Genomic DNA, 72,089 nt, shown 5'->3' on the forward strand with positions numbered 1-72,089 from the left:
TATCAGCTTCTGAAAAAGAGCGATTCTTTTTGAAAGGACACAATGCACAAAACCGAACGCAGAGGACGCAATGCTTTTACAGGATGTCTGCATGGCCTCTTCAACCTACAATACAGCCCGCAAAATGTTATACAAGACATCTTTTCAGTTTTTTCTGATTTCTTGCACATGACATAGAGGCTCACTGTATACTGTTGGAAATCGAGTAAGGGATACTACACGAAATACCCTGTCGTACACGCAGAACATTTGGCACGTGGGGGTTATTTATTAAACCTTCCTACATTTAACAGTGAATACAAGACGGGCCAGTGGTGTCTACCTAAACTACTGAACTAGCCCTGAGCAGCCACACGCTTTTTCTACGCATCTAACGGAACTGAACCTGCTAGTAACAGCTCATGGCCCACACAAAAGACTGAGCTTACCATTTCGTCCAAAAACCCCAGAAGTGTCACATCTGTAACTGCTCTGCGGCGCAAATCTATTTTTAATTTTGCGCTCTGAAGCATAGCGCTGGTGCCGTAAAATCGATAGAATGCGAGAAAATTTCCTTCCAGGGAGAACCCGTGAAAGGCATAGTTTCCGTCTGCTACACTAAACCTGCGTGATGCGCGGTTGGTGGAACAAGATTAGAAGCGCGGCTCACAATTTCGGCTCTGGCGGCTTTCAGAGAAAATTGGCCCCGCTTGCAGCTAACATTTTGCCAGACAACTCGGCGGTCCGATAATGCAGTCTGCTTTCCAAGCGATTATTTGCGTAATCTTCTCGTCAGCGGGATTGCGGAAGTCCCCCACGTTCACGCAGGGAGTCTCGCCAGTCCGGAGTTTCTCGCTGCAAATGGAAGCTAGAGGCTCGTCAGCGATGGCTGCCGCATCCACCTCACCGCTGGTAGACGTGACTGGAAAGATTGGGCGCCGCGCTACCGGAAGTGGTGCAGATTGACGCCGCCGAGGTTTCTCTTGCCTTCGTATCCTAAGCACGCAAATAGGAATCGACTACCGCTGGTTGTTGGGAAGCCACATTAGGAGAGCCATGAGTCACTGAATTTCTCTATATTCATGCAAGTTTTGAAAACATAAACACTTCACTGGGTATTGCTAACGCTTAGTGGCTTATACAAATGGTCCCAATTAGCAGGTACATTTTGTAACGCACTGAGACCATCTAAAGTAATTTCGTATTCACGGGCGACAGAGACAACTTACGGCAGAAGTAAAAAGCGGTGCGTTAAGACACCACGTCGAAACATCAGTCGTGACACCTTGGGAAAGAAAAAATTCTGACAACGATTACAATTCTTCCCAATGCGACAATGTAGCGCAGCTCAGTCCGTGTCTACAGCTCTGTAGGCTCATGGTTTTGCTCTGCTGTGTCGTTCGCACGTCTGGCAACAGTATAAGTTCTGTAGTAACATGAGTTCAAGAAAACGAAAATATGATGTGCGCAGGGCGAGAGTGTGCTGCAGTTTAGGGCGAAGAGTGGTCAGCTGTTTTTTTAAAGACTTTCTCAGAATTTTGCTAGCGGGTACATGAGAAAAGTCGTTAGAGCTTGTAAAATTGTGACGACGCGATTTTGAATGGAGTACCTCGTCAATGTGACACGCACAGATGAATTGAGATATAGTAGACATGCTCTCAGAACCAATGTGAAAGCTCCTGTACTGCGGAGGCCAATGTATATTAAGTGTTCTAAAACGGGTTAAGAAAATGATACCTCTGGAAGTTAAAACATTTTTTCTTTAAACTGCATACCAATGCGTTGCCTATGAAAACTTGAGTACAAGAGAGAGGTGTGTTTCTGCCACGGAGAACTATTTGCCTCCAATGTAGATAACCAGTGTTTGTCGACCAAGTATTTCTCAATTGCTGGGATGCTCTATTCTTTTTGGGACGTCCTGCAATGTAACCGTAAAAAGGACCTGCCGATCACAGCTAGAGATATTCGGTTTCTCGCTGTTCACAAGGAGCTGATTCCATATGATGTGCTGTTTCTTCTTGGCTTGCATGCGATCTGGCAGTGTCGAATGGCAGTCAGAAATCGTGATCCCGGTGTGCAGTCATTTTTCTGCGAACGTATGTAAGCTGCGTGTCTTCCTCATGAACCAAGGTTTCTGTGATGAATTCAATAAAGTGATGAATGTTCTTGTTAAAATAAAAGCGTATATTAAGTTTGATGTCATTCCAATTAACAAGGTGGTGGTAGTTGTATTAGCCGCAACAGGCAATAACGAAAAAATGCCGCGATAGCCTTTCCCTCTCGTGCAGAAGCCAACGAAGTTGATGTGTTCGCGTTGCCGTGCGTTTGAAATATAGTCACGGCAATGTTTATTTTTATTTGTTTATTTAATGTGCGGCGCGGTTACACAACCGGCTGTGATACGGCTCAACCCATGATCGAGCGCTAAAAACTGCGCTCTAAAATATTTTAAGGTATGTTCTTGCTATAACTACGGCTTTAAATTTATTCACAAATTACACGCTTCCCTGAAACCTATATGAAACAAATTGTTGAAAAATAAGTAATCTGCAAAGACGTTCTGCGCGCTTAAGGTTTCCCATTATGTCACTCGTAATTTTTCATTATTTCCCAAAGTGCGGAATGTCTCCGTACTTCTTCAATGTGAAAGCCGGGAAGACAATGTGACTGGCTGTCAGTTCAAGGTTTGAAAACTAGACAAACTGAAAGAATACACGCGCAAAACTTCGAAATTAGTTCCACTTAGGGATTCCATGCCTCTCCAGAGCTCGGCATAAAGCTCTGTTTCTCTTCAGATCAACAACATTCATGCAAAAGCCAAGAGTTGATTGTGTTTTCAACGGATGTCAGTGATCCTTAGTGCGGTCTTGCTGAAGGCTACAAAACTGAAGTACTATTAGTTCATTCGCCCACATGTATTTGTTTTTTGATTTGGAATTTATTGGATGCTTCTGACAAGACTGAGTGCTGTCCAGTGATAAAAGTGGTGACGATGACCGGTACTTCATCGTAACCAGTGGCTGCTATCAACATACCGAATGGCTTTTTTAAAAAATATAAGAGAATACGAGCTAACGTTACGTGGATGTTTCCGGTCCTTCTTGAGGACTTGAACAATACGACTTATTTCCCTTTGCGCAAATACACGGCCTTGAGAAATACGCCTTCCAGATTCTATGTATGTCCTCAATCTTGGCTGTAGAAGCATTTTGAGTAAGAAAATAATTAATTAAAAAACCACGTACCGGGGAAGCTCTCTTAGAGAACCTTGTACCTTATATGGCGTTTTACCACGGAAAAGCTTTTTACTTCGGTGTATTACGAACCACCAGTGAAGTTCATCAGCTATTTAGTGCTGAGTATATCGAAATTTAATGCTGCACAAGAGTACAGTGCTTACAGAGCCGACACCTTCTCGGGTCATCCTGTCAACTATGTTTATATGTCGGCTTCTTTGAGATTTTCTGTGCGTGTGGCTACGAAGTCTGCAACATACGCGTATCTGTACGTTCTTGAACCGCAGTTTGTGATCAGTAGGTTCTTTAGTATTTCCTCATGACTGACATTCTCAAATGCCGCCTTAGGATCTGATACTATTATAGCTTCAGATTGGCTGCACCTCGGTAGACCCTTTTCACGATTATTTACTCAAAAAGTTTCCTTGAGCACAATGTGGGCGAGATTGGTCTAAGGGTCAAAGTGCTGATTTTCTGCGGCTTGGAATCAAGATTGCCTCACGTGTCTTTCATTCCTGAGGTATTTTTCGATACTCCAAGTAATTATTAAATAATTCTATTAGTATCATTAGGAAGGCATCATCGAGATTGTCTCGCATCTTGACTGCGACTCAGTCCCTGTCCGAGCTCGTCTGCGTTGTCATTTACGGCACGAGGATGGTTACCACATTGATCGATATTTTTCTTCGCAATCCCGGATTCTGCTTTCCTCTGTAGTCTGGCAGTGCCCTGTTTTTTTACCGATCTGAAATTATTTAGGCGTCACCTCCTCTATTAGTTCCTTCTCGCAGCATGTAGCGCTCTAGTCACTTTTACCGTCTGCTCCACCTTGATTTTTTTCTGTCGATTATACACCGTAGGAGGCTCCATATTTTTGTTCAGTTTATTTTACTTTTTAGCCAGTCGGCCTTGGCAGCCCCCCGCCCCCCTCCTCTCCCGCTCATTTTTCTACAAGTTTGGTGAGTTCCTCTATTCGTTTTGTTATCTTCTTGTTGAGCCGTTGCTTGTTCCTCCCCTTCATGCTTCTTCTGGCCTCCCATACGTGTAGCAAATGCGCGTCTATTGCTGGAGTTTCGATAATTGTCTCTATGCCTTTCGTATGTTGTGAGATTTTGCCATCGACTTGTTCGGCCCATGCTTAGTAGGGTGTCATTTCTTCCACCCGTCTCTGCTTTGTTCCAGCCCGTTAGTCCTGCTTCTGTTCTTGCTTTTTTTGCTTTATTTGTATTCTGTCCTAATGGTCACGTTTTAATAACAGCGGCTTCGGTTTTCTCCGCTGCTGTTTCAATCTCCCCTCCTAGCATTCTTTTCCAGTGGTAGGTGTGGGTACGTGTCTGTGCTGACGCTATTTCTTAGCATCCTTGGCTTGTTAGGGCCACTCACAATGCTGATGCCTTCCTCAGTTAGTAGGCTGGCTAGTCGTCTTCTCTTTTGGGTTTCGTGGCTGTAGCCCCAGTTGTGACTTGCCACGTTGAAATCTGGTGCGATTAGCGGAGCATTCCCCGATTGGTTTAGTGCTTTCCTGAAAAAGGGGACTTTCGAATTCTTGTTGCACTGTCTACAATATGTATTTATTGTAAATGTGCTCGTGCTGATTTTGTATAAAAGTAGGGTTTCCACCAATGACAAATGCATCTCGTCCTCTTCGAAATCTTGCTGCGACTGTGCACTTTGATTGAAAGCCATTATGCATGCCCCGTTCTCGCTCTCCTGCAACTTGGATCCTGTGATCTTGGTTTTGTGTTTGCGTCTTGCAGCGCTGTTATGTGTGGCCTCTCCATAACCCCCTTTATCTATTGACTCTATATTACTTGTTTTGGTTTGAAGAAAGACAAGATCATAAGCCTTCGGTAGAGTTTGAGTAACCATTATGAAATTATAAATGCTTGTGCAGTAGCCGTCTCTCTGGCGTACTCCTTCGCTTCTGTGCACTCCATTTACGAGCTGGAGCGTTATGATCAGCGTGTTAATACGTATTGCTGGGATGTAAAATAAGAGTCCCGAGCCGCGGCGGTCGCCAATGGGCTCCTGTAATGAGGAGTCTACCTAGTGATTGTGAGACCTGTCATGTACGTGTAAGAAAGTTTTTTCTAACAGACAGGAGCTCATTACAGGATCCCCAGCTCGCCCCCTGTTTCATTGCGGCTCAAGCGAGTGTCAGTGCTGATGATTGTGGCAAGGTATTCTGGGCTGCTCTCACAGTTTTCATTAGAGTATTACTTCTTCAAAACGTGATCTCACTGGTGAGTCTGATATGGGCGGTTCGCATACCTATGCTGGGCGGCGACGAGGGCTCACGTGTGTAGTGGGCTGCCTAAAAACTGTCTTGCGGCAGAATTAGCATCAGCTTTTCTGTTGTAGCGCCAACAGGGACAGGATACGCGTGTACATGCGACAGGTGGGGTGAAAATCGCTTCAGAGTGCAGCTAAATAACCGCCAAAACCGACAAATCAAAGTGCACCTTCGACTACTATACAACGAGGTTCAAGCGAAACTTTTTGAATGAAGATGTGGTCTAATGGCCTCAAATTTTAAGGAGAGGATTGTTTACGCTTTGGAGCAAAGGAATGCCAATAAAAGAAAGAATTTTAGTGAAGAAAACTTTGAAGAAAAGAGTGGTCTGACGGTTATGAGTATGTACCGCCAATTTTGGAGCATTAGCTGTGGTGACACCAAAAATTTTGAGGACATATGTTGTGTCGGTTTGTTTTCTCGCACAGTCAGACAGCTGCGTGTAGCACTGACTTGACCAGGATTATAACGATAGTCTGAATGAACTTAGTTCGAAAGAAACCTTACAGCATGGAAAGTTGACCTGTGCCTCTGCTTAGAGGTACTGGTTAAGGCGTACGAACTTGAACCCTCACGTAAACACACCACAGCGTTTATATATGCCTCCTCGTTTGAGAGAATACTGTGGTTCGAAGCCAGGTTCCATGCTCTCTTCACCTGGCTAAGAAAAGTAATCTTCGCTTGTCGATGAAATTGTGTAACAAAGCCTACTGCGAGATAGGGTCAGTATTAAGACTCTTAAATCTCGCCATGCATCCGTGGCTTGTACACTTCTGCGCCTGTCGCCACGTGGTGGAACCGTCGCGGCCAGCTGCCGCCGACTGCCCCTCGCGGCCATGCGTTGGTACCGTGTTGCCGATGCGCGCTTACCTTTTCAGGGTTACAGAATTAATAAAGCACCTTATTTCGGAGGGTATAACTCCCGTTTCCGCCGCTTGCCACAAATAGCGCATTTGTTATGATTCCCCGCCACCCCTGTCTCAGAAAAAAGCGGCGCAGATCGTTCCATTCGTATCAACTTTCAGAGGCTTTTACACGTTAACAACGCAGCTCATTTATATTTTCTGGCTGATTAGATGGGCAGAATACTCTACGAAACTAATACTTGTTCCAAGCTCATCGGTGCATGTATTTTGCGCCGTAGACGTGCCGGCAGGATTGATGTTATTATGACTAAATTGATTACAAATCAGATCTCTCAGAACTAGAAGTGAAGCGGGGTGACTGTTTCAAAATGAATCAATGCTTTGCCGCATAGCATGCGTCACCGGACACAGCTAGACATTTTCACCGTCTGTTCCCTCTTAGTAACATTTTACTCGTACCAGCCGCATTTTTCTGGAACTTAGTACCTCCAGTTGTAGTCCTTCCCTCGCATCGCAGCCGTATCAAAATTGTGACGCCACCGTTCGTTGCAGAACGTTGCGGGTGTGGTGTCACAGAATTTTTCAGTGAACATAGCATACATCTTTTACTCAAGTTAAAGGGTAGCCCTGGACAGAGATCTGAGTCAACTACGTATAAACACAAAACGCATGGTGGGTAAAACATCTTGAACCACTGTAGTGTGTGCTCCGCAGCTCGCAAAGCTGATGCGAACAAGAAGACAAAAAATTACGAAGATATCCTGTGAGTTTAGCTGCACATGGTTACACCCTGCATATTTAACCAAATGTTATCGCTGGATAACACATGTTCACCCTGAAGAATGCCAAAAACGTGTTCTTGACAAGCGTTTTGCCTTCTGTAAGAGGTTATGTCGGCTGCAGGATCAGTTCGCTTCAAATAATGTTTTTCTTCGGTCATTAGCAAGGTGAAACTGCTCTGCTCTCCACGTCCTAGAAACATTCGGAATTTTGACCATTATAATGAAAATTAATAAATATGTTCAACAATACCGGAGGAAGATTATTTATGATTTAGAACGTAATTTTAGAAATGTATCCAAAGGCTGAATAGCAGTTGTGCTAGAAAGGTACTCATGATTCTTTGTTGTCATTGAAATTTCATTCAACACATCTAGCTGGATATTAAACCAGAATGCCTGTAAAGAAGCTTTGTCCTCTTCCCTGTTGTCTTGACTTGTACACTCTGGTCATTTTGCAGCCTCAGAAACTTTGCAGAAATATGCATGCTTGTAACGAGATAAAGCTTTATAATTCGTGCGAAAAGCTCTTCTGAGGTCGTGAAGCAGCCTACAGGGACGAGAAATTTTTTCTAAACTTCCAGCGCCATAGCACAAATCAAGTAACCGAACACTTTGCTGTCCTGTGTTTTCTGCTCAGTGACAGATTCAATACCGTTAACCATTTGTAAAAGTCACGAAGCGAGTGCTTCAACGTGCCAGGTACGAAAGATCTCACCTTTGGAAGGAGAGCTCTTTGTGCGAAATTATTGGTAGCAGTGATGATCTCCAGACAGTTCTCGCAGCTAGAAAACCTACCCGCTTTCTTTACAACATAGCGTTCAAGATAGCACCAGCTTCTAATATAGCGCATGGCAGCAGTAATGCTGGTACGGATCCGACGTTGAAGACTCTTCGGAGTGAATTTTGTGAAATATTTGTCCAAGTTTTTCTATGGGTTGTTGTCTTGAGGAAGCACCTAGCTTGTTGGCGCTGAGGTCCTGTCACCAAAAGGCATCAAGCGACCAGGCACAACGCAGACGCATTCACCGGAGAAGTCGGAAAGGTCAAGGCGAGATGCGACGTAGAGCTGCGCCGTAGCCGCCTCAGCGCGATATGCAGGTGGAGCCGGATTCGACGGTTGCGCCACTAAAGCACGAACTGGAAGTGGTTCCACGCAACAAGGCGGAGTTTTAAATGGGACCCATATCTAGTTACGTTGGCCTTGGGTGCGGCCTGATCTTGGTGAACAGAAATTACGACGCACACCCACACCACAAGAGACTTTGGCCACGTGGTGCAGTACTTCGCCACAGCCTTCTAATGTATCAACCAACCAACCTTCGGCGCTGAGTCCCCAGCTGTACGGAGCAAGTGACCAAGGTGGCGGTCAGACCTGTGACGCAGCGGAGGGTGCTAAGATTCTGTGGATCCGGAGAGGCCGACATTGGAAACTGAACGAGGCAACTTTAACGCTAGAACCTGCTCCAGTGATACTTGCTTAGCAGTGCTGTTCGACGAACTACCAAGTATTAAAGTGGACGTCATAGGGCTTAACGAGGTGAGCAGGACAGATGAAGCATTTACAGTGGTAAAGGGTGGTCACGTTACGCTATGGTGAATTAGCGGATAGACAGAAACTAGGTGTTGGATTCCTCATAATTCAAGATATGGCTGCCAACATAGCGTAATTATATAGTATTAATGAGAGGGTGGCAGTTATCGTAATTAGGCTTTATAAAAATAAAAAATGAAGTTCGTGCAGATGTACACGCCTACATCCAGCACGATGAACAGATGGTCGAAATCTTCTATTAATACATAAAATTCTGCAATGAAAAGAGTAAAAACAAAGAATGCTGCACATATGGGTGACTTCAATGTTAATGTAGAAAAAAATCTGGCTAGATGCCACGCATTAGACGACAATGTCATATGATCTAGGAATAGCAGGGTGGAGTTAGTAGTATAATTTGAAGGAGGAAATAATTTAGGAACCCTGGATATTTTCTTCGGCGAACACAAGGATTGGAAGTAGATGTGCAACAGTCCCACTTGTGGGAGTGAAATGAAATAGACTTCAAATTAAAAGCTCACTCTGGAATCGTGCAGGATGTGAAGGCCCTAGAGAAAGTGCGTTTTAGCTAGCACAGCATGGCAAGGTACCAAGTTTGTCTATACTTCAAGAGGGAGCGGAATAAACCAGTTAAAAAAAGGCCAATGGTTAGTTAGCGGTAACAGATAAAGAAGAGGAAATCAGGGTCTTGCTGCATAACAGATATATGGCTTTAACTGAGGGGGATGACCTTATTGTTCAAGCAATGAACGGTAATCTCACAGCTGTCATTGCAGAGTGTGCATTAGAAGCAGGTGGTGGGATGGTGCGACACGATTGCAGCAAGCTCTCTTAGGAGACGTGAGATCAGATCAAGAAACGAGAGAGCATGAAAGCATATAACCACCAAGACAGAATATATTTAGGGGAGCTGGCAATGTTAATGAAGAAACGTAAAGCCACCAACATAATTAAGTTTAACGTGGAGATAACCGACGATGCTCTAAGTCCTGGGGAAGCCTAAGACCGCGGAAGAGGAACTTGACAAAGGCAAAAACCAGATGTACGCATTTAGAGACATATCTGTACAGTAAGCAAAATAATCTTGACGTGAATGAGACAGGCAATAAAGCGCAGCAATGGGACGTCCTGCCAGTAAAGAAAGAGGAAGTAAAGAAAGCTTTAGAAGCAGTACAAAGGGGAAAGCAGCTAGTAAGGATCAGCAATTACCAGATCTGTTGAAGGACGGAAGGAAGCTTGTGCTGGAAAAAGCAGTCACCCTGTGTACGCAGTACCTTATGATTTCGAGAGTATCATAAACTTCGAAGAACGCTCATATAACCTTACTCCATAAGAAATGAGACGTCAAGGACATCTAAAAGTACAGTGCCATCTGCTAACTGTCTGTTGCCTATAAGTTCTTCTCTAAAGTAATTCTTGATAGAGTCAGGCCAAGCAAGAAATTTTCGGGCAGGATTTCGTAAAGGATACTCGACATTAGACCATATTCAATCTATCAATGAGGTGATAGAGCAATTGGCCAAATATAACGAAGCCATTTACATAGCATTCATAGAAAGCATTTGACTCAGCGGACTGAGGACGTAGAAGATCCTCATGTAAAAAACAGAGCAAGATATCTACAACGGCTGCTCAGGTACTATTGTTCTTCATAATGCCATCAATAAAAGTCCAGTGTCAGGAAGGGTGTACGGCAGAGAAACATCACCACGCCAGTTGTATTCTCAGCCTATCTACGGGCGATAATCTGATTCTGGATTGGGAACAGAATGGGATATGGGTTAATACAGAATACCTCAGTAATAAGCTTTTCACGGCTGGCATTGCCTTGGCAAGTCACTCAGGAGAGGAATTGCAAAGCAAGATCAATAACCTAGAAAAGCCGAACGGGACGGTTGGTCTAAAGATAATATTTAAGAAACGGAAGCAGTGTTGAACGATGTCCAAACGCAAGAGCAGTTTAAATTTCTCAGCTAGGTTCACGATGTGACAAAGGGATACTTTCGACTGAGGGCAGGTAGTGACCGCAAATCCGGATCACGAGACTTAAATTACGAGAGAATAAGGACGGGATAGTGCGTATGTGGCAGGTTCTATCAGATCATGATTGGCAGTTTAGCGATATCCCTCAAGAGTAAAGTATACAACGCCCGTGTCTTACCGGTGCACATCTAACGGGTAGAGACATGCTGGATAACGAAAAGGGTACCACGTAAGGACAACGCAGCGTGCTTTGAAAATAAAAATGATAGGCGTAACATTATGAAAGCGGCGGGGGGCGGAGTGGGCCCGGAAATAAACGCGGGTCCATGATATCCATAACAAATACCCTGTAATAAATGCCTTAACAAATACGCGGTTGTGTTGTTAATGCGAGTGGACCGGCATTAACGCACCATACTTTCCACATGCCTACTCAAAGTTCATGAACACAAAGACTAACACCAGAATTTCGAGCCAATAAAGCTATCCCTGAAACTCCTATTACCGCAAGAGTAGACGTTCATTGATATATTCTCAGCATTAGAAGAAAGTGCACCCTTGGCTCTGCGTAACCCCTCGTCGGCTATTAACACAGACCGGAGAAAGGGATGCTCCAAGGCATTCATTCAGAAAAGGCGAAGCACGTGCTCGCGCGAGCCTTTTTCCCCTTTGTTGTCGGCACAACATGGAACCAAATGAGTGTTTGCTTGGCACGCCATGGAGATGCCAGGCTGTGTCGGCACACAGGCTTTGCTCCGAGGACGAGGATGAGATCGATAATAGAATTGCAGATGCCGTGGAAGCGCGCAAGGGAGGTTGGAAGAAGAGAAAATGGGGATGGTCCGCGCATTAAATGGTCACGAATTCAGCCCAGAGGGAACGTCGGGATCGAAGACGCCGCTCTTCAGCTTGGAGAAAGAGCGTTGCGAAGGTTGGAATAAAGGATGAACACTCTTCGAGCACTCGTCGCCAACGTGCTCTGCAGCAATGTCCCATCGATCCCACGATGCAGAGGCACGTGTCGCTGGCACGTGTCGCCAGTATCGAAGCAAAGCGACGAAAATCTCGAACAGAGCACTCGGCGCAGCTTACGCTTCCTCTCGGATTTGCATTACAGGTGCACAAATGTACTGCTTGTTCACTGCAAATGTTCTCCGCTTATTAAAGACCAGGTAGCAACTAACGTGAATTTTCCTTGTGAAACCCGCTGCGATTAGGCACAGCCCTGGGAAAGATTGACAAGCAGAGTTTTCTCCTGGCGGTATGTTGCATTCGTTTGGTTTCTGCTGGCCAGAAAAGCAGCTGCGCGCGCACCCCCTTTTGGCCTGACTTCCTATCGCTCATTCCCCCTCTCTCCTTGTGAAACCCCCTCAATGCGCAAGGGTATATAATCGCAGCACCCGACAATAAACGTAGTTCTTCGCTGCGGGCCATCGTTCATGCTACTACGCAGTTTTCGCGGGCTTTACTACAGTGGCGACGATCGCGAAAACCATCCATGCTGTGAAAATTCAAGCCGACCGCCTGCCGCAGCGTGAAGAACTGACGAGAGTCATGACCAACCTCCAGCTCTTTACCTTCGACGGGACAACAGGTAAGTGCAACGCAAACCTTATTAGGGCAGAAGCATAATTCGAAGCCAATGCTATTACTTACCCAAAAAGGCAGCGAGCACTGCTTACGGCATAACTCAGCGCGCGCACACGGCACCAGTGTCAGCGGGATGAATTGCAAAGCCGAATACCCTTACTTATGACGAAGTAGTGGCAGCCTTGCCCGACTGCTACGACCCGAAGCGTCACGAGGTAGCAGAGGGCTATAAATTTTCCGCCCGTTGCCAACAAGAAGCGGAGTCAGTGCACCCATCCCCGGTTCAAATACGGTGCATAGCAGACAATTGCAAATTTAGAAAAGCGCTAAGCCGAATGGTGAGGGACCGAATTGTTTCCGGCATGCGCTGAACTAGCCTGCGCGAGAATTACTGGTAAAGACTGAGCGCTAGAGGAGGCCAAAGCAATGGTGTAATGTCAGGCGGGGGCAATCGCCGGTGCTTGGCGAACTCGAAATTTTGGTGCGATACAAAAATAGGTCCGTATCCTGTCTACTCACTATGCTTGACTGTTCATTACCAAGCTTCTGTGGCTGGGATTTGATTGCGGTGCTTGGCAACACGGTTGTTTCGATTGAATACGTGACAGCGCCGAATTTGACAGCAGGAAACAAGCCAAGCGACCACGTGGAGAGCAGGCGGCTAGCCTAGTATGAGGAAGTCTTCTTGACAGACCAGGAGCTTATCAGAGGACCGCCAGCCAGCCTGAAGCTCAAGGAAACGGCGACGCCTGTAGCACGGCTGAGTCTGCAGTCGTCGCCGAGCCCCCGTAATAACGGGATCTGTGACGTCACGTTTGCTACTGTATATATGTGACTTGGTCAACCGCAATAAACTTGTTCTTCGCCCATCTACCGGCCTGGCTACATGGCGGCAGCGGTGGGGTGCGAAGCCACACCCGGAAGTACTTCTCAGCGCTGGACGCGGCATCAGAATTTTGGCAAATTAAACTCTCTGAAACAAGCTCTAAACTATGTACCATGAGCACGCCTTATGGGCCCTATCGGTTTCTCCGAATGCCTTTCGGCATTGCGTCAGCTCCATAAATCTTCCAAGGAGCTGTACATTGCTTGCTGGAAGGCTTACTGTGCTTAGCAGTCGTAATGGATGACGTACTACTTTGGGGCCGCACGGAGGAGTACCATGACTACCTCCTGTCGCCTTTGTTGGCACGCTGTCTCGAAAACAACCTCAAGCTTAACCTCAAGAAATGCACCTTTTTCAGCCCGAAGTCCGCTACCTAGGGCACATTCTTAGCACAGAAGGCCTCCGCTTGGACCCAGGTCGAGTGAAGGACATACTCGAAATGAAAGAGCCAAAGAACAGTAAGGAACTCGAAATCTTTCTAGGCATGATGAATTATGTGCAACGTTTCATTCATAAAATGTCCGTCGTGACTGCCCCACTGAGAACTTTGCTGCTCATAGACATTGCATGGGTTTGGACCGAGGCTCATCAACGAAGTTATGAAATGTTGCGCCAGAGCTTAGTGAACGCACCAATCCTTTTCTTCTTCGATGCAACTAAACCGGTCACCCTTTCGGTCGACGCCAGCCAAATGGGAGTTGGTGCAGTGCTTATCCAAGACGGCCGCCCCGACGCTTTTTTGTCACGCCCACTAACACAGGCGCAGCAACGCTACGCACAAACTGAGTAACAAACTTTGGTAATTGTGCATGGTTGCATCAAGTTTCACGATTACATCTTTGGTCAGGAAAGTAACTGTTGAAACGAATCACAGCCCCTTGGTACCGATATTCAGCAAGCCACTACATGAGTGTCCACTTCGCCTACAGCGCATGCGTTTGACTTTGCAGCGATATCGTATTAAGCAGATCTACAAGCCAGGGAAACAGCTGTTTTTGGCTGATGCCTTCTCTGGGTTTCCTAGCAAGCAACTCATGCAAGAGGAAACTAGGAAATTTCAAGTAAATGTGCTTGAATACATTTCAGCTTCGAAACAGCGCCTGAAGTAACTCCATGCGGCCACCAATGAAGATCCTGCTCTCGTCAAGCTTCGAGGTTACGCCGAAACAAGCTGGCCAGAAAAGGGCGATGTGCCGGAAAACGTGCATCCGTACTGGTCCTACAAAGAAGAGCTGCACACGCAAGACGGTCTTCTTTTTCGCAGCAACAATCGTACCAACTTCAAAAAGGCGAGACATTATGCTGCTGCTTCACGCTGCGCACCCGGGAGCGGAAAATATGAAGGCACGGGCAAGAGCCGTCATGGACTGGCCAAGTATGTCACAGGAGATAGAGCAGTTTTGAAAAAAATTGCGCTGTCTGCCAAAAATACCAGCGGCGAAACGCGATAATGCCCTTTTACTCCCACGACATCCCAAAGCTGCCCTGGGAATTTGTTGGCCTGGACCTGTTCATCTATGAGGGTAGTGAATTTTCCGTAATTTTTGAAGAATTTTATTCCTTCTTTTTTGAGATCCGCGAACTCCGTGAGAGCACTGCTAGCGCTCTGTTGTCATGGTGCGCTGAGCTGTTCTCCACACATGACTTACCGCTTAAACTCTGCAGTGATGACGGCCCACCTTTAAACAGCCGGCTTTTCAAGGATTTCCTGCAGCAGCTAGGCGTTACCCATGCTACGCAAAGTCTGTATCATACCCGCTCCAACGGTATGACGGAAAGAGCAGTACAAGAGGCGAAAAAGCTTCTAAAGAAATGTTCACGAAACCGAGTTGACTTTCATATGGCGTTGCTCGAATGGCACAACACCCCCCGAGATGATATTCTAAAGTCACCTGAGCAAAGGCTCATGGGACGGCAAACCAAGACATTGCTGCCTGTGCCCACCAGTCATCTAGTACCAGAGGCAGTATCAAGCAACGCCGTTCACAGCAGGCTCCAGAAGATCTGTCAACCCCAGAAGGTCTACTATAACCCCGGAACGAGGCACCTACCACCACTGTCTCCAGGGAAGCCAGTCACTACATACCACACCCTCCAGCCAACCTGGTCGCCTGCTCTTTTTTTGAGGCCAGCCAACACGCCCCGTTCAGCGGTCCTGAGAACGGAAGATGGTCGAGAAATCAGACCCAGAAGAGAGCATCTGCGGGATTTAACGACCCATCGCGAATACAGTCGAGCAAAGACTCCCGAAGACTGCCCCACAGTAGACCACCCCTCTCAAGAGCTGCGCAGAAGCACGAGGACACGCCACAATCCCTGTCGGTCCCGCAACCTGAAATGCATAATCCATTTCTCCTAGTAAAGGGGAGATGTAGCACGAATGAATCTGCAGTCGTCACCAAGCCCCCGTAATCACGGGATATGTGACGTCCCGTTTTCTTCTGTATATATGTGACTTGGTCAACCGCAATAAACTCGTTGTTCCCCCAACTGCCTGCCTGGCTACGCCTAAATTGTGCATGGCCAGATCTCTTCTTTACGCCATCTGTGATAGTGTCAATTGTGAAACTGATCGATTAGTTTTACGAGGGGTCTTATCACCTGTTCGAAACTCAGAATGGGCTACAACTATCGTAGTCGTTCGGATGGAGGACGGCACTGTAAGGATATGCGGCGACTATAAAGTCTTTTTTAACTCCGCATGTGCTGTGACGCATCACCCACTTCCAGTGGTTGAGGACATATTCGCAAGCTTAAATGGCGGCGCATACATCAGCACCTTAGATTTGAACGACGTATGCAAATAAGTGCCGCTCCACGATGCATCACGCGGACACTTTGTCATACGCACGGCGGTTTGTTCTGTTAAAACCGACCACCGTTTGGTATAGCTTCTGTACCGGCTGTTTTTCAAGGGAATGCTGACGCTTTACTTCGCGGGATACGAACCGTGCATGTTTACCTTGAAGACGCGTGTCAGAAGGCAAAGGCGACAAGGAAGAGCTGCATGTTCAACAGTCTATAAAGATAATAGCAGTTTACAATTGGTAGCAATGTGCAGGAAATTGTAAGCTAATAAATTTACTTACGGCAGGTAGTGACCCCAGATTTGGATCACGAGTGTGAAACAACTGGAAGAAAAACAATGGCGTGAAGCCCACATTGCATGTTCGCCGATCATGAATGGCACTTAAATAACAACCCCTAAAGAGAAAAAGGTTTAAGAGGTGTAACTAAGTGGTACTCACCTATGGGGAAAAAACGTGGAGGGTAACGAAAATGGTTCAGCTTAAATTCAGAGCAACGCAACGACCTATAGAAACAAAAATGATAGGCGTAACGCTAAATGAACGCAAGAGAGCATAGGTCAGGAAACAAGCGTGGGTTAATAACATCTTAGTAGAGATCGAGAGAAAGACATGGGCAAATCATGTAATGCGGAGGCAAGATATTGCATGGCCCTTAAGGGTGAAAGCAAGCGCACCAGGGGGCGGCATAAATTTAGTTGGGAAGATGAGATTTAGATTTTTGCGGGAATAGGGTGGTCACACCTGGCACAGGACAGCCTTGATTGGAGAGATATGGGAGCATCCGTTGCTCTGCAGTGAGTGTAGTTAGGCTGAGGATGGTGAGCGCAGTAGCAGGAACCACCTTTTCAATCTGAGGTGTTGAGAACTGGGATTTGGAATTAAAGCTTTCCGGTGCTTCCAGAAGCCTCATTCGGTGCTGCTCTTTCAGTTTGCTGTCGCGAAGAAGGGAGCAGCGAGGTTTCCGGAGCCTCATCCAAGAACGCACTCGCATGAAAATCGGGCGACAGGCCGTGTATGGCCTGTAGCCATCCTTTACTGGCGGTGGGGTTAGAAGCAACCAGCTCCAACACCACAGGCGGAGCCCAAGCCTACACAATACGCGTGTCACCTCCTACATTCTAACACTTTCCTGTTATTTTTCTGTTTCCAACTGTGATAAGGTGTTTTCTCCTAACCCCTCTTGTCCTTCCACCCACAGTAGGTGGCAGATGCTGCGGCGAATGTTGACGACGACTGCGCGATACGTGGAAGAGCAAATAAGAACTGGCACTCGAAAAAGAAGCTCTGACGATTTACAATATGGTATCAGTCTCAGGAAGCTTGAAAGTAAGAAGTTGACGAGATTGCTAATCCTGATAAAATTAGCTGAGGTGATGCACCAATAGTGGTGATCAACAAGCTACGGCCGAATCACAAGAATTATGTAAAAATTCCCCAACCTAATTACTAATCAATAAACTAAAGAAAAGCGGTGATAGAGTAATATATTCCTAATAACTAAAAAACTGGCAAACAGATTCGGTTAATATTATAGCCATGACATCAAACTCAAGAGTATCTTTGGCAACGTTGCAGGCAGCGGAATTAAAAGTGAAGGCTTCCGAGAACAAAAGGAGGTAAGATTGGAGATTCCCGGCGCTTTCAGAACCGGAGTTTGTTGCTGCTGTTTGTTTGCGGTCCTGAGTGATTTGAGAGGTAACAAGAAAGCGCGCAACAGAAAGCTTTATTCGTGCCTGCGGCTGTGGGCAGCTGAATTTTTCCCAGGAAGGTCTAAAATATTTTGTCGTCTTGCCTGCTGCCGGCGCTACAAGCAGTGGCAATTTTCCTTCGAGTCCGCCGGAGGCAATCGCCAGCTCTACAAGGCATTCTTACTTGACGGTATGACTTCCAACATTGTCATTAAGACAGAAGGTGCACGCAGAGAATCCGCACACCATATAAACACCGTCACGGCGTAAGAGTCCTCAAATGAAAGACCGCCTCATCGTGCAACGAAAGCTTGGTTTGGTCTAGTTGCACACAACTTATCACTTTTGCAACCAAACATTTTGTGTTAAAGTTAGCTCTGAGGGTGACTTCTCGTAGCAAGGTTTCAGCCAAGAATCTTATTCGAAACTTGACCTAGTGAGTGACATTACCTAACATTGTTCTAACCAAGAATCTTGCGTCAAACTTGACCTTGAGAATAAGCTTGGCCAATGCCGAAAAATAAAATAAATGTTGCCGCGACTGGGTTTCGAACACGCGACGGCGAGAACAGGTCAGCTTCGCTGGCCACTGCACGAAAGCATTTTGCTATCGCCACAGCCAATAACGCGTCGTATTAAACTGCGACACACTCTCTAACTTTGCTTAGCATTTCGCCGTCTTCATCAATTTCCATCTGCAGCTCGAACAGATCTGATCAGCTTAACCTTGTCACAGCCTAACCTGAGCCTAATTTGTCGCCAGATATGCCGATGGCTCAGAAAACCAAAATTATTAGGCGACCAGGCTAAACACATTATTTCGCCCATCTACTAGGTTTAGTACGTTAAAACTTTTCCACTTTTTTCCCTCGCATCACCGGGCAACCACCACGAACTTCCACGGGCGGCGTATTGAGGTATCTGTCACGCGCTCTGCATTCCCTCTGATATCCATTAAGGTAGCAGCCAGGATGTTCAAAATAATGTGTTAACAGTGTTTTAAAAACAAACCATAAATCTTGGACAAAGCTGTATTCGCACATAGGATATGATGAGGCGGTCAGAAATTTAGGTGATACTAAGTGTATACTGGGTATACTAGGTGTATACTAGGTATTTAGGTGTATACTAGTCAACCAAGAAACTTGATTTGATTTTATGGAAACCGCAATTACCGTGAGTTTTTGTAATGTTAACTTGGAGGTGGCCGTGTTCTTCGACTATACTGCTCTTATCAATGTTCTCGTACTACCTCGAAGGAAAGAAACGAGAAAAACCCGGCGCAAACACGCTCCGCTGTTTCAATTCCTTTCCACCACGCTTTTACTTCGGTGATGGCAGAAAGACCCTGGACTCGTCCATGATACATTCTAGAACGACTCTAACGTCTTTTTCGTACTACCCAGGTACAAGCGCGATGAAAATAAATTCCAACAGCGGGGCGTGTTCGCGCCGGGTTTTTCGCGTTTCTTTCCATCCAGGTAGTACCCGCCTTGAAATTACACTTCAGCTTCACACTACGCGTGCACATGTTATCGAAACATTCTGAGAACCGTCGCCATAACAGAATTGGAAAATAAACTGGATTTATTATTAAACATATGAATTACGCTGTTCACTACATACAAAACAGGTCAAATACTTGCAAAATTGCATTCTTTTTAGCAAGACTGAAGAATAGGTACCAGTCAGACACCCTGAGTTGAAACGACGAAAAATGCACAAAAATCTAGGACCACGAACAACCCGTCATTCAGCGCTAAATACGAAAAAATTTATGAGATCACTAAAACACAAATTGTCCTTCTCTTCCATATACGTAAGGTCTCAGCGAGAAATCATACCAGCTCTGGCATAGTTGTGCAGCGCTTAGGCGATGCGCCGCTGCCAACAAGGTCGCTGTTTCAAGCACCGCCTTTGGTGGGGCCACTGGCTTTGTAGTAACACGGACGGATGAACGCCGGCTTTTCTCGGGAAGGTGACCCCTAATGCTATCGCATAAAATGAAATACTCACAGCTTCCCAAAACCGGTTATGTCAAAGATAAAAGAGATCACGAATATAAAAAGCAGAGACTGTAAAAAATAACAGCAATGGCCTTTTCCTGTCACTTCACATTTCTTTTCTGTCCGGATACGTTCGTGTAATCTATTTCCGTTATCAATTTTTGTTTGAGGCAAGCCTATAAGGTATACAAGCATCGACGTTACGTCGCCGCGGTGGCTGAGTGGTTATGGCGCTCGGCTGCTGGCCCGAAAGACGCGAGTTGAATCCGGGCTGCGGCGGTCGAATTTCGATGGAGGCGAAATTCTAGAGTGTACTCTGCGATGTTAGTGCACGTTAAAGAACCCTAGGCGGTCGAAATTTCAGGAGCCCTTCACTACGGCGTCTCTCATAGCCTGGGTCGCTTTGGGATGTTAAACCCTCGTAAACAAAAAAACAAGCATCGACAAAGGTATTCTTCCTGAGAATTTTACCACTTTATACCATTCATTCACGTCCATTTAGGCATTTTGCGTTTTCTCGAAGCAGTGCGCTCGCGCTGCAGATAACTGTGTCCCCCGTGCCCCTGTGCTCTTGAGAAAAGTATAGCGTTGTGAAGGCCTCTACGATTTCTGCCAAATGTTTTGTCGTGTAGAAGGAATGATGCGATAAGCGGTACAGATAAGGAAATAAGGTAGAGGGAAGAAATAAAACAGCTCGCTTTTTTCCCTGAGGCTCATATGTATAGTTTGAAGCCATTATACCCTAAATGGGCACTAAGAGTATTCTGAGCTCGTCTTTTTACCACGGGAACTGAATCTGCACGGACCGAGCATTCTTATAAACTGCTAATTATGGTCCTGTGCGGCCGATTTTCCTATTGTATCTAATTATTTACCGGCTCCAATTTTTTTTTTAGCTCAGCTCCAAAGTAGGAGTCAACCGACGAGTTAGGTGTCTTAAGGCAGTCGCGTGGATGATTCGCGTTCTTTTATTTTGTTTTTTTAAGTTTCTGTCAACAAACACTCTCAGTCGCAGGCAAAATATCCGCAAATTAGACCCACGCAAATAAGAATACGCGTGGACATTTTGCATTCCGTATCATATCCCGATGGCTGAGGGGAAGTAGCCATGCGACCGGCTGAAACGCACTCCAGGTGTTGGATGGCTCCTCCTACTTCCGGAGGTGAGTTAAAAAAAAGGTTGCAGCCGAGGAGAAGCTGAATTGAATTTAATAGAGATATTTGCCTCACAGGACAATAATTCTAAATTTCTAATTATGCTTGGAGATGCTTGTCGAATTCCCGCTGTCAAAAAGGCGAGCTAAGAATCTTCTTTGGTGCACTTTTAACTGCCTCCAAGTGTGCGATATCCAGGTCATGTGGACAAAATTTAAAAACATTTGGGATATAAATATCCCCAATGAATATACAATGCACCCTGTCGAAATTATTATTGAGCGCACTATTACCACGACCTCGTATTTCATATGAAACATCGACTATTTTCATCAAATAGCACCAAGTGTTGGAAAATTTTGCGTGCCGGCTAATAGGCTTGATAGAAATATTTAAAGCCCGCAATAAAAATTCAATTCATATCTTCTAGGATGCAATTGTTTTTCCTGGTTTTGAGGAAAATCAATCCCTCAGTTTTATTAGTTTTAGTGATTGGTGCGAAAATGTGTGGTCTAGCGTTGGTCATAGCGCGATGTTAATCTGCACCTCTGGCCAATATACTGCCTGCTATTTGAAGAGCTGTAGTTTATCGACCCAATGCCAAACTCATTTCGAGCGGCACAGCTCAGAACAGGGGATAGGTGATTGCTGCCATAACTCAGGCTGACTTTCGGACGAATTTCTCCAACTATACCGCGCTTTTATAATGTCCTCAAAGTATACCACACAAAAAAAATTGAAGACAAATTGGCGTCTTTTGCTTCAAGAAGGAAACAAGAGACGAAAGTAAAAAACCACAACACTTCACTATCAGCTCCCCGAGTCCCCCGTAGAGCGATGTCAGAGGAAACTCCCGAGGCGGAGGAAATGAAGCCAGAGTAGGAAATTGGGCTAGAAGCACCAGGTCCAATCAACGCAATTTCGGCCTAGGCGATGGTTCACCGCACCGATTTCCTGCTTTCTGGGTCTCTCATCCGCAATCCCCGATGAGTACCACACCCTCCAATTACTCTTCGCCGCCTACTGGAATCCTCAAAGATCTATTTCTTTCGTCTGTATCATTCTTTTGGACCTCGTGTAGCTCGCTATTTGTTGTTTAGCCAACATCGGCATGAACCACTAAACAGTGTAGCACAGCCATCATGCCGTATAATGAAATATAGCTGGTGTATCCTCTTCGCTTCTTTGAAACAAATGTATTTCCAACCTATTCCTTTTAAAGCCATCCCTTTAAGTGCCGTTGCTGGAGCTGAGTCTCGTGCTTATGATATAGTGCTAGCAGAAATGCATTCAGAGTTCAAGCGCACGACAAAGTTTCTTAAAAAAAACAATTTTCGTACAAGAAGTCTGAAGGCACCTAAGCGCTCGGTTTGCGTAAATTGCTCTGAAAGATTGCATGGCACCTTCATGTTCTCTCTGATAGAGGCACACCTAAAAGCCTGGATTGAGTTCCTTTTTACTTTGGGTCAGCCGTGGTCAAATTTGTGTTTTATTTTTGTTTAAAAAGTTGCTTCTTGTGAAGAGTTTTGGCGGCGCGCCACGCTCATAAGCAACGAATACGAAAAAAAATGTATCGAACGACGAATAAAACAAAGGCTATTTGCAGAGAAGCCGCAGTGGGTCTTAAGACTAGCACTGCGCTACAGAGCAGGCTCCTTCCTTTCGCCGCCCCTCCTTTCTTCTGACTTGCGAATCCGTGGTCTGTTGTTGCGCAATCCAGTGAAAGTTAAGTCGTCTATTCAAGCTTTCAGTAAAGTTGAAAAGGAACGCACTTTGCCAGCACGGCAAAGGGCAGGTGCTAGCACCGGTAGCAGTCAACGTACCCGATAGTCTTGCAGACACAACTGACGTAAAAGTCATAACATTAAAAACGCTTTGGCGATCACTAGCTAAGATGAAGCTTAACAATCAGAGAATCCCACGACCCCGACAACTGAATTCATATGCCGACTTCTCAGGTTGACAGAGGGCGACCGTGTAACTTGGTAATTATGTGGTTGAAAGTTCCAAAGTGTCGCATAGGCTGTGAGAGACACCGTAGAGGAGGACTCTGGATTAATTTATACTAAATGTATAGGGCTCTTTAACGTGCGATGACATCGTACTGCGCACGGGAGTTTGTTCTCATCTGAAATGCGTGGTCCGCGGCAGGGATTCGATTGCGTGAATTTGGTGACATAAGCAGCGGAACCCCAAAGTGAATGACTCAGCCACCACTCCGGGAAAAAAACGTTAGTTCCATGGCTTCAACTATTGCCTTATAAGAAATTTTTGGAAACGTGAAAATAGGCTGAAACAAGTTTATGAAACGTTTTTTAGAGCTGTTATTCTTTTTTTCGCTAGGTTGCCGTTTATTCGAAGGCTGCTTTGAAGGTAGATGCAGGGATTTAACCTTTTCCTATTACACGTCCACTTTATTACACAGCTCTCAAATGCACTGAATGATAATTATTTCAGGCGTCTTAGCAATGTGCTCAACTGATTGTTAAAAGTTGCCTTCTTCAGCTGGAAAGATCACTTTAGTAACTCAAGTGCTTGCGGTAGTAAGAAAACGGTGACTTATGTTACCTAAAAGAATTTGAACCATTTTGTTTATAGCTCAATACTAAACATTTTATTCAGGTACCTAGCAGCAATTACACCTCTGTAATTGGGCGTTAGCAATATGTATTGTCACCGAAAGCCCGCAGAAAGGGCAGAAGGGCGCACCAGGACTAGCACATCTGACACACTCAGCCAACCCACGCTCGAACAGGGGAAAACGACGACCAGCGGGTGCTGTCCCACCGCACGGCGGCGCCAGTAAATGGCTAACACTGTGGCAATATATAGGCTTTTAGAAAGTTCAAAACGTGACTATCTTCGGCGCTATGGTTCGACACGTTCTGAACATTTCTTGCAGGCATTTGGAAAAGCGCGGTTTTTTGACACACGCATGGCACCACCCGCCACTCACGTCACTCCGCTTAGCCTGTATTGCGTAAACTACGCCAACGTACGGGCCGGATACGGGAACAACGCTTATCATTGCAGCGCGGCTAGGATAGGGAACGGAAAGACGACTGATTACTGATCACCGCCAAAATTGGTCATGCTCTGCTAAAGTGACCATCTGCGTAGCTTACAAAGCACACGTTTAGGAGTTAGGAGGAGTTTTCGTAAATCACTGGGTATTGCGAATAAAACTGCCGAAATTTCGATGGGTCTCACATAGGATGAAGCATTCGACCAGTTAAGTCGATGTGTACGTCTTTCATTCAGCTGGGCATAACAGTTTGGCATTAGGCACACATTTTTTGACACGAAATTCATTCTTCGCCCAAGCCCTTTACCTAAAACTCAATATTCATACTATGCTTGCATTGAAAGTAAACGTTGCTAATTACTACGAGTAACAGCGCTTTCGTTTAGGCCAGAGGTCACATACTGTTTGGTGATTAGAGTGCACAAATAAATGAGCCAATAATCACACAACGCTTAACAGCGATTAACAGCGATTTTTGTTCGCCCTTTGCTCACCCCGCTTTGGGGTTCTAGGCACCCACAAAAATTAAGGCGCCTTTAGGCCTGGCCAAAAGCAATGAAGTACTGAGCCTTACGCCAAACGGGCGCTGAACCGTCGGTAAACATCGTGCACCTTTCTCTCAAACGGGCCAAAATTAGTCGCACATGAGCCAGGCAAAACCTCGCGCTGGTTGTAGAATACCGTTCGAGCACTCAGTTCCGTGTTTGCGGAGCCCAAACATTCTCTCCTCTCATTAAACTACCGCAGCAGCTGGTTTGTTTACACAAGTATCGTCTTATAAAGTCCGAAAAGCACGCCTTTCTTAGCTCTTTCTACGTCAGCGTTTGCATACATAGTCAAGGCAGGACAAATGAAAAGTGCCCTCTACGATAGTACTTGAGGTCTTCGAAGTAAACTGTTCCATCTGCGGTCCTTCAACGAGCGCTGACATCACACAGGAGATCTCCATCAGTGCTCACGCAGGGGTTGTTATATCAGGTCAACATGGCGCAACATATGTCCATCTTTGTCTCCACGGTTTGGGTTGCCTCTCATTGTTCTGCGAGACACAAATCTCTTCCTATTTCAACTTTCGATGTTTACAAAAAACAGGAGTTTCGGAAAAAGTTTCGGCTTGTGGCGACCTTCTCTCTGTGAGCGTTAAATGCATAATTAAACCGACAGCGTTCAGATCACTCTCTCTTAAGGTACGTATGAAATAAAGTCTTCCTGAAGTGAATCCACTTTTAGGATACCACGCAAGAAGAATAAGTTAGTAATTTAGCCATTATGGTCTCAGACTGAAAGAAGCGAACACACTTTTGGGCCCACAAACACAATCGAGGATGAACAAAGTACTGTTTCGTTGTGGTGTTGGGTGAGCAGATTATTTCAGATTACAGGAAACTTTACAAAAAGTGGAAAAATATTCTCTCCAAAATTTAGTACATACGTAACATAAACAAATGCGGTTTAAAGAAAATTTTCGCTACTTTACTCCGTTCCGAGAACCTCCCATTCTATATACAGATGGCATTGTATTTATTTCCTTTCATTCAACAGTGTTATCTAAAAAAATATTGGATAATTTTTGTTCTCTATGATCCTGAGAAGAATAAAATAATGTTACATTCTCCTATGATTTCCTCAAATTTGGGGACTGTTGGCTTCATTCGTATGATTTACCATCAAACCATGGAGCAGCTCAAACAAAGCGTATCATTTATGCAAATATATATAGCGTCAAATGAAGGAACCAGGTGGTTGGAAACAAAACTACTTGAAGGAAAAGGCGGGGTTTCAGAAGATTCCGGATACCATGGCGGGAGAGGAAGAACTTGATTCTAAAAAACGCGATTTGTCAAGTGTCATTTCCCAGCGGAGAACATTAAAAAGTACCATTTTGTGAAAAGTTATAAATATTCCCAAGAAACTTCCTAGTTCGGTGTGTTCGCCTTGATGCACTGAATCTAAGTCATGGGCGAGGTCGTCATCTTGAATTCCTGCTAACTTACACTCCGCCTGTGCACTCTTCTGGAACGAAAGTTAATGGCGCGAAACTCTGCGCCTCGAACGAGAAACGTGCTTCTGCTGCAAATTCACTGCATCATAGTAAGAAAACTTCGGCGCATTTTTGCTTGAGTGTGCGTGCTCAATGATGAAACGCGCATCTAAAAAACAAAACGCAGCGATTCGAAACTCGAAGTAGTCAACATTCTGTACTCGCATTTTTTTCTTGGTGCTATTTAGGAAATAGTTTTTTGCCAGCGTCAAAAACTCTGCAGGTCCCCCGCTGAGCGGCAGAAGCGAAATGACCTGCGCGTAGAGTTTTATATTGTTAGTAGTTTATCGAATCCTCCATCACAAAACGGCCTATCCGATGCCATCTAATCATGTAGAAACCTCCGCGTTCGCCGAGTGTGGAGTGAGGTTTAAAATTACAACTATAGTGAATGCCATGTTGCTGCAGACGGAGCATAAATAGCAACCGTGCAGATTGCAAAACATTCTCCCTTACTAATCTTCGAAACAGAGGAAAAAGTAAACGAAATTGATGCCTCAAATAAATTTTGCGAAGCAGAAGTAGAAGAAAAGGCAACCTGAAAAAAGGATAAAATTACAAATGTGGTTTTGTTCATGAAAAGGCGAAACATAACTAGTATGGGTAACCGACTGCTGAAGAAAAAGAGAGAAATCAGAATGATAAACGAAAATATTGGCAAGTGTAGCAAGAGGCGGCAGAAAGTTAAGTGGGCGGATGAGATTAAGAAGTTTCCAGGGATGCTGTCGCAGCTGGCAAACGACAAGGTTGATTGGAGAAACATTGGAGAGCCATCTGTCTTGCAGTGAGCGTAGTGAGGCTGATGATGACGTGACTTTCTGGCACAGGAATAAATAGAAAATTGTACCATCAGTGTCCTCTTGTTGGGAACAATAATACTGCAGATCGCCGCAGTTTCGTTCTCTCTCTTATTACATGCAGCATTGGTACCGTGCACAATCGAGACGTTAAAAAGTAAATTGCCTAGAACCTTGGGAAAACCCCTAGCTTCTCACCTCTGTATAGTGGTACTGACCAGACTCCAAAGGTAAAGGACGTCTTCCGTGCTAGAGCTGCCCAATCGTCCTGGCTTCCTTGTGCTTTACAAAAGCTGCGTTTGTGCCCAGCTCGGAATGTCCGGATTGCACGCTTAGATCTTTCCCAGTTACTGCTAGTGACTACAAACAAATGTCCCAATAAGCGGCTATATAATGTCAGTACCATGAACAGCAAAAGACTGTTAGAGCACGCGTTTTCAAGAAAAGCGAAAAACCACGCCGTTAGCACAATTACTTACTTGAGGATCGAAAAAATAATCTTTCTCTCATCCACAAACCACAAAATTACGCTAAAAATCTTTTGTTCAGCCATAGAGCTACCGCCCACTAACGAATGTTGAAGAGGTGGGAGTAGAGAGTCCAATAATTGGGCTACATTTATTAGTGTGAACAAAGAAAAAAAGAATAAAAAATATTGTTGCCAAACCCGCACCGCTACAGTGTACTGCAAGAATAATATATTATTTTAAACACCAAATGGAACTACGTGAATCCTTGAAAGAAAAACAGAAAAAGACGAGTGGCCGGGCCATTGCTTTTCAACTGCCCTCGACTCGAAGGGAGAGCAGGAAATCTGTTAACAGAAATGTATGTTTAATAGCTCGATGTTTCCACATTGGTGCCAATCCATACCTGCCTAACGGACAGTATATTTCTTGAAATGCTTTTCACCTTGAGTACGCTGACATGTTTATATGCGCTAATCTATTATATATACTTTTTTAATGTAAAGGTTCTCATTAGCATCAGTGGTACTGTGACTAGTATGAGTGAAAAAAGTAACCTAGCAGACCTTGCTGAGCGTTTCAAACTCACAAACCCACTTGCTCAGAGATCTTGTGGGCCCATAAGAATTTGGATGCACCACCTATTTTGAAATCTTCTGTCAGAACGCAGCATGGGGTTTTAGTTAGTGCTTTCAAGGGTTACTCGAGATCAGTTTTCTTGTGCGTTAAATCTTTGGAGAGTGCGGCTATGTGAAGAGCAGTATGCATCCAAACGAATTCATCAATATTTAACCATTCTTTGCTTACGTCCGCAAATATTGTCTGCTGCAAGTAGCATTTACAATATTTTCTTCGCTGCATGTACAAAGGAATATGCTTTATTTGGTGTACCTTTACTCTCCGACTGGCCTCAAATTGCAGTCAAAGAGGTTTCAGTAAACGACAAGGGCGCTGGTAAACGGTGGCTGCCTAAAAAATGCTATTATGATCTCGAGATAATTTCAGTAAGCTAAATCTGGGAGAGAAGTAACTGCATATTCTATAGTTTGCATCAATGAGCACTGAACGTAAAACAACATGTTTATAACACATAAAAACATCTGGTATCGCTCTGTGTGTTTATCGCCAAGCAAAATCTAATAACTAAAACCTCTTTAATCAACATTAAGGCAGATATAATAAAACATAGAAAATAAATTGCCAACACCTATCATTTTTTGTCATAGAAAAAAAGATATCTATACCGGCACCGAGAAAATGTATGTTAATGTTACATAAATAGATGTATTTTTTCGTTGCTAAATATCGCCACTACAAACAAACCAATTACAGTAAACTGCTATTTATCTGAAGACAGAAGCTTCACCTAAAGTGCCACAGGGCTGCTTTCGGACCAACTTTGTTTTTGTCAAGGCATATTTCCCTTTGTGTAGCGCATTACATTGTTATTTATGTATATATTAGGAAAATTGGTTTTACTAGGTAGCATTTTGAACCGCAAAAAAGTCAAATCCAAGGCTGGAAGCATATACTACACAAATTAGGTTGTACCGAAGCTCGCGAATCTTTGCCACTCCACAGATATTAAATAGCACTTCGTGCCCTTGCCGTAGGCTGGTACCATGCCTTGCTCTGGAATTACCGCGAATGAAGAAGCCATAGAACCAAAGCATCATCGTGCCTTAAGAAGAAGAACAACGCTTTTTACCGGGGGCGCTACCAGCTAAGAACTGTTTTATTTTTCGATGCACCTTTGGCTGTAACTTCTCCGCCGGCTGCCGACTCGTGAGGGAGTTCCCCGGGCGAAGGAGGGGGGGGGGGGGGGGGGGGGGCTGAGCTTCCGATCGCGGCCACGGTAACTGCGTGTCGTCAGAAAGAGTTGGCACGGCGAAACAATAATAGGCTCTCCACAGCGGACGTAACCATTACCGAAGATGAGTGTGAAAGATTGCGGCGATTGTTCCATAGATGCCGTAGGTGTAACTATTTTAATGCTATTTTTCAAAAGCTTACCTTACTTTCATGTGCATCTTGTAATTACGCTTCACTTGCTTTTTTCTTTAAATTATGTTACACGTAATACGCCATCAAGAACCCTCTTTGCCTCCGAGAGAAAATTACATTAACCCCATCGAATGCGCCAGCTCTTCCTTCCTCTCCAAGTAAAGTGCGATGTCTCCTTAATTTTGAGGTGCTCCATTGCTTAGTACTTTAAATTGAACAGTTCATCTTCATCGGCTAAGAGTCAGCAATCAATTCAACTCTTGTAGTTTCTTACACACGTTCAGATGTACAGACAACGCTTGCAAAAGAATTGCGTGTTGTTGTCAGCACGGGAACTACGCCACCAAATCTTAGTCGAACAAAACAAAGCCGCAAACATTGATTTATTATGACTGCGAAAGAGTGCACTCGTGTTTAAAATTAAGCAATCTCAATTTGATCTTAGCGTTGATTTAACCTAAGGGTACGGTTTATGGTCCGCTAGTCAGCGACCTGAACAAAAGAGTGCCTCAAAATCCATGCATGATCATTCTGACGTTTAAGATGTGCGGCAATACAACAAAAGAGACGAAATTTTTTCATGCATTCATATAGTTGGTTTGAAATTAGGTTCCGATCAAGCTGTAATGGGAGTTAGCGCATCCACAAATCCACAAATGCACATAAGCTGAAGTGTATTGGCAGCACAAAAGTTAAATACCCAACCTTATTTAATCGCGGGCACGTAGCCAGGAATTTTTTCGGGAGGGATCGAAGGTAATTTTAGGGGGGGGGGGGGGCGCTAACACCTGCTTGAGCACTGCGAATAGGACGGGGGGGGGGGTTCTAATTTTGGGGGGAAGGGCGGGCCTCCTCGGCCTCCCTTGGATACGTGCCTGTTTCTGCGCCTCAGCGTGTTTTGTATTCGTGCTACAGGACTACAGATACTGCGTGGGACGATCGCTCCAACTATATAAAAAACGCGAACTGCCAATACGCCACTAGCCTCAGTCATAAGAAGCAGAAAGAACTGGTACTGCTGGCTTCTTGAGGGGCACGTGTCAAAAGAAAGTCGAGGGCGATTATCCATGCTCCACGGGGCTTGCAGTTACTTCTGTAATCAGAAAGACCTCGGGCGCAGCGGGGTGCAGAGAGTTCTCCGGCCCTTAAGTGGGCACCATTAGGCGCTACCGTCACGGCAGCTTCCTTCGTAGTTCAGCGTCCAGAATAGTGTGTGTGACGGAACGACCTTTTGGGGTTACCCCATGTCCCCGACGCGAAGAGGATTCTCCCCTTGGCAGCAATTTTCCCGGTTGGAAAAATCTGCCGTTTCTTACTGCGCTGTATCTTCTTTTCAACGCTGTCTCCTGTATACGCTTCGGCGCCCTCGAACGCACCTGGCGTGAAATCATACCCGCATGTCAGCATCTGTGGCTTCTGCAGCGTTAGGTGTACTTTGCTCGTTCAAAAATAGCGGAGTGTGCGGCGCCGTGCGGAGAATCGGCTCCCGGCTACTTGCTGGTAAGGATGCACCTCCTACCTATGAGCACCCATCTTTCATCGAGCACCCCGCGGGTAAAAGCCAGCTGCTCCCTAGTAATTTGCTCTCATGACCTACCAATTACAACGTTAGCTGTATTTACCTCTTTACTCAGTTTCCGTCGCTGACCTCAGCGTTAAAAAACGCACCTCCGAGCACCCGCCTTTAAAACGGCAGCATTGGGGCACCCATCGATAAAAATGCTCCAGCGACATGTGAACCCAGCATGCCCTGAATACAAGGAGGATGCTCTAAACTCTATCCGACCGCCGTGATGGCCTAGTGGTCGAAACATGCAATCTATGAATCAGTTGATAAGAACGTTGTGATTCAGTCGCCATCTAAGGTACAAAATGACGTGCTACTAGGCACATTCGGGTTTGTTAATCTAATCACTGTCCCAACACGTATGACCCGTTCAGTCCTCAGTTCTTCACCTGATGAAGACTAAAGGCGATATAAATTGTGTACATGCTGGTACACAAATGTCCGGCATTCGTAAGCATTTTGCTATATTTGCTTTCTACAGACATTCCAAAATTTCACCAAGAACACCCAACAGGCTTGTTCGTACTCCAAATGCATTGCCTCCAGAACGCTTGAAAGAGATCGCAAATTGGATTTAACACAGATTTCAGTGATGTACTAATATTTACAGATATCAGTACCAGGTGCGATGCGTTATCCGCAATTAAAATTCATTTACAGTGAGTGGTTTCCTTAAATATGCACCCGAAAACGCAAAAAGTAAAAATCACAGACAACCCGGATTTAATTTGGAAAATGCATACTACAAAGAAACTAGATTTCAAATTAAAATTTAGGGACGAGTCTAAATTACACGCCCATATAGGGTGCCGGAATCGCCTCAATCGTGAGCTTAGATGTTCAAAGCATAATTACTTTTTCAATGCCTTTTCAAATAATTTCGGTATTGCACCTGGTGATAACTGGAGGAAACTAGCGAAGTTATGAGTGACAGCCCTACTTTCCCTGTGCTCTCGTTAATAAATAACGAGAAAGCAATTTTAGGAAAACGGCTTCCCAATGCGTTCAATTCATATTTTATAAATATAACTAGATAACTGTGCACCTTGTCAGATTTAGGCGGTGTATACAACTACCGCACACCTGGTGTATATGAACCTTTGTTTATGTACCCCACATATGACACCTCAATCATATTTCTGTCCTCACATTCCAAAGCAGGAGGGCACAAAAAAAAGATGATTTTCAAATCAAACCATTCGTTTGCATAATTGACCTAAAAGCCCCAATATTTTAAATACATAACTTTTATCTCAGTACTGGCATATATCCCATTGGAATGCAGACCGCTAACTCAGTCGCAATACACAAAGTAGGAACCGTCTCACAGCACAGGGCAATATCTATTGAGCTAATACTTTCTAAAGGTGCTGAGAAAAAAAAGGTGCACATGAATAAATAAGTTTCTTATTAAGCTATTTATACAGTCTAACTGCAAGTCTGGCTTCAAACAAAACAGACTTACTGAGTTTACCCTCGTCAAGCAATACAAAATGAATATTGAAGAATTTGAAGAAAGAATTCGTATTTTTGGGATATATATTGATTTTACTAAAGCGTTCGATTTAATAAATCGTAGTCTTACAGCGGCCACTCTTGCCACAAAGAGGTGCTGCTCAGTTCGAAGCTCCCAGCTGGCGCCTTGGTGCCGGTTTGGCGAAGCGACAGAAGATGAAAATGAAGTAGGGTTGCGCGTGCCCGGGGCGCAAACCAGGCATGCTTAGTGTTTCCGAGACGATTAATGCCCGTGTCTACCAGGACAGCACTTTAGGTCCCTATCTATTCCTACTGTAGATAAATGAGTTATATTGTGTTCCCATTTCTGTAAATCTCATTGCATTTGGCAATGATGCAACAAAGGTTACTGCAGGTAAGGATTTAAATAAACAAATGAAATATGCAAACGAATTTCAGAAAGGATCGCTAAATTGGTACCAAACTTATTATTTAAATATTTTACACAACTAGAACAAAAGTAATATTCTCCGAAACTAAAAATGAACAAAGTGGATATGACAGAGATTTTAGTTAGAGTTAGCAAAACTGAAGTCGTCTCTAGCATAAAATGTCATGGTGTGTTTTCTTAGATTTTCAACAGGGATCCGCAGACTGGCAATGTTCGTAACCAAATTAATGAAGTAAATGGCATCATATAACGCAATATGGTGTAGCTACGAACTAAAATTAAACTTCTAGTTTTAATTATCTGGGTCACTACCACAAAAAAACATAAAAATAGCCCTCGCGAAAAAGCGGGCAATAGGATTAATGGCTAACGTGCCCTGGTACTCCAGCACAGAAAATCTTTTGTCAGTTTTGGTTTAAGGAAGCCTACGCCGCTGTATAATTTTCGGCTATCATCCATGTATAAAAAGGCGGCATCATGTAAAACAGCGTTTTTCTCCAAATGCTTCAAATGATCCGTTATACTCTATCTTTTAAAATGCGGCAGTGCAATTCTTATTCCGCACTGGCTATTATGCTCAGTCAATACCCCGCAAATTACTTATACTCAATAGTGCCCTCGAAGACAATAATTTTATTCTCAAAAACACCTTTAGAAAATTCCCAATATCAGTACTTTATCTTCTTGACCAGTCGAATCAAGTGTGATTTTATGATAAGTATTGCTTGTTGAATTCGCTCCCTCTATTGACATTTGTGTGCATGCCTCGCTCTTCTGTTCTCGCGCGGTGCTTCCTGCCGTAACTCTGGCAACAATGAGCCTCCAAGCTGCACTTCGCAGCTTTTTCTTTGTATCCCTCTCAAGAATGTATGCTGAGAGAGGAATGATACTGATAAATATATGATAAATGATACTCTAGTATGTCTCATTTCGGCCGTAATCTCAACGCACCTAACACTGACTCCATCTATTTGCAATCTCATGATTGTCGTGAACGAACTGCAAAAGCGATGGTTCGAAAATGGTTCTCCTCTATCCACGGTTAGCCAGCACCTAATACCCGCAGTATGTCGCGCCGAACGTTTCGGATGCTAAAATAAACTTCCTCACAGCTATAATTTTTCACCCAGGTCTCGGACGCCTTGTCGTTTCTCTGTACTTCATTCCATTTTATGTTAAGGTATGTGCTATACGGGCAGTTTTTTGCGGTTGAGGTGTCAGGTGTGTCATAATTTGCGAAAAGGATCTGCTATAATAGGGGGCTATTTACACACAGTGGCTTTCTTTGGGGCAGTAACAAGGGCGCGACACTCAGAGGTGACGAAGATGAATAAGTGCTGATTTGGGAGCAAGCAGTTTGTTTTCATTTAGCGAAATGTTCTGGAATCAAGATTGTCATACGTTTGCTAAAAATTTTCTTAGGCGTTCCAGTAGTTTTCAAAGATGTAGACATAAAAATTAGGCAGAGAGCTCCCTTCTTTGTAATGATGCATAAAACATGAAGAGAATACTGTCAGGAGGTGGTATTCCCCGAAGACTGCAGTATATTACATGACTTAATTCGTTATCTATTGCACTTTGATTTTCAAAAGCCGAACAATAAATGTGATGTCAAGGGTGAGTGCAGGCTACGTCATTTCTAAAAAAAATTTTACATGGCCGCTCCTTCGTAGTTATAATTCAATAAAGCGCTAAACCCATGCTACATTCAGTGGTGGAGAAGCAGTTGTATAAAGTTTCAGTTGCAGGTGGTCCAAATTATTCCGCAGCCCTCCACTACGCCACCTCTTTCTTCCTGTCTTCTTTCACTCCCTCTTTTATCCCTTCCCTTACGGCGCGGTTCAGGTGTCCGCCGATATGTGAGATAGATACTGTGTCATTTCTTTTCCCCAAGAACCAATTAATATTATTAATAAAATCATGGCAGCAGAACTTGAGATATAGGTGCTTTGGCGTCCATAGGTGCCTATGAATTGGTTATCTTTGAATATTAATGTCTTACGCATGACACACGAGAAAGCACGCAACCATCAATTCAGTGTCTACGCACTACTTATTATAGTATTCTTAACGGCTTATGCAATTTATGCAGAAAAACAGCATTCTTAGAATTTTAATGCGCAAAAGTGTTGGATGCATGCGAAAGCAGGTTCCTCTCATGCAAACTTTGCCAGTGGAAAGATTATCACGGTACCCAATGTCGACTTTAACGTGGGCCACTTCTCGGTCTAATTCCATGCTCACTTTTGATGACTTGAAGATGATTGAAGGGATGACAGAGCCTCATTTTCTGCTCTTAACCACAAGTACGCGGCTTCGCGCTTGCGCTGAACTAGCTTCTTCAGAATTGCATCAATCACAACGGGTACTTCTCCACACGTTACCATTTCCGCCGATACCAGAGCTAGCTCCGTTCTTGATGTTGCTTAGTCTTTTTTTCTTGGGTGCAGGTCCTTGCGCTGCGAAGTTCAAACGCACTCATTCTTGTCTGCATTTGTCAATTTTCAATTCCCGAAGGCCATGTTTTTTGTTTTTTTTTCCACATTTCAGCAGAAGTTCTTCTATTTGAGGGGAACTGTGCCATTTTGCACTTTTGTTGGTTATGCGATGCAGACCAGAATCTATGTGCGCAAATCATGGTATATTTGGACGTAGATCCTCTTCTTAACGGCGGTGCCCACGCTTGGCTTGGAATTAAAATCTAACGCGTGAGAATAAAGCATAACAATGAGAAAGTACGCATTCTTATCAACCTTAAGGAGACTTAAAAAAATGAGGAATGGATTATTTTTTAAACATAATTTGCACCTGTCAGTGATTGCTAGTCCAGTTATAAATGCCGCTGATGTTTTTGTTTTAGTTTGTCCATGAATATATTTACTTAATTACTCTTTTTGGCACCAATATTTTTTTTCACCCAAACAAGAACAGTCGAACAAAGCAATATTTACAGCGGAGTTTCAGGCATTACATACCGCTCTTGAGGAACCTTCAACCGTCTCGGATGTGGGCAGCAGTTTACGATTGGTAGCAAGGTGCGGAAAGTGGTAAGGGAATATGTCTCTTAGGGCAGGCAGTTATATCAGATCTGGTTCGAGAGAGTAAATTGACTGGGATTAGATTTGTGAGAAGCAAATTCCTAAAAAAAGTATGTAACAACTGTATCTTGCCTGCATTCTACTAATGGGCAAAAACGTAGAAGCTAAAAAAAATAGTTCAACTTAAATTGAGGACAACATCGACAGTTATTCAAAGGATAATGATGGGTCTAACATTATGAAATGGGATGAGAGCAGAAGTGAGTCAGGAAACAACGGGAGGTTAATGACATCTTAATCGAAATGCAGGAGAAATGGGTTTCGGAAGGTTCATGTAATGTGAAGGCAGGACAGCAAATGGTCGTCAAGGATACCGGAGTGCATTCCAAAACAAGACAAGTGTAGCTGGTGCGGCAGACGTTTAGGTGGGGGACTATGTTATGATGTTTGTGGTGATATGTAAGATGTGCCTTCATTTTAGGAGTGCGACACGGTGTACAGATTGTGTGCGGTCCTGAACCCAGTCAGGTGCAAGAAAGCACATTTTTCTTCTCGACCTTTTGTTTTTCTTTTGCTTGTTGTTCCATGAAACTGAGAATAGAACTTAAGCCTCAACTTGAACTTCATCCAAATAAAACTTGCCACTGACATTCTCTAACAGGCGAGAAAACTTTGAGGATGTCAATGAAACCAATTATAAATGTAATATCGTATTTCAGGAATATTTTTGTTTTCAGGAATAAACCATATCTTTTGCCAGCTGTAGCCACCGTATCCTTTCGAAATTTCTTAATCTCATCCGCCCAGCTAACTTTCTGCCGGCGCCTGCTACGCTTGCCTTCTCTTGGAATCCACTCTGTTACCTTTAAGGACCAGCGGTTATCTTAACTTCGCATTACGTGCCCTGCCCAAACACGTTTTTCCCTCATGATTTCAATTAATATGTCATTAACCCGCGCTTTATCCCTCAAGAACTCTGTCCGCTGCCTGTATCTTAACGTTACACATATCATTTTTTTCTTTCCATAGTTTTCAATAGCCTTTTTTGTTAGCCTCGATGTTTCTGCCGTATAGGTGAGTACGGGAGAGGTAGAACTGCTGTATACTTTTCTCTTGAGTGATAATGGCCAACTGTCATTCATGATCTGAGAGAACCTGTCATATGCGCTAGAGTCCATTCTTATCCTTCTAGTTATTTCCCTCTCATGATCTGGATGAGCGGTCACTACCCGCTGTAAATAGACGTATTACCGTACCACTTCCAGCACCTTGCTACCAATTGTAAAGCTCTGTTCCCCGTGCGAGACTGTTAAACATTACTTAGGTTTTCTATATGTTCATTTTTCACCCACCGTTCCACTATGCCTGCCTGTCTCGTTGCACGTGCTTTGCAGGTCATCTCCTGAGTGACTTAGCAAGGCAATTTTATCAGTGAATCGCAAATTGCTTAGGTATTGTACATTAACTCTTATCGTCAAGTGTTCTCAATACAGATCTCGGAACGCCTGCTGTGGTTGCGGTAAATAGCTTTGGGGATATCGTGTCGCTTTGCCTGACGCGACACTCTTGCTCATTGGAAATTTATTGCTGACTTTATGGACGACTATGGTGGCTGTGCAGTCGTTACAACATACTGGAACATAATACTGGAAGACATCTATTACGACTGCACGGCTACCATAGGTACTCTAGATGTACACGTAAAAATGGATATCCAATGCAGTATACCTAAAGATGAATGCGTGAGGCCTGTAATAATACAAGTACTTAAGATTATTTAACGAAATAACACATTACAAACCGCATGAGATTAAATTTTGGCCTGAGGAGAGTTTTGTTACTGAAAAGATTCAGGCAGTGGTGCTCGTTACCAGCGTTGCTGCTGATAATGTATGTAATAGTTAATCAAACGAGGCTACAGTAAAGTACTGTAAGCTACAACCTCTTTCTTAAATTAGTGAAATGTTCGTAGAGAAGCGGTGCCGTCATTTAATTTATGCGGACAATATTGTACCATTGGCCAAAAGCCAAACACATTTATAGGATTCGTGTAATATTTGTAGACTAGAAGGAGGCACTCGTCTCAACTTGCAGTGCCGATTGGCCAAGCTTGATAATATTCAATGATAGTACTGTCCAGAGGTTTACTTTAGAATGCGACGAGACATACAGGGTATACATAAACAAAAGAGAGATGCACATGGAAGAGCACGAAGAGACGACTCGGGAGAAAGGGCGAAGAAATTTCGCGATAATTCAGAATAGATAATTATAGAGGTACAATAGGCAGGAAGTACTGAGAGGTATTTGAAGAGGAGTAATAGTGTTACGGCTTATTTTCGAAAATGCGACTTTGTGCTTAAGCACAGATGTAAAGTCGAGACTAGAAATACGCCCGAAAGCTATTGGAAGATGAACTTTAAGTGGTCGCGGCAAAATTACAAAAAAAGAAAAGCAAAGAAGGGCAGGAGCTGGGCACCGCTTGAAGCGCAGGAAGATTCAGAATATTCTGTTAAACGCGCCACTACACAAATGCAGCCAGGCTCATTATTTTTTTTGAGAATGGAGCAAAAGGTGCACCGTCTCAGAGGAAAAAAAAACGCAGTAAATGCTGCATAAATAAGGTAATGTTGTGAGATAGAATTATTCATTCTAAGAAAATTCGACTCATTACCTGTGTATAAAATGGAAAATTCAGGAAGGAATCTCTGTATAACTCAATAGGCAGCGTCGTAGTTTTTGAAGCCACATAACGGTGCCATAGAACGCAAACTTACAAAAAAATTCAACTAGTTTGAGGTTACATGCGCTGCCTGTGGTAAATCTGAGGGAACGTTTGAAATTTTTTCTCGAATTTGACATTATACAACCATGTGCATATGTAGGCATTATCGCTATCCCTGAAGTTGTAGTGAATAGAGATGACGAAGGTTACATGAATGAGTCTGCCGTAGGCGTTAGTCAGAATGATTGGAAGTATAGACCTAGTGTCTTAAGTGCAAGGCAGTGACTTAAAGGCGCACTTCCAGAGATCAAAACTAAGGAAGAGTAAATTGGAAAGAAATTAATTTTCCTTCTCAAGGGAAGAATTTCAAGACACCACTCGTAAATAGAACAGAGAGGTTTATTAATTATACACATAAAATCGTTCAAGGTGGCTTTCCCCACCACCTCGTTTAAAGTTTTATGTCAGTAACGTACTGCTATCTTATGTTGCTCATGGCACACCTTTCTTTTTTTATTGCGACAGTTTACCTGCTGGCAAAAAGTGACCTACTATGCACCGGAAGCTGGACAAGTGTAGGATAGGGGAAAACATCTAATAACAAACGCAGTTAATAGCTGCTTATATAGTGCATTACACAGAATTACACTACGTGCTTTTCCTCTTCATTGCCTTATATCTTCTTGCTGTGTAACGCAAGCGCGCAGTACGCAATTCAGAAATAAAAACGCACTATACGATGTTGCGGTGCAGTGGCTTAAGGTGACGATGACGACAAATTAAAACTTACCTGCATGGAAAAATGATTTTTCTTAACAAGCGGATCTTTGTTAAGCTAGAAAAGCCGAACAAATTAAACGGATGTGCTGCCACATCGCCGGATAATTTCGCAATTAAATTGTGGTTAATAAATTGCGATTTTTGGAACCTATCCCAGAGAGTAAGCAGCTATGTAATGCACTTCCGAACAATGATCCCACAGTTCATTTCGTTTTAGATGTATGAAGTATGAATCGAGGGGGAGGAAAATTTTAAATCCACTCTTGTCAGTAATAAACACGTATCTTGCGGCTGCCTAAGTATCAACGTAGCTGGAAGGAGCAGATTTGATTTTTACTACAATGAAAACTGAATCGTGCTGTCATCATTGTCTTAACTGATTATGAAGCATGATTACGACACAAAAGAAGGGGAGACGAAAAAGGTCGAAACGTGAGAAGTTTCAGGGGAGATTCCACCAAAAAAATGTGCCTAATTATTTGAAATTTTAATCTTCTCTATTATTTTATATAATAAGCGCACATTATTCAGTCGGCCTATAATGAATGTTGTTCTGTAAAACGCTAATATTTCTCGATACAAACATTGCAAGCTATTTCGTGGCAGAGGCAGTGTTTTTTCCTTCAGCGCTATCTCGCAACATTGTAAACACATATGAAAAGAGATATTCAATTTATGATCGATATAATTTGCGTACCTCAAGCAAAGGTAAGAAAGAATATGACCGTCCTATTTCCACTATTGTGAGGAACTTACCGCTCCCCGAAAAAAATCTCGAAAACGCCACTAGTCTCAAACAAGGCTTTATTCAGGTATAATTTTCACCGGGACTATAAGACAACCCACCTTAAAATCTGCAAGGTTCAGAAGCATCTAAGAGCTAAAAAAATGCAGAAACTTTCATTGTTATATAAAATAAGAAAATTCTAAAGACACTGCCGTAAACCTTGCATTTCTGAATATTTGATTTTTTTTCGAAATGAAGAAATATACCATTGTCTCTAATATTTCTTAACACTTCTGGAACAAGTCTCTACAAGGAGGCGTATTATATTGTTGCGTTATATCTTGCGCTGTAGTGTTCCAAACAATGTTATTCAAGCTCATATTGTAGCTTGTCGAGTATCGGAAAGAGCACCTAAATGAAGGAACGGATGTAGCTAATACACCCTCCACTGATCTAAATTTTCTGCGGATACCTAGGGTGAGACCTTTTCCATTTTTGATGTCCGTTGCCATTGTATCAACCTGACGGACAGCGCACCATGACCACGATTGTTTTCAGCGCCAAACCCTCGAATAAAATCGGGATGTTGTAGAAGACATCCGTGATGTACAGGTTGAGGTAATAACTTTAATATGCAGATTTGTAACCGTGAAGATTCCTACTCAAAGGGTGACTTTCGTAAAGTGGTAAGAATATCTGCGAATCTTTGATACAAACACTTTGGAGCTAAGTTTGCTTGGAGAACGTATACGAAGGCGAGACCTATTATGGAGGCAATATATTAATAGCACCTTCGGGATATAAATACAAGGTTCACAACAAACTACTCTCGCTGTTATGCTCGCAGGTGGATGATATGAAAGGGGTATAATAGACCCTGATGTACTCATCCCTGGGCAGTGTGAGGGCAGGGGTCGTCACTTCGCGTACGAACACCGGTTCATTTGCCTCGAAAAGTTGATATGGCGCTGCAGAACGATAAGCCCGACAGAACGAATCCATGATAGTCAGGAGTCTCGCTCAATCATATGGGCCTGTAATAATCGCAGCAGGGGTCCTTATGCTCACGTATAGGGTTTGCTCAAGGCGTAATCAAATAATACTAAACATGCCGCCCGAAATCAAATGATGAACACGAATGGCCAATCAGCTGGAAAATTTCTCGTTCCGGCGGTGTCAAAATTGACTTTACGAAACAGCTTAAGAACCAGCTGGCAATCGCGGAGTGCTATTTAGCAGAACTCTTCAGTGAAGGCATATATTTTTCAATGCGACTTTTATGCGACTTTTATGCACTCGAGGCCCTGAAGACAATTCAAACGTATGTATGGCATTTTACGGAATGATGGAAGTTCATGTTTTTCAACTGCCGCCCATATAGGTTAATTTTTGTGAATAAGTACGCACCAGAAAAAAATATATAACGTCGTCAAAAAAATTTAATTGCCATCCTTAGTATCGCGCCGTTGGCAGTGACGAGCGATAGCATACTGCCGCCGCCACCTGGTAAAAATGTGCCTTCCACGAAGAAGTTCCGCTCTTCCCGACACATCCCACACCCAATGCGGATGATCTGAAAGTTAGGGCACCGTTTCTCTTAGAGCATCAGGCCGCTGTGTGGCGAGGTGGAGCTGCAATAAACGTTTTCCCTAGAACTCGCGTCCCGGAAACATTTGTCCCCAGTAGTACTTTCACGCACGGCGCTTAGGCCTTTAGGCATTGCTACGGCGCAATTATAATTCATTTAATCTATTTTCCGAATGATTATGCCGATGGTCACTAAAATGAATTTTGCGAGAACAACCCTCTATGTCGGCCTTAGTGCGCTTCTTCAGGTTTTTAGAGGAAACACAACCTGGCTGGTAACTGTAGCACTCGAAGTTAGCTAGAAGTAGGCCTTGTGCTACGTCGTCTCTAAAACGAACCTCTCAATACCACTCTCACAGGGTGTATTAACCATAATATTTTTTGCCAGCTTAAATGTCCCCACTGAAACCAAGGCCCCTACTTGAATCTATGCCTCTAGAGCCGTTGTTATACACTGCGCTGAATTATATCAAGCATAGCTTCCTACGCCTATGCGCCTCCTACTATTGTGAGACTAGTATTCTAATATTGCCTTTCTAGTGAATCATAAGAAGGCGATACGGTACATGCGGAATAGATATAGACTACACTGCATACGGGTCTAGAAATACAAGACTCTGTAAGAGCTACGGTACATCTAAAAAAGATCATATATAAACTGTACAGAACAGATGAGGAAACGCTACGCACAGGATATTTAAAACATTTATTTCCATATATTTTTCCATATCGGCACCGTATTTTCGTAGGGTCTATATTAAGGCCTCATAAAGAACTTCTTCGAAGGGCTCCTTTATGAATCTCTATGCTAACATCAGAGTTGTCGAGTACATATAGACTGGATTTTAATCTCTGGCAGTGCTTAAACTACTCTAGGTTGGCGGATATCAGACACAAAAAGCGAAAAACATGCAGAATGGTTTTCCTGTCAGACGGGTGATTCGCCCACGAAAGATACCCCGGCATTATAATCTAACATGGATCGGTTTTATGGAAGGCCTGCCGAGATGCGCATGGCTGCGGGTAATTGACGCTGGACAAAACAGAACAGGACGAATTCGAAAACCAAGGCGTTCAAACAGGCTGACCAGATCTCTAGAATGGGCATCAACATGACAACATTATACACACAACGGCTTGCGATTTCTGATATAGTGGCCGAATGTTGCATGATACCATGTGAAGTGTGCACTAATTTGCGGAGCAATATATTGCCCACAAAGGCGAAATTATCAGATAGTTTTTCCAGTAATGTTAGCTTACCTAGCTAGAAAACATTATGCATATCTCTATAGGCTTTAAACTGGCTCGGACTGCAGGGATATTATGTACTCAACGAAGTAGTAAAAGAATAACTTACCAAGGCGGTGGCCTAGTGGTCCGAGCATCCGCCTCGCGTGCGGGAGTTGCGGTGTTGCATTCCCAGTGCCGCCGGGTACCCACCGGTGATACAATGGGTACAAGCTTTACCCTGAACTGGGGCTCGGTTTATATATGGTGACATGATTGGAAAATTGGTCTTTGACCCCACATAGAATGGAAGAAAATACCTTGTGCCACGGCGCTCTTTGACCACAGTTGCCCTTGCGGCATAAAAAATCGTCTTGATCAGTAAAAAAATAATTTTGAAAACATTAACACCTGCACATTCCGCCTCAGTTCTTCAGTGTTTAGTGCTAGATGGTATATTTATCTGTAGTTATTTTCCGCACCGGCGCAAACAGACAACCCGGAAGTCGCAAAAATCGAGGCTCGCCAGCAATCTCGTAAACAGCAAGACAATACCAATCTCTACCGCCTCCGTTCAAGATATCAAAACGCCCTTCCCTGTACACTTAATTCAAACTACGCAGCCTATACGTGGAGGGTAATTGAACCTGCATTCGACTTGACATATATTAAGTTACTATCGCCCACCTAAAAGCCGTATGAAGGACCGGTACGATTTCGAACAACCTTTTGTTTGCATTTATTTATTTATTTATTTATACTTGTACTTACATTCGCCCGCAGGGGCATTACATTAGAGGGGGTGTACCACAGCACTCTTCATACATTAGCGCAGGATGAAAAATTATGCAATAACAATGTAGAAAAATTACAGTAGAGTGTATGGAACGTGGAACCTCACAGCGAGGCAATTATAACTTGTGTAGGACATCGCAGGCTCAGCACGCCTTTATATCTCAAAGCGAGAGAACAAGAGTCTGCACTAGAAATATGCGTTGTCACTAGACAGTTGTAGTGTAGGGATATTAATTGAAATGCACTCAACGTCTACTCCGTTCCTTAAGCATATTATCGGATGATTCTCGCTGAAGATATGAACGTACAATCATTGGCAAATACGAAAGCCAACTTTAGCGCCTAGTAAATTGTTTTGGCACGAAACCCGGCTCAATAAATCGGAAACGTTTGCTCAACTGAGCGCAGGCTTGTGAAACAACCAGTCTGCAGTAATGTGAAATACACGCCCTCTTTTGCAGGCCCGCTGAGGAATCTTAATTTTTGCCTACATTTGCGACAAATCACTCTGAACTGTTCTAGAATTTAACTCGATTTGTTATCGATGATATGAACTACATTACTGCGGCTAAGATACTGTGTAACACGAACAAATTAGCGAGAAGCTTTCCTCGCGCCTTCTTTCTCACTGATGTTCGACGCTGTAATCGTCCTGTTCTTTCGTTAGCACCCGTTTATCCGGCGGCATCTTCGTGGAAGGTCCGGGCCCCGGCAACGGACAGCCATTCGAAAATGTTTTCCTCTTGAGGGTATGACACTCGACCTTACGCTGCATTCATCAGGCAGCAATGTTTGATTTTATCTCGAAGGCCAGCAGGTTAGCTTTGTGCGTTACGTGCTGTTCGGTTGTGCCCCTGGCAACACCTCTCACGCTCAGCAGTAGGATCTGGCAGTTTCCAACCAGTCGATCTGGGTGAGGAGAGGCGCGCTTGTGCAGACCGGCCGCGTGAAAAAAATTGACAGTGGCTTAACTTGGTTAACCCTGGAATTCAGCGAAAAGCAAGGACGCTTGCTAAGCGTCTGAGGCTCGTCCATGGCAACTCCGCTACACGCTCGCTACCGACGTTTTATATATACCCACACGACCATGTGGCTATGACGTGGAATCACATGGTGTTACGACACCCCTATTGGATGACATCACGTGGCTTCACATCACTCCCTCGGATGTTCTTAAGGTCAAAGGTCAACCCAAAGGTCACCCAATTACAAAGGTCATCTAAAGGTCATTGGTCAAGGTCAGGGGTCAAGGGCACAACACAATCACTGCCGCTTATTGTTATACACGGCTATCCATAGTTGAGCTGAAGATCGTTCAAGATCGTTGTGCTGCCTACCCGGAGTCTGCTTTACCTAACGTAGTGAAGCTTTTCGCTTTAAAAGACGAATTGAAGACTACGAAGGCAGCGCGAGAGGCACGTGCAGATGATGGTTCCGTGATCTCGAAACGTAGCTACGCGTGGGTATTCGTAGAATGTGCATATCATTGCTACGATGTAAAACCATTGTCAAGAAATGCTTTCCTTCCTAGCGATTGTTTTTCGCGCTCCATCTTCAAGCCTGTGTTTTAGCACAAGTGCTATGTCATCTCTTCTTTCCTACAACGCCTTCTTGAGCGCTGCCGGTGAAAGACTGTACGGTGACAGAAAACGTTATTCAAGCGTAGCGGTTTCCTCTAAAATTCGCTCTATATAATTTGCGAAGATGAATAAGGTTGTCTATAGACAGCGAGAAGAAATATGCACTGCACAGATTACAAAAGTTCTTTAAGACTACATTTTCATTCTGTACAAGGAAAACGTCAATATTAAGACAATATAATATAAAAAAGCATGCTCAGTCACTGCAAAGGTGGCTACGTTTTTATCACTGTTATTTTAGAAATCTAGGTGAATTGTCAGCAAAGATATTTGTCTTCGAAACATTGCTTTATGGCGCGGAGTTTGAAAAGGTAATATTGCTCGCAAGACAACGTTCAGCAGTGCTCATAATTATTAGTCTTCGTGAAGCTGTTGCTCAGACAACTGTCCTTATGAAACATGCTAAATTACGCTTTACCGCAGCGGTGGAATAGTCGTTTGAGCCTCCGCTTCACATGCTGGCGGCGCGGGATTCGATCCCCATGGCCGCCGGGTACCCTCCGGTGATAACATGCGTACAAGGTTTCCCCTGCCTGGTGCTCGGCTTCTTTAGGGTGAAATGCTTGGGAAATAGGTCGTTGACCCCACCTTGAGCAGAAACAAAAACCTTGTACTTTGGCGCATTTGACCACAGTTTCACTGGCGTCATAAAAATTCATTCATTCATTCATTCATTCATTCATTCATTCATTCATAAATTACGCTTAGCAGACTTGTAGTCATTTACTATGAAAAGTAAAGCCATATCGCGTTATGCGTGTTGCTACTTAGAGCTGCCGGAAGTTTCGTCACATTTTGTTGCATTAGCGTGAACACCTGTGCTTTTTTGAAAAGGTGATCCGACTCCGTTAGCGCTGTCGACGGCACACTGTAAACGACTTTCACAGTGAACACTTCCTCTTCAGATTTTCCTGCAGCAAGGCCGCCTTTTGAGCCTTTTTGGAATTAGCCACGTTCTTGTAAACAGTAAAACCAGTCTTTACACTCAGCTATCGTGCTTCTGGCAAAGGCTGAATCATGATAAGAGCTCATCGGTTTATACACTATGTTTAAGAGGTTTCAAGCTATGATATTCGCACTACGTTGCGTCACAGATAGCTTGTTTCAGAAGAGCTTCTCAAAATTGTTTTTCCAATATTAACCTTGTTTTGCTTAAACGAGCTTGTACCAAAGAATTAATCCAAGGCGCGCCCTACTTATGAAAAAATGGCCACACAGCGGAGAGGCTACAAAAGAAGGCAGCGGCATGGTGTGGCTAATGAAGACTCTTTAAAGCTTTTGGGGAAGATGGATATTTACATTAGTTAGCTTTCTGAGCTATTGGTTCTCCTTCCAGAGCTCCTATCTGAACAACGCCTTGGTGTTACTCCTAAACAGGTTAACTCAAAGGCTATAAAATTTAAACCTGTTCCTTGGGATTCATAGTAAACTTACACCCTGTAGATTGCAAAAACTCGCCTTCCCACACATTTTATATATTCTCGATTTTATTAGAAATTTCGCTACATGTTTTGCTTTGCTTCCGTCTTGGGTCCACAAAGTGCGGTGGCTCTAAAGCATGTGTTTTAGAGCTTCAGAGCTGGGTCGTAAAACCAGCGACCGAAGGCAAGCCGGATAATAGGGTGACCGGAAAGACGGTACAGATAAGCCTCTCATTAAAATTCTTCGGCCTACGTCTGGTACACTTGGGTTGTGGTCGTTCCGAGCACCGGATTAGAGGACTAAATTTAATCATTCTATGGAACAACACCGTCCTGTAATTAAAAACGAAACTGCTCCCCCTGAAACTCTTCCGGGATGAGATTATCTCGCGCAGTGCAACCTCTAGCACACTGGCCGCGGCATGATCACCGGTTAGAACTTTTTAGTGCATAATTGCGTCTTCAGAAAATTGCCTTCCACTCTAGGCGGGAGACAACGCCAGGGAGGAGTGATGCGACTTAATATATCACGAACGCAGCGACACAGCTAGTATCTAGCGGCAGTGAAGTTGCCCGATGTCGTTCTACAGGATACCTGGGTTAATATATTCAAGAGCTGATGACGTAAAAAATTGAAAAACGCGACAGAGCCTGTAAAAAAATACTACAAAAGTCGTCCTGCCGTTAACACAGATTTTTTGCAGTATCGCGGAGTTGTGTGTAGTCGAGAGAGAACAAATTATCTCGTTACCATTGGACACTGCGCAGTACTGCTTAAAACCCTGTTTTTACTACAAGAATTTATGTTGTGAGGTCACAGAATAGCACAAAAAAATGTGCTGCGACCACAGAAAATTTTCTTTTTTGTTTTTAGAGAGGGGTGTAAAACACAACACTCATGTGACTTTGTAATTTGAGTGCTCGACTTCATAATGGCGGGAGGCCACTATTCTCTTAGCGAAAGAGAGTTGCAGTAGAGGGGGAATGAGATGAGGAAGAAAAAGAAAAAACAAAAAAGCATGAAATATTACTGTATTTTGAAGTTATTATCCTTATTTTCATGTTGTTATGCACCTGTTTATTTTCACTGTCGTCCTTCATGTACCTCTCTATTTTCATGTTGTTATGCATTTTTGTCAGCTCATGTAGATGCTCTCTTTACTAAGTTTTTATCAAACCTCGGCACATGTTCATATGTTCACAAGCTTGTTTGTTTGAGTCTCGCGTAGTTATGGCCTATTGCTCTTGTTTGTTGGTTTCAATCACGCTGTTTCTTGCAGCTCGTCTCCGGATATCAACGACTGTATAAGCGCGCCTGGCTTCATTTGTCGGTTATTAAAGCCGAAAGTGGAGCTTCTCTCCTGGCGTCTACACTTATTTGTGTGAACGTCTCTTTAGTGCACAGCCTTTCAAAAAAAAAACAACTCTCTGCTTCTGAGCCACCAATCTTCCCATCTCTTTTTGCTTACTTCCATCACAGATCTGTTTACATGACCATTGTTATCTCTAAACCCTATGGCCTCAGAAAGAGTGACTATGCCTGCATCGATATCGGTCGGGATGGGCAACATACATTTTAGTATGAGGTGTTCTATTGTTTCTACAGACACCGCACAGAGCACATGTGTCACCTTCTTCGCTAAATTTCTTTTTGTAGCTGCGCGTTCTAAGACACCCTGACCTAGCTCCAAGGAGTAGGGCACTTCCTCTTGAGTTTTCATAGAACGCTTTCTTCCTGATCTGCCTTTTCTAGTATCGAAATAGTTCCACACTATGCTTCTTTTCTATTGAATCTATCCAATTTTTACTTTCCGCGATTTTAACTTGTCGTTTAATGCTCTTTGTTTCTCCGTCCTCGTGTCTGGCTTACTTACTGGTTAGCTTTCTATTCCTTTTCCGCCATTGTAAGTCAATGCTCTTTCCGTATAGGTATTTAAATACCTTGGCTGCCCACCTCTTATCGTTCAATTTCATCGGGCGTTTATCATATAGTATTTTACTCTAATGCCATATCCCCCTGTACTGCCTCGTTTGTGGTTTTCCGTGAGCACGTAGTGCTTACCTTCCAACAGCGTTCTGATTTGCTTCCAATCTCGACAAAACTACCGCCCTTAAGATCAGAACCGCATTCCCGAAAGTAAGCCCGGCACCACTATTCCTTGTCACAAACTTCTCAATACTTTTTATTTGTTGTATCCCCAGAATACCCTGCTTTTCGTTATCCCGACATCTCCTTGTCTTTTTGCCCTAACAGACCGTTCGTGCTTGTACGCGTATATCTATCCTTCGTTTATCCATACACCGAGATATTTGTATTATGCCACTCTAAGTATACCGTAGCCTAGTATTGTAAGCATCTGAACAGTTTTATCGTTGAAAATCTTCACACCTGATTTAGTTGCGCTAAAAGAGAAACCTAGAGCGTGTACGTCGTCTGCACAACCATTAACAGCAGTTCGCAAAAGCTTGCTGGCTATCTGATAATAGTATAATAGCGTACAATATCGTCCGCATAGATTAAACCTGTGGGCCTTTGCTCAACGATCTTCCCGCCTACTCACTTGTAGCCTTCTATGTATATTTAGCATATAAAGCATGAACAGCAGCGGTGATAGAGGAAAACTTTGCATTAATGTTTTGCTCACCTCGACAGTTGGACTTTGTATATTTCCCAAGTAATTTCAACTTTATTCTCTCGGTATATTTGGTAGTAGTAGTAGGAGTATTTATTTGGCCACATAAACACAATATGCCCTCGAGGTGAGGCAAACCTCCTGACGAGGCCTACACCCCGAACAATAAATCGAACAGTGGCCGCATGGCAAAAAAAAAGACTTTCACTTTCAAAAAAAGCAAGAAAAGTTATACGATACAAACAGCAAACACTGAAAAACGATGCAAAGTTAATAAACTGCAATTGGCAGAAAACACGATAAGTACACTCGGCAGTAAAGGAAGTAACGCATAAGACAAAATATACAAAGTTAGCTGAATTTATACAGGAGAAAGAATCTTCAGTTTTTTCTTAAAACCAGATACACTATGACTTTCTACGGCAATTTTTATTACTGACTGATAAGCATTACACAATGTTACAATTTGGTTACCTATAGTTTGTTTTCCATAGTTTGCTCTAGGTTTTTCAGTGGATAAGGCGACCGCACGTAAGCCATACGTAACATTTCTTGAATTATAAGCATTTTGTAAAGACCTGAAATTATGCTTTACTTTATAAAAATGTGAAATGCCAAACTCAAATTGTAGGAATGAAAGAAATTGCGAACATGAAATGTTTCGAAAAGATTATTTTCGACAGCTGGGCTTGAACATAATGAGCGTTGAGCTCTTTTCTGCCGAGAAAGCAATTGATACGAATCGGTTTTGTTGCAAGTGCCCCACACCAGGTTGCAGTATATAAGACGGGAACAAACAAGGGCAAAGTATAATGGTCTTGTAACCTGTAGTGGAAGTAGATGCCTAATACGATGGATAACGCAGACAGACCTTGCCATTTTTAGTGTAATGCAGTTTACATGATCGGTCCGCCCCATATCACTGCGAAAATACACACCTAGAAAGCGGCAACTATAAACTTGCTCGATGTTCAAGTCATTAAAAGCTAGTTTGACGCGATGATCTAATGGTTTGTTTTTAAATGAAAGAGCATAAAATTTGATGTTTTGCTGACGTTTAACTGAAGTTGATTAAAAGAGCCAAACCGCTAACTTGTTAAGCCAGGCATTAGATTGCTGTTCAAGTACTTGAAGATTGGAGCCAGAAAAAAGATATTAGTATCATCGGCATATATCTTATCATTAGGAGTTCGTGGAATATTGACAGTGTAATAATGTATAAAATGAATTAAAGTGGTCCTAAAATTGAACCCTGAGGGACACCGACACTTATCGTGCCAAAAGTAGATTTTGTATCATGAATCTGAGTGTACTGGATACGTGCAGTTAGGTAACCCTCCAAAAGTGCATTTGCAACTCCACGGATCCCATAAGTCCCATAATTTATGAAGTAGCATTGAATGCTTGACAGAATCAAAGGCTTTCCACAATTCAAGAATAAGTCTAACAGAAAAAAGCGTATTCTAAAAATTGTTAATTATAGAGTTTTTATTAACTATCAGAGCTGATTGGATTGATTTACCGACCTGAAAACCGTATTGTTGGGGACAGATTAGATGCTTTGTTTGTAAAAAGTTATTCGCCTGAAGAGAACATGCTCAGCTGATTTTGAAAAAAGAGGCAATACCGAAATGGGATGATAACTGTTCGGGTCATTTGTGTTGCCACCTTTGAATAGCACGGCAACACGTGCGACTTTTAGTTTGGTAGGGAATACACCACAGAGCAGCATTCTATTACAAATATGCGTAAGGGGACCAGCTATAATATTAACTGCACATTTGATAGAAAAAACAGCTACGTCGTCGTCTCCAGATGAGCACGTGTTTTTTAAAGCAATAATGATGGAAACAACTTCATCCGCTGAAGTGGGGGACAGAAATATATAATCAGTGCTGCAGGAGGGCAAATAGGTGTCTACAGTCCGAGTTAAATGGCAGCTAACTGAAGGCTGTATTGCTCCGGCAGCTAAAAAAATGTTCGTTGAGTTTATTTGCAAATGACATACCGGCATAATTCACCCCATTGAGTTTCAGCTCAGATGGAAGATCATTTTTCTTGTTCCCTATGATGGCGTAAATACCTTGCCAAAGTAATTCAGGGTTGTGCAAAATAGACGAGAACTTATTAATATAGAAAAGAGGTTTAGCCTTCTTTAAATTTGAATTTAATTTCTTACGAAACTTCTTAAACTATTTAAATCATCCGGGCATCGTGTTTCCAAAAAATGAGAGAACATTGTATACTTTTGATATGCAGCTGTCGGGTTAGAAATTAGTAAAACACCTATCAATTAATGTGAGTGTGTAATAATATAAGAGTAGGCATTTCAAACATTGTTACAACTATGAGACAACATTATTTCATTTAAACTGATCTTCATAGGGTTGTTCTCCAAAAAGTTAATATTGAAGTCACCTAACACAATGACACGCAGCTTGGTTATGTTTGCAATTTTCAGAAACGAACCAATGAACTGAAAACATTTGACTGAATTACCTTGAGGGGGCGATACACAACCAGTATAGTGACTGTTGGAGAAGCAATGCAGACAGTTTCAAAGTCGTTACAAACCAGTGAATAGTTCGACAATATATCAAAGGACAAACAATTTTGGACATGTAAAGATACACCGCCACCACACATTCCGTCTAGGAATACTGAAATAGGTTTGTAACCAGCAAACTATGACATCTGCACATGAGCTAAACCAAGTTTCAGTGAAAGCTATGAAGTCAAAATTCAAGTTAAGTTTAAGTAATTCAGCTTCTACTTCCTTCGACTTATTTTTAAGCTGTCAGTTCAAGTGGTAAAGAGACAGTGTTTTGCAAGGATTATAAGCACCATTTTTTAAAATGTCAGTGAATGTCTCGGAAGGAAAATACGCAATTGTTGAGCAGGTGTACTGCACAGTCTCGCAGCTACAGCACTTAAACAATCTTATCAATGTCTTCGTCGCAAGCGATTCTTATTGCTCGTGCCCCTGGTTGCTTTCTAACATAAATCTTCACTTCCTTAGACCAGACGAAGGCATATATCATTTCCTTAGTGCTCATTTTGGCGAGCCAGAGTAAAATCTTGCTGGAAGCAGTCAAGTTATCAAAGAATCTGATGTCATCTTTGCATTCATTCCGCTTTGAAACGCAGTCTTCATTTGTGGATCGGTTGGCAAAACGGATCAAGACAATAGGCACCTTGTCAGGTTGAGAAGGAAGGCGGTGTAACGCTTCAAGGTCCCTTGCAACAAGTGAGGGCAAGTTAAGCTTCATCGCAAGGCTTTTGACTTTGCTCAGCAAATTTTCGCCGTCAGTGACAGGCATTCTATGAATTTTCATTTTCTGCCGCCTACAGTACTGGCTCAAATCATTTAATTCTTGACGCAACTTTCGAATTTGTTGCCCGTCCTGTTTTCTCTCAATGTCATCTACTCTCTTTCGAAGGAGCTCAATTTCCTTGTCATGCCTATTGGTTTCTTCTAACAATTTGTCGTACGTGTCAGACATACCTTAAACGGACAATTCAATACTTGAAACTGTGTCTTTCTAAGACGACAAGTCATCTACTTTGGTTGTGAGATTTGCTAAAGATCTACTAATCTCAGCAAGCTGTTTGCATACGGCGGTTGAAGCCATATTACTGCTGCTATCATGAGTACGAGGCGTAGAAGATCGACATTAAGTTATTTCAAGGTTTTTCTGAATTCATTAGATTTTGCTTTAAAACTCCGCTCCTCAACACCCGCACACTTCCCAACGTGAAAACTTTGACGGCAATCCGCACAGGTCAAAAATTCCTCCCCATCTATAATGTCTTCATAGCATGCAGAGCAAGGATCAAACTTTTCTGACGACATTAAAAACAAGACACTAGACCATGGGCAGCAACAAGCTAACAACAATAAGAAGAGAAACACTAACCTGCGAATTCAAAACAGTTGTATGAGCACATTTGTGCAGCAACCTGCCGCCGCCACCGCTGCCCAATGTAGGAAGGCTGTCGACGAGTAGCACGGCTTTAAAGTCGCTGCGAAGGGGCGTATCTTCACGTGTGACACCACTGTATGCGGCTTCAGTCGGTGGGTCCAGCCAAGCCATCGGCCTGAAGATCGCACTTGATACGGTAATCAGGACAGGGACTGCGAAATCAAAACAGTTATATGAGCACCTTTTTGCAGCAACCTGCCACCGCCACCGCTGCCCGCTGTATGAAGGCTGTCGACGAGTTGCACGGCTTTATAGTCGCTGCGAAGGGGCGTATCTTCACATGTGACACCACAGTATGCGGCTTCAGTCGGCGGGTCCAGCCAAGCCAGCAGCCTGAAGATCGCACTTGATACGGAAATCTTGACTGGGACTACGAATTCAAAACAGTTGTTGAGCACCTTTGTGCGGCAACCTGCCGCCGCCACCACTGCCCGTAGGAAATCAATTACGTCATGACCTTATCTTATTTTTTAATATGTTCCACAGTACCCTCTTGATGTTGCCGCATGCACCGCATATGCCTAGGGATACCAGTTTTCCGCCTTAGCTATTGCTATGCATTGGGTACGCACGAGCAGACTGCTAAGCGCCCATCTCTTCCGAACCCTCTCTTAAGTTCTCCGACTATCTCATTACTTTCTACACATTACTGAATTTTTGATTTCTCTGCATTGCCAGCCTGTATATAACAGATGTAATCGTAATCGGTGTGAAGTATTTAAGGCACACCTTGTCTACTTTCTTTTTAGGAAACAAATTCATTTTACTCTGTCTCCAGCTGTGCGGGATTTCCTTATTTCTTATGACTGCCTCCAAAGCATTTTACAGCACATTTCATTACTTCTTGCACCAATTTCATTTATCAGTTTGGTTGGAGTTTCTTCTTTCCCTCCGGATGTGCATTTAGGGACATTTGCTTTCGCCTTTTTCTGGTTAAGATAGGTCAGTTCTAGGCTCCTATGCTGCTAAAGGGTGTCAACGGATTACAGTGACGACCGTGTTCAATAACAGAACTGTTAGTGCCATTTCGCGCTTCCAGGGCTTCGAAAACACTCCTGGTAGCGTAACGGCAACTCTGATGTCATATTAAGGAGCGTTTGGCTTAGCGGGCCATTCTTTATTATGTTCCATCACTTTACTACGTCCTTATGCGCAGACTACACGTTAGACACCCATCAAAGCATCAGCAGTGGGAAGTTTTACGACAAAACACTTTAGTTTCCTTTCATGAATCGCGCAAAGGATCTGTATTGAAATTTGTAAGCAGCAAGTTAACTTGAGGTATAAAGGTGTGATTTTACAACCAGTGGCCGTTCAAACGCTGTTGTGACGGAGCTCAGCGCTGTAAAGAAATTTGTTAAAGATTATGGCACAGGGTCTGAATGTCTCTATACGCCTACCAATGACGTTTTTGAAGGTGCGACAACTCTACCTGAAGAAGTTGCTGCAAAGTATCTGCGAAATCTTTCTAGTGCTAGAAACTCAGCTTCGAGGGTATTTTGAAGATGCCTTTGAACGGTTGTTGATGCAGTCTGATAAGTTACTTTAAAAAACCCGATATTGAACCACGATGTTTACTTCTAATGACTGTATTCCAAGTTCATTGAAGGCAGAACCAACTAGCTCACTTACTGAACTCCTTTGGTGTGAAAGAAAGCGAAACATACATATTTCGCCTCCCTATTTTCACCTTAGGCCAAATAATTCCTAAAACAGACCCGGTAGCAACGCCTTTCATTCCTTCATACTTAGCAAAACTTAAGACTTTTAAAAGTAGGAGCAAAAAAAAGGCTGCACCGGCCGCGTATGATTCCATTCCACGCTGACTAAAGGCTTGTGGAGCTATCTTTATCAGCGACTAGTTGAGATGCAGCTTCACAGTATGGAGACAGGTTCATTTCAAGCTCCACCGAACACCCTGTCTGTTCTGATGCCAGCCGAGACCTCGATTCACTATCAACCCGGAAGGCTGTCACGGAGGCTTAGCCACGCCGGCAAGTCTCTTGTCAAGAATGGCCGTTAGCGACGCTGTCATTACGTTGCGGGGTCGACCTCGTCGACGCAGGTTCTGATAGGAAGATTGCTCTATCCCGCTTCCTTCTGATGAGCGAACTAGCCATTCTTGCGGTGCTTGCGCAATACGAGAAGCTTCGCAGTAGCTACGAAAGCAGCTTCAGAAATTCGTGGGGAAAGAAGTTCGTTGTTAAACCCTTCTCAGGAGAAAATGTCATTACAAATAAAGAATCCGATGGTAGGAGTTGAAAATAAGTGTTCGTTCCATTTATCTAATTTTAGGGTGCAACATGCTACATGTGGAACATGGATTGATAAGAATAATACGTTCGCCGTGAAAGAAGAGCTTTGAGATGCAAACGCGCCTTCAAGATACTCACTAGCGCTATGAATGAGAGAGTGAATAACTCTCTGTAGCAGCTTTTGTGAAATCCTCAAAGTTGACACCATTTGAGATTAGTAACAGTGGCGTAACATAAAAATAGCATCCGTGTTATGCGTTGTTACCCTCCTGTGTTTACGCGTTCCGAAACGCGCGATAATTAAATTCCATGATATGAATGCTGTCATCTGCAATGATAAGCAGGAAAGATAGAGGCGTAAACAGGTATAGAATTTCTCGTAGCTGTGTTAAGCGTGAAGACAGGCTGTATCTGGAAAGAAGGGCTTCGGTGAGGAACTAGTAAGCCTTGTATGTCTAAGAAACTTGATTTCAAAGGAGTACCAAAGCGCAGCGTACAACCTGGCTTTGAAAATATAAGTAACTAGGAAAAAACAAAGAAGAATTGAGCAAACCTGAGATTTGGACCAGTTGGTAAGTATTCATGCATTCAGTGCTTGTCTCTCCTTTGTTTCGACTTTGTTGCGCTGTTCAGTCACCATGAACAAAGAAGCAAGTAGGTAGGATTCAAAGCAGCACTACAAAACATGGAGGGACACCAAGAAGGCACACAAGTGGCACTCAGCATCACAACGGATCTTTATAGCAGGAAATCTCAAGAATTTATAGTCTCCAGACGATCTGTATCAGACGGTTTGTCGAGTCACATAAATGTGAAAAATAGTTCCACAGGTGCCCTCGGGAATTACAGCGCTTTCTGATGATGTGCCATGAAAGGAAAGTCTAGTCATAATAGCGATGGTGGACTCCGAAAACAAAAGGCTCTTCATACCGTGCAGTCTAACATCGTTGTTTGAAAGACGCAACCATATCTTCGGGCTAGCAAGAAAACTTCTCAAAGCTATTCGTGTAAAAAACAGTGAAGCAGAAAGTGACTAAACTTTCTGAAGACCCTAGGAGAGATTATCAGCAAGCAATTCACAAGGCCGAGTGCTACAGTGTCAGAGCAAGCCTTCAATGCATACCTACTGTTTGAATTTCGTCCAAGGAAATCCGTAAGGTGTTTGACAAGGAAAAGTGGCGAAAGAACTGCTGGGACGGTGAAGTCATCTTTTGAGCGGAACGCAATTGCAATATGTTTCACATCTGTCGCAGCTTATGTTGCAACTTCTTTGTGGTGTTTGCTACCGTTTTTCTCTAATTGTCGCTCCATCAACCGTCCTATTTGGACTGCCTGCTCCTGTAGCAGATATTCACTATCCTGAGACGGCGTCTACATTTGCATACATTATATTTGACAGCGAAGCTGTATGCCTCTACCGTCCAAGGAAATTTTCGTGTCGTCGTCGTCGGCAGCAAAACACCCAAGAAGTAGAAAAGTAGAGTATCCAACAGCATAGGAATCGTATACCACACTGATCGTAAAGGGGTCGTTATAGTAAAAACTTTAAAAAGTATAAAAATTAAACTAAATAAAAAGAAAAAGAATAAAGAATAAAAAGTACAGCATAGAAACCATACATCGCCCTTATCATCAAGCAGTCTAATATAGGAAGGGAAATAAGAAATAACTATGAAATAAATATAAAAACAAAGCTTCAGCTTCGTCTTTAAAATCCGGAACGCGACAACGTGTTGCAGCTTTGCCAAGGAGTCTACGAAACACCATCGCCCTTTCGGTGCGCCGTCTTCCCCGTTGGATAATTTAAGGAAAGGAAATGACGCCTGTCGCGCGTATCTTGGTGGGCACTCGAACTGCGCCGTAAGGAAAGAAAATTAAATAAAAATTGGTTTTAAGAAAAAGGAATGACGCATGTCTCATATACACCCAAACCGCGCCGCAAGGCATTGAATATTTCTCACGCGTGCTGCCGACAATCACAGCTACTCGTTCCGGAAAACATTAGGTTTGCAGCTGCTTCGAAAGGGCTTGATGTCATTGGAAGCCCTCGTGTGAAGTGAAACCTGCCTAATGTATGATAACGGCGTCTGTAACCAATGTGAATCACGTTCTTCTCTCCGCGTGTGTTTCCCGGTAAAGATTACGGTTGCGTTTTCGTGTCGTTGCCGTAAGCAGAAAACGCCAGGGCGAAAATTTTATACAAACAGCATAGCTTCGCTTTTCAACCACTTTCACAGCGTGGATTGGAGCGACGATTTTTTAATCAGTTTTTAATTTTCTATCAGTGTCTAGGATACTGGCTAGAAACTAACTTGCTTATAACCAGGCTGGTGGGTTGCATTGAAATCAAAAGGCAATGGGTTTTGGTGTTTGGTGCACAGGTACGCTGTGAGAAGCAGTTTATGTGTGTAGAAGTTATTCGACGAGCTTAGCAGCAGTGAATTGCTCACACTGCTTATCACAGTTATTATTAAAACTGCGCGTATTTTTATTTCTTTAGGTTGACATGATGAGGATGACAGAAAGAGATAAATCCTACAAGAATAAAAAAATGCTTTTCAACGGTTATCCCTTTCGCCAACCAGCTAGTCTGTGCTGTGGTGATGGAGGAAAGCACAGTAGAAGGCGTATGCAGCAATAACGAGAAATATCCTACGCAAAAATAAACTTGAAAAGTACGGTGAGTGCACTTCTTGAGCCGACACAAAAACCTTTCAGAATTCGTTTGGCAATCCAATGTTCTGCAGTAGGCAAAAACAATTTACTGCACCTTACACCGCTGCTAAGGGCAGGGCGAGGCACATGACATTTTACTCTTACTGACATTTTTGTATAGGTCTTTAGTTTTGACTTCCAATCCAACCGCTTGTGCATATCAAGCCTGGCGCTCTGCCAAAATTTGCTGCACTATTTCAACTTGGCCGCAGTTCTGAGAATGCGGACTTATGGCTTATTCAAGCGCCAACGGTAGGTGTTCCGGAACCCCACATTCGGATGGAAACTAAGGTAGCGAGATTGCAGACGGAATGAACGGCTGCGCGGAGGTCGGATTTTCAATGTGGTCAGTGGAAAGGAGGAATGCATATTTCTGTGATACTAAGTTCCTCGGCTCATTAATTTGTTCTAAGGAACGTAGCGTTGAATTTATCGAAGTGATTGATTCTATAATCAGACCAAGCAGACTCTAAAGTTAGGCGAGTTGGTGAACGTTCATGATGTAAAAAAATAGCGCGAAGAAACACGAGAGACGGACATGTCTCTCTGTCGTGCTCCTTCGCGCTATATTTTTACATAATAATTATCCTTTAATCTCAAGCTTTGTGTACTGAAGAAGTTCGCCGGCCGCATCATCTTTCTTTTATTTTACTAAAACGCAACAGATGAGAGGAATGAATTTCAAATAGTACGCATTAACTATTGAGACCACCAGTGTAGCGCCACATTCAATTTCTTATGAAAGCGACTGATTAATGTGTTTTCTTTTTAATCTGTTGCATAGGTTTGGCAGGGCTGCTTTCCAATGCGTTACTACGATGGTCGTTGCATTTCGCAGGATCAACAAGATTGCTTGGTTGAAACAATATAGCTCTGCCAATTAGTATAACACTGTCAGCCGCTCTCTGCTGTAGGAATGTATTTGCTCAGTTCAGGCCACATTGAAATATCAAGAGAATCTCCCCCAGGAGAGGATTCTTAGGTTAGAGCAATCAGCGAGTAAGATTACCCTTTTGGAAGGTGAAGGCATATTCTAGGCAATCAGCATCGCGCTGATTCGAACTACGTTACTTGTATACTGCATACGCGTTGCAGAACCGCAGACAATAACTGAAGGCTATTGCACGCCGTTGTACTAGACGACAGAGAGGCAAAGTGTTGCTGCTATGACAGGCGCGTCTTTGTGATCATTTATTTCACTTCAGAGCGGACTGTATGTGACTGCGTTGAATGTGAGAAATATTTTTGAAATACTCATAATAAATGAAATTTTTTCTGCCAAAGTGTGAACTTTGCTCGCGCACAGCCTCTGCACAACGGTCTCACGATGCCATGAAATCGCACAAGTCGAACGCATTGCCACGCAAAGCAATATTGGTTGTTGTTCTTCCACAGGCCACCGCCAGAGACTGAGAGCACAGAAAATGCCACAGCCGAAGACAGAATATCTCACTTTCTAGAGTCTGCAGTACCTTAATTTTGAGCGAACTCTGGGGGCGAATCTGAAAAATAGTGACGACACACAGGATGTATAGTATTTTGCAACGGGCGAGCGTAACACCCATTGTCGACGGGAGCGCCACTCGTGGCCAGGAGCGCACCTACTGCTGGATAAGCTTGCCGTCGGAAGAGCTCCAATGGCTGCAATCCGATAGCGGCTTCGGGTCCTGCTGCTACTGACGATTTTAAACGCAGACCGTTGAGTTGAGCATCGTTGTAGATTGCACAGTTTTTCAAATGCGATATTTCACAAAGAAGTCGCTTTCACAGCTCCAGTCGATTGCCATTGTCCCGCAACGAACGTTCCGTCACACACACTAGCGTTTGTCGGTTACCTGAGAATGAAGCTATTAGTGCGAATTGCCCGAAAGACTGATTAAGATTGGCTCCCCACTCGTGAGTACAGAATATATGCCATGTTTTTTTTCTGGTTGTGCGAAACCAAATTTGGCCCATGCACCCTGCTTACTACCGCTCTGAAAATAAAAACGACACTCTGACCGCAAGCTAGAGGATGGCTGTATTAGTGCAAACGTTCTTAGGGGGAAAAATTCCTTCGGGATTAGTTTGTTTTGAGAACAAATTCTCATAGCTGTGTTGAATCCCTGATCCTTTCGAAATATATATATATAAAGGCCTTTATGCTTCGGAAGCTGTTTGTGCATAAAACAAGCTAGTCAGCCTGCAATGCCTTAAAAAAATGCGTATGCGCATCACTCGGAATTTTTGGGTGTGCGATAAAAAATTGTGTAGATAAAAATAGCTTTAGGGGATTTCTCATCGTGTCGGAGCGATTTCTTACGTGCTGTTTAAAAGAACATCATATTACTTTACTCTTGGATAAGTACAGTTCGTTGCAGAGATGCCACCCAAATTGTTCGAGGCGGAAATATTGCAAGCGGTCAAATTTCATTTAGGAAGTTTTTATCCACCTGCGGTCGACAGGTTTTAGCTGGGATCAACTGTTTGATCACTTTGGATCTTTTCAACTGATCCGGGTATTAATTTTTAATTTCTTGTTTCATTCTCTGTTGTCCTCCTTATGTCCACCAGCCGCCGATTGCTTCAGTACGGTTGACTTCCTGCAGAAACGCCTCAAGCTGGCGTTAGGATGATTGCTGATCCAAACTTCGCATCTGGTGTGCACAGCGCGACACGTGCACCGCGCTCGCATTATTTTACTTGCCGCACTACAGGCACGGGCCACCGGAAGTATTTTGATGTGGGGAGTACAGAGTTTTAGAACTCGCATATGGTAAATAAGCTAACCGGGTACCGATCGCCGTGCAAACGCGGGCTAACACAGTGCAACAGCACCAACGGACAACCATTACTGTACTGACCGGCCACGCGGCTATGCAGAAACAATCTAAAGGCAGCGAAATTAAAATGCAAGCGTTTATTATGAGGAAGTACACCGCTGTCTGTATCGTCGGTGGCGCACATTTAGCTCTTAGCTTAAATTCGCCTGCCAAAACTTATTCACGTGATGCACGTGTCTTTGTTCAAGAAAGCGCGGGCTCATTTTAAATTTCTTCTGCGAAGGGAAAAAATAGTGTGGATTAGCTGAGCTAATCCAGGATATACAACGCGAAACATGTCGGCGTACACTGTGTTCAATTGCGTTGGCATTGACAATGTTCAAGACGGTGATGGCTTTGAGGAAAAGAAGGGCGCACAACTGGCTCCCTGGATATGCGAATGCCTCATTCGTGCTTTGATACAAGTGGTGGTGGTGAGAGAGAGATGTGTGCTGAATGCGTTAGCGCTGACAGTGTTGTGGCTGACATGCGGCACTGCAGCACCATCTAGGCCGCAGCGTTCATTTGGTGATTAATCTCTCGCAATCAACCATTGACTGCATGCCACCTCCCAGGGTGCCAGGGAGGGCGATCTGCCTATCCAGTGTGCGGAACCCAATCAGAGCAGGCTTTCTTGAAGTTGGTCACCAACGCCACGCACATGAAAGCGAGATTGAGATGTCCACTGCCCCACAGAGCCGGTAGTGCGCCTTTCCATTCGTGAAAATGAACGACTTTTGCAAAGTTGCCTACGCCAATGAACTCTATGAACGCCGTCGGCTCACTTGTTTTGTTTGATATTTTGAGGAAAGGAAATGGCAGAGTAACCGTCTCACATATCTCGGTGGACACCCGAACCAAGCCGCAAAGGAAGGGATGAAGGAGGGAGGGAAAGAAGAATGAGAAAACTTAAAATTGAAAGTTGGATTTTGATGAAAGGCTCGGCGCTGCCCCGCGGCGGAACACCTGTGGTCTCTACACCTAGTGGCGCATGCGCAGTGGTGACCAGGGAGTGAGAGAATGAGAATTATCCGCGGAGAGGCGCGCGTTGTGACGTCATGTGCCTCGTCAGAGCACCGCCACGGCGAAATTGCAAGTTCGCGGGCAGTAAGCTATTGCTTTAAAAACATCAAATTCAGCCCTCGAAGCCGTGCAGTGCTGTTCAAACAATTGTCCAGAGGCATAATCTTGTGGTGCTTTCCTTTTAGCGTTATGCTGCTCAGTCTGCTGTCCTGAAGCGATCCTGCAGTACTCTCAACGTTGCTCAATGGGTGGCGCTGCTTAGTAAGTGATTGCGGCGGCTCCTAGCGATTGCCCGTTGTCTATAGGAGCGTAAGCGATAGCAGGTGCAACTGATGCGCGTGCTGTACTCGGAAGCAGATACACAGTCAGTCTGAGCACAAAACAAATGATTACAAAATAAGAGCCAAAATGAGCTGCTGAAGCTAGGTGTGATACTAAAAACAGATCTTGAACTAATAGGAAACATATTGCACTTATTTTTATACACAGGTGTTATCGGTAGGTGTAGCCTTAATGTTGTCTCTTGCTCCCTCTGTACAGACTGCAATTAAAAGGACTGAAAGTCAAGAAAACTGTATGACACACTTCTCTATTTAGATAGAAATCATTGCTTAACGCTGACATTTGTTCTGATGTTAAATTACAGCTGCTGGCGACAAGTTATTTTCCTATGTTGCGTGATATTGATTTTGTTTGACAGAAGTGAAGTACTATTCTTTTTATGATTTCTTTTTCAGACAAGATTCCTGTGCCTTTCTCTTCAATTTCGGTAATGTGGTAAATTATATTTTGAGCGCAACAATAATTGTCTGTGAAGTGGCGAGGCGTTGACATTAAAGTAAGAGCAGTCTCCACGGAAATCTAGAGTGTAATTGTTGGCTGCAGTGGGATTACACCGGCCATAATTGCAGAAAACAAAAATGCTGTCACAACACCCAGACTACTAGCCGCAAACAAACACATGGAAGACGTTTTCTATTGCTGGAGACTGCACCGGCAAAGAATTCTCCTTTCAGCCCTAGGGAATAGGCACGGCGTTGTTTTGGACCTAGAAGGTTGCATTCTTTGCAAGCACGTCGATGATTGTGCCTACTAAGCAGTTTTTGCCTCTGTTACAATTTCCTTTCTCTTTGCCTTTGGTGGACCAAAAAGCTTGGAGGGAAGCATCAGCATTGTTTCTGCCAACACCGCTCCAATTCTTGCTGGAGATTCCAGCCAGAATCGATACCCTCAAGGCAAACAGAAAGCAACATAGAGCACGGCGATGGATAAAAATAGCGAGAAATTTAAGGAACCCTGAGAAACACCCAATATTGTGGTGAACGCACAGAAATGCAGGCAGCGCCTCGAGCTATGCCTCGAGAGTTGAGAGCTTCCAAAATCACGTACGCGCACGCATCTGCTTACGAAGCAACAGGGAGCACGGCGGTAAAAAGAATTTCATTTAATGCCAGTGGTGTACGATTGCCTTGAAGATCGTGAACAATTCGCTGAATGATAAAACCTGGTACTGCAGATAGCAGCAATATGCTTGGTATTTTCATACGGGAAGCATACTGCACAGCTTATTTTCTCAGCATCCGTAATTTCCTCGAGAGAATTTACAAGAGAGTAGCGGCCATACATGCATTTTAACACCGCAGGAATTCACGATATTGATAAAATTACTTTATTTTTCTAGAAATTCCGCACTAAAAATCCGTGACGAAGCTTTTCTCTACAGAGTGCAGGATCATTTTAACCAAAGTATAAACTCTCTGCGCAAATTATTTCGTTAGCTTCTGTAAGCTTCAGAGCGCTCCTCGAGTAACTGCTATATGTTTTTACAGGTGTGGCTTGTGCACTCAATATCACCATTGAATTTCAATTTTGCGCTACGCGACAGGAGCTGTTATCGGTGCCTACATGCAAGATCTATCACCTGCGGTGTATAAATTTGCCTAAACCTGTGCCAGCCACATATTAGGTCATAACATGATAAGCTATGGCGTTATATGATGTGGTTTCTATCATGGGGCTTAAGATCCAGATGCTACACATTGGCGCTGAGAGACGTCCCAAAGGGAGCCCTTCAGATTATTTCGCGCTCATGGCATCCGCATTTTCTCAAGTCCAGTTTTAGAATGCAGCTCTGACAAACCCACAAACCCACAGCGGTGTCGTCACGGGCCTTCCTCGTCCCCCAATGACAAGGTTTCCTCGCTTTTTCCCGTCCATTCGGGCGACCCTTCTTTCCAGGATGGAGCGTCCCCCTCGTCCTCATATCAGCGCCTGGGTATTCCCCGTCTTTCCCCGCATTTCCCCACGGGCTTGGGCATTTTGTCCTCCGGCCGACGGCACTGTCCCTTTTTTGGGGAGGGAAGGGGGAAGAGTTTGGCCTGTTGTATGCTTGCTGGAGTGGGAATAAAGATGACGGCCATCCTGCCATTCTTCAGACCCATCATGAGCTTTCGCCCTCGACGCCCCACCATTCCTGGCGCCACACAGTCTCTTGTTCGAACGTGTCCGGACTCCCTCAAAGGTGAAGATGTTGCGGAGATAGCAACCTTCCGTAGACACGCAGCTCACTGTCACACAACATTTAAGGCAGAATATGCTGGTGGTAATGGCTGAAACAGAAGCTTTGGCTGAGTTGGTAATCAAGTCTGCGGGATTTGAGACTGGGAATTGCTTGTCCTTGTGCGTCCTCTTTAATTCGTCCCAGTTTCAAATTCCGCTGTTTCCACTCGCAGTGGTACTGGTTTTCCATTAAAGAATAAAAAAAAACACTGTGATGTTACCTGTAGTTAACGAGAATAAAAGAGCGAAGAAATGAAGATAAGAAAGATGGGAAAAATGATACAGGAGGGAATTATTGTCTAGAATGATATGAATGAATCAAACTAACAGAAGTGCGCGCACAAGTAGTATGGAACACAAAATATCTTCTTAAGCACAGTTATCCTGTTACAGTTGTAACTTGAACATAGCAGATGATTATTGTCCTTATTTATATAATATGCATACCAGCATCTCGCATGTCCGCACTGACCATGATCGGCGGTCGGTGGCTAACTTGTCTGCAGCTGGGATCCGCCGCAAGACTGCACTGATGTTCCTATTGCAATTCATCGTTAAGTTTCCTATTATGGTAAGGAGTGGCTATCCTCCGACGGCAAGCAGGGGCGTTACGCGCGACTCACCAGCGAAGGCCTACTCGCTCGCAAGTGCCCTCTCGTGGCATCATTGGGACTGGCCTTAGTAGGAGGAGTAGCCTCATACTTCTTAAAGTCAATAAAGATACCTGTATTTACTCATCCAACGAATGCCTCTACGGAAACGTTCAATATTAGCCAGCGATGGGGAAATATGTTAGTGTACTGTTCATACGATATGGAATATATATAGAAATCCATCAGCTCTTAACCTCTTCGGAATGTGTTTTCCATACACGTGTCATATAGCTTCTACGTGATTTCCCTGCCATGCGCATGCCTTTGTACGGAATATTCTATATCGATTGTACATCTTCCATCAGGTTTTTATATGAGCCTACGAAAACATGTAGTTACAAACCTAACCATATGGAACGTTTCGCTGAGGAACGCTTGCGAAGTACGGGCTTAACAACAATACGTAATTACAAATAGTGCTTATTTGGTATTAAGGCATTGCTGCCCCTGAAGAAAATTATTCATCAATTTATACCAAATCCTTTTGAGCTCCCCATTGTGGATCTTCAAACTCCTCTATTGAAGTCGCCAGGATGCCGCGCGTGAATGCCTGCTGTGCTTAAATGTCTGTTGTGCTTAAAAGCGATCGCCGGTTACGCCCTCACGGCAGTTCGGAAGCGGTGCACCTGTGTGCAACGTCTGTGTGAAAGTTTCATATGTGCGGTTTGCAGGTAAGTACCGCTCTTTGCTATCCTACAAGCATACCAGTGTACCGCTGTCGAACGCACCCGCTGAATGCACATGATGCCTAGTCTGTTGCTAATTCATTTGTTTAAACTTTTTTATCTACTTTTTCGTCGCTGCCTTATGTCAGGGGAGCCAGCTAAAGCGATTGATGACTTGCGGTGGGATCTGAGCTTAGGGAAATGCAAGATAGCTTGCAAGATGTAAAGTCACTGAAGGATGACATTCAGAACCTAAAGACACTCAGAATCTGCTTCAATAAAATAAAGATCTGAAAGCTGACAATGTGTGACTGTCACGCCGTATCGAAGATCTGAAGCAATACCAAAGTGGAAATAACCACAAAATCAAGGCAGTTTAACTTCATGGCGAGCCAGTGATCATAGATAAAATGCTGGCGCGCTTGTGGCAAAAGAAATTACCGAAGCCGACATTGATGCTTGCCACAGAGTGCCGACTTCAAGGCATGATGAGAAAAATATCATCATTTGTTTTGTCCGACGCACAAAGCGCAACGCTGTCCTTCAGAAGGCCAGAAAAATCAAGATTATGACTACAAAATTGAGTTTTGAAGAATCGGAGCCAGTCTACGTGAATTAGCATCTCACCCGTCATGGTAAGCACCTTCTTGTTGCGGCGACGAGGAAAAAATCAGGGGCACATTGTTCACCTAAAGTGCGGTGAGGAGAAAGCCTTTCGCGCGATGTTGCTGCTTGTGTAACTAATGCGTGGTTAAGATGTTAATTAAGTTCACAATTGTTTGTGAATCCTATATGCTGGAGACACTGGAGCGCATTTGGGAGGCATCCATCCGATTCGACGCCTTTCTGCAAACACTCTCCAGCGTCCTAGACAAGGAGAACTACATGTGCGTTGGCGTGAAGTAGCGCCGTCGTTAGCACGCTCGACTGCGGAACGGAAGGATGGCGGTTCGAATCCCATCGTGCACAAAGAGGTTTTTCCTTATCGTGTTTAAGAGCGTAACGGACTGAAGAACGCGAGCATGAGCCATTAAAGGCTTCCACCTGAAAAGCGTAAAGTAGGCTGGAAGCTTGTATGAACAAACGGTGGCAAAATCTTTCCTCGTTGGGACGAACAGTCTCCAACTTTGCGAATAAACACTGCGACTGATCTGGAAAAAAAGGTCCCGCGAAATTGAGTGAAAGAGATTAACCGCATGCCAGAAATAGCCACAAGCTAGAGTATGGCCGCTTTAAATTCTTCTCACTTCTTTACCATAAACGCCTTCAATTCTTTGGCAGATACTACTCAGAACCAGTTGCGAGTGTTCCCCTTGAATGGGCGCAGTATAAGAAACAAAGAGAAATTACGCGACTGTTTCAATTCCATTGTCCGTTCATTTTGATTTGATGTTATTCGCAGAAACGTGCTTAAGAGCACATGAACAACCTCCATTCTTTAAAAAGTACGCTTATCAAAGTGCTGTTAGGTCGCATAGAAGGGCAGGTGGCGTAGCCGCGTACATCAAACGATCCATGTCGCATGAAGTTTTCGTGATTTTTTTTCGTTCACAATGATGTTGAATGCCTTACCATACCCGTGGAAAATAGCATAGCTGCCGTTATCTGTAGGCCACCCGCAGGCAACAAAACGAATTTCTTCGAGTACCTAGGCGGTTTACTGCGACACCTTACCTGTACTGGAATGTCTTTTGTGATCGTGGGTGACATCAACATAGACATGCTTTTGCATGATACCCCATCAAGACAACTCACAGTATTAGTGACGTCTCACTCATGCGTAAACACATCGTCGAAGCAACAAGCGTGACACCCAATACTGCATCTTTGATGTATATAATATGAACGTACACCCGCCAAATTGTGCTGCGGGATTGCTGACGCTATGAATTAAGGATCACCTTCCAGCTTTTTGCTTTATCCCTTCTCTGCGTGGTAAACTTAGTCTTGAACAAAAGAAGATCATCCGCCGATTAAATGATCAGTCGTTGAAGCTCCTTCGCGTACTGGTTGCTGTCGTTGACTGGGTGTGCGTATTAAAAGAAGACGACGCCAACAAGGTGCACAATATTTCTCTTGATAAACTTATCATATGCTACAATCAAGCGTTTCCAACGGAAATAGGTGGGCCAAGGTGTAAAAGAATGCGGAACCCCTGGACTAACAACTCTTTATGAAGGAAAATAACAAAAAGAACCGTTTGTTTCATACATTTTTAAAAACGCGAAAGAAAATGCTCTGATCATTTTCAAACAGTACGGAAACTATCTGAGCAGTGAAATTAAAAATGCTAAGGTAGAATATTATGAAAAGGTTTTTGGCAAAACAGGAAAGAACATCAGGAAAGTATGAAATGAAATAAAAAATCTAACTCGGAAGGAATAACAATAAACCGTTCTAAATATAGTCACGCCCACAGGAACACTAACCAGTCTTGAAGCAGCCACTGCCCTCAACGCCTAATTTGCCACGAGTGCACTGTACAGTCAGGAAAATGACGAAGAACAAGACATGGTTGATAACAGCGCTACGATAGTTAACTCCATGGTACTCGCAGCACTGACTCCTTACGAAATGAACAAACTTATTAATGTGAATAGAATTGACGTTGTTTCTGGTTTTGATGAATTTAAGGCAATGTCAACTAAACATGTGTCTGAAGCCTTATCGAGCTTCATAGCAGATATAATAAATAATATATTTGAGACTGGAACCTTCTCTGTCTCGCTCAAGATAGCTCGCATGTGTCCTATTCACAAGGGTGGTGCTAAAGGATACGTAAGGAACTATAGGCAATCTGGGTCCTGCCTGTTTTATCGAAAATATTTGAAGGAGTCATAAATATAAGACTAGAGAAATTCTTCGCAAGATATGGGGTAATAACTGATGTGCAGTTTGGATTTCAAAACCGCACATTTGCCGAGAACGCGCTTCTCAGTATCAATTGCGAACAAACAGCAAGAGAAAACAAAGTAAAAATATAGGCTGTCGTCACAAACTTGGAACATATGCTTCAAGACACGAAAATACAGTGCACACCGTCAAAATAGGCACAGGCAGCTTCATCGCAGGCAACCAACGAAGCCTACGAAGTAGCTAGCTTGCGCTCACTCTCTTCGCTGCTTCAGCCAAGTGAGATCTGAGGTGCAAAAAGAGTAAAACAATAAAAAATAATCCGCTGAACGATGAAGTAGTGTGTAAAGAAAAAGAAAAAGGAGCACATAGCACGTCGGTGAGCTATTTCCTGTGTTTCTTCAATGTTGCACTTTTTCTTGCCCTGAGTACGAATACTGGACCCTCAATTGACCAAAGCTTTCTGATGTGTTGACATCTATACGAGGCTTTGTTGGAATTAAAATTTGGCCTTAGCTGCTCCGTAGGCCGGTGACGAAGCAATGTCGCGTGATATGCCAGCAAGTGTTGCGCTTGAGCTCCGTGTGTAGCGACATATCGTGCGCGGCACAAGATCATAGCCAAACAAACAGCGCTGTGAAAACCATGATTTTAAAATCTTTCGTGAAAATTACGGCGCGCGTAGATATTCAGAACATCAGTGGCAAACCTCGAGAGCCGCCAAGCAGCTTCAACTTTCCTTGAGTAGTAATCGTTTAGCCGCGGCCGCAACTTCACTTCGTGATTAGAACCGACGGCGCTGAACTATTTACACAGACTTAACATTGAAAAATACAAAAAAAGCACATGCTTGTCATGTTGCCCTTGTCGTGTAGTGGTTAGTGCGTCCGGCAGGTATTGATAAGTTGCCTACTTCGAATCCTTTGTACGGTAGATTTTTAAAGATTTTTTTTAAATTTTGTCTTGATTCCACGTATTTCAAGTTTTTTATTTGTTTTTTTTTAAATCCAGGCTCATTTTTGGCTCCGAGAACCAGTGCCGCGTCCCAGTATGAACCCTGGTATGCCGCACACCAGTACACAGCGCTATATTGGCTCTATAACCAGGTATGGCGCTGGGACGCTGGCCGCAGCCGCACTGGGTTTTGCAGTAGGGAAGAATGATATTATATTAAACTTTGAGTGCAAGTTTTACACGCTAGGATTGTTTGTCAATCTACGGAAAGCTTTTAACTCAGTGTGTCATGATGTGCTATTAATTAGGCTAAAAAGATAGGGTTTGCGCGGCGTTGTCCTTAAACTGACAAAGTTGCTTAAGCAATAGGCTTCAATAAGTAAGCGTCCACCAAGAAACGACAACAAAAATAGTAATTAAACAAAGTGCTCCTCATGGTTCTATTCTTGCACCGTTATTATTCCTGGTTTATATCAACGATCATTGTAGCATCCATAATTCTCCTACATTAATTATGTACGCCGAAGACAAGAATATTTTCTTCACGGCGCGCACCTTTACGGAGCTTCAGGAGATTGTTAATAAATATATGGAGTCACTTTCCGACTGGTTACATGCCACTAGGTTACAGTTGAATACTAATAAAGCCAAATGTATTATATTCGCTTCAGTTATAAGGGACTGAAAATTGTTATTCATATTGCATTTCGAGGCAGTCGGTTAAAACAAGAAGTGAAGCAAAAATTGCTAGGAGTATGGCTTCAAGAAAACTTGTCTTGAAACACGCTCATTGATAATCTTGTACTGGAGCTCAGTAGGTCGCTCGGCTGCCTATATAGAGCAACTTCACTTATACTTTTGTGGCTTTGTGGTTTAAAATTTCTCTTTAATATACTCTATTTTATTCTAGACTTTCCTACGGCATTTTGGTTTGGGATTCAACATTTAGTAAAAATTACCTCTGAATACTAAAGTTACCGAAGCGCGTACTTCGGTTACTTGAAAGGTATGCAGGACACCCACAAGACTTATCAACAGGTCCACTGTTTGCAAAGTATTCTCTGCTAAGAGGTGATGAAGTTTATTTTTTAAGTTATTCCAGTATGTACAAAAACAATAACTTAACCCATCTAAAAGCCGCGCTGAAACATACACGCTCGCCGTTCCGAGACAAGAGCGGAGAAAGCCTCAAACGAGCATGAATTATGGCAAACAGCATTTAGACTTTAGACTTCTTCAAAGACTTTATTTCTTCCTTACGAAGAAATAGGAAGCTGGGGCAAAAGGCCTGTAGCGCCTGGCGAGGTCTCAGCCTCCTTCTCTTTGTTTGGCTCTGTAATACGTTAAAGGTTTGTTTGATTTGTAACATGTTCAAATTTTTTACCGCTACACTGCACTGCAAACACCATTTAAATTACCATATTCCGTTGCTTCTAAACAAAGTGCCAGATGTTGTCGACCTAAACAAATCAATGAAGAAACAAACGGTAAAAACACTGTATATCTAGAAAGAAGTTCTCTACCAGTGACTTCTCTCTTAAGGTCGTGTGCAGCGTCTGTAATATAGTAGAAGAAGAAAGACATCGCAGCCTCTAGAAGTAGACGACGCTGAAGTGTAGGTCCGTTTCTCTGGTGCTCTCGTTCAGCCGCTGTTTTCGTGACACTCGACGGTCTGTACGAATTTAAAGTGCTTACGTTTGGACTTTGCTCCGCTCCGGCCACATTTCAACGCATGATGGACACTGTTTTAGCTGGTTTGAAGTGGCAGACGTGCCTTGTGTACCTGGACGACGTGGTCATCTTTTCGTCTAGGTTCGAATAACACTTGGAGCGATTGCGCATTGTCCTTCAAGCTCTTCAGTCTGCACAACTAACGATCAAGCCAGAGAAATGCCATTTCGCCTTCGAGGAGCTCCGTTTCTTAGGACATGTTGTCAGTGCACAAGGTGTTCTTCCAGACCACGACAAGACTTCCGCCGTGTCCAGTTTCCCACGCCCAACCGACAAGAAGGCCCTCCGACGTTTTGTGGGCCTCTGCTTGTATTACCGCAGCTTTGTTAAAGATTTTTCTCGCCTAGCTGAGCCATTGACTGCCTTGACTCGAGATGACACACCCTTCGTATGGGGAAGTGCCCAAGACGCAGCCTTCGAGGAACTCCGCTGCCGCCTTCAAAGTGCACCAATACTAGCTCATTTTGACGAGAATGCAGAGACTGATGTCCACACTGACGTCAGCAATGTTGGCCTCGGAGCGATCCTCGTACAGTGGCAGGACGGCGCAGAGCGAGTAATCGCCTACGCGAGCCGCACACTTTCTCGATCGGCACGGAACTATTCGACGACCGAAAAAGAGTGCCTTGCCGTCATCTGGGCTCTGAGTAAGTTTCGACCTTACATCTCCGGCCGACCGTTTCGTGTT

This window comes from Amblyomma americanum, chromosome 5 (genome assembly GCF_052857255.1).
Source record: "Amblyomma americanum isolate KBUSLIRL-KWMA chromosome 5, ASM5285725v1, whole genome shotgun sequence".
Lineage (NCBI taxonomy): Eukaryota > Metazoa > Arthropoda > Arachnida > Ixodida > Ixodidae > Amblyomma > Amblyomma americanum.